This window comes from Ischnura elegans, chromosome 2, assembly GCF_921293095.1.
Source record: "Ischnura elegans chromosome 2, ioIscEleg1.1, whole genome shotgun sequence".
Lineage (NCBI taxonomy): Eukaryota > Metazoa > Arthropoda > Insecta > Odonata > Coenagrionidae > Ischnura > Ischnura elegans.
The window spans coordinates 113,652,020-113,724,108 of NC_060247.1; the positions used below are offsets into that span (position 1 = coordinate 113,652,020).

Genomic DNA, 72,089 nt, shown 5'->3' on the forward strand with positions numbered 1-72,089 from the left:
ATGTGTTTGGTGCATTTGAAACACTAGTGCACTTCCCTATTGCAAAATTTTTGACGCTATACCCGAGCGTCGCAATATTTGTTGACGATATAAACGGGTTTTCGTACAACATGAAATGTTCAATATTGGCTGGTCTGTATAAAATGTGACGTTAAACCCGAGTTGACGTTAGAGCCGATGCCGTCATGACCAAGTTCCACTGTAGTATAAAAATGAAAGCGAAAAACTTGATAAATTAAATGTTTGCAAAATAGTTTACGAAAATCCTTTTTCTTATTGACTATTAAATTTAATTATCATTACTTACACGGCAGCTTAAAATATGCGGCGTCTTATGTTTTGACCCTCGTTGCCAGGGTGTGAAGGAGAGGGTGACCACTCTGCACTACATAGTTTTTGGCAAACGGTTGTAATTTTTCTCGCACCAAGTGACGAGAGCTTCGTTTTAAGAAATTAACATTTGGCTTGAACGTTACACATGAAGTATTTGTTGCTTTAAAGTATCTAAAACTCTATTAAATCAATAATTCCAAATTCTTAAGTGTTGACCATTTAATTTAATTATCTTGACTTTAATTCACGCGGTAGAAGTGAAATATTCAACCCCTTATGATTAGTCTCTCGTTTCTAGGATGTGAGGAAGATGGTGAGCACTCTGCACCACATTGCTTTTGGCCAACAGTTGTAATGTTTTGGCCTCAAGTGAAGCGAGCTTCATTGTACTAATTGAAATTTGGTTTTGGCGATACACATGGAATATTCGATTTCTTTAAAGTGTCTAAAAACAATGTTCTGTCAACAATTGGGGATTCTCAAGTGTTGAGCATTAATTTCAATCATTGTTAGTTCACACGCCAGTCATGAAAAATGCAGTCTAATGTTTTGCCTCTCGTTCTTAGGATGCGAGGGTGAGGGTGAGGAGGAAGGTGGTGCGGGGCAGGTGGAGGGGGGCGGCGCGGGGGCGGAGCCGAGGGGCAGCGGGGGCAGTTGGCGGACGGAGCACAAGGCGGCGAGGACCCTCGGGATCATCGTGGGGGCCTTCCTCGCTTGCTGGCTGCCCTTCTTCCTCTGGTACGTCGCCTCGTCGCTGTGCGGCGCTGCCTGCACCACGCCCGACATCCTGGTCGCCGTTCTCTTCTGGATCGGGTGAGTGGAGCCATTTACAAAAAAAGTCCTATTCAGCGATGCCCGCGAGAAATTGATTAGGAGTTCAATTTTAGGGGAACATCCACACTATACCCTATGAGTCATCTCTGGGGGATTTGGCGCGGGCTAAGTTAACAGCAGCACGTAGAGTTGTACATTCAGGTGAAAAATTGGTGGCCCCTTGATGCGCAGAATTTCAGTAATTGGAAGGGAGAGTGGATGTGGAGGAAGGATATTTTGGAAGGAAAGTGAAGAGCTTCGCACTGAGTCAAGCATACACCTCGCATGAAGCCAAGTCCCGAGAAAAATTGCGATTTTAACCAACAATTCCGTGTGACAGTCATCATCACTGGTCAACAATCAAAGATTGATTTGACGCAGCTCTCCACTCCATTCGACTATCAGCTAATATTTTCACACCTAAGCATTTCATCTCCTTCACATCCTTCTTTAACTGTTCCATATATTTTATTCGAGGTCTTCTTCCTTTTCCGTTCTTGCCATCCACTTGTTCCTTGACGATTGTCTTCATCAGATCATCGTGTCTCAAGATGTCACCTGAAAGGTTGTTCCGCCCTCTTGTCTTGTTGTCAATGTTTTCATGAGGGCTTCTCTTCTGCTCTTCTTAGGACTTCCGCATTACTTGTTCTACCCATTTGATCCTCATAATTATTCTGTAGCACCACATTTCGAAGACCTCTACCCTTGCTTTCTCCGCTGCTGTCACTGTCCGTGCCTCAATTAGAGAGCACACTCCAAAAGTACTTCTACCTACTTCTATGTTTAAATTTGTCGATGTAAGTAGAACCTTCTTTTGGTGGAATATTCTCTCCGCCAGGACTATTCTGTTGATGATTTTTTTTTCATATTTCTCCCATCGCTAGTCATCATTCTTCTCAAAAGAAATCAGGAGGGGATTTTTTTTACGTTCAGCACTGGCTTATGACATGGCTGTAATTAATGACTAAAAAAATAGATCAAAATATGACGTTTAAGGAGGAATAGAAATTCTAATCAAATAGATCTTCTGTTACGCATAAAGAAGAAACACCTTTTGGGTCGCAAGTAATTTTAAAGTGATACTGGATGAGTGTGCAGCAAGTCAACATCGGCCTTGACGTATAGATTGTGAACTGGCTGATTGAAACTTGTAGAAAAGGAAAGCAGGAAGGATTCCGAAAGGCAAGATGGTGGAAACTCAAAGATTTGGGCGTGACAGACGTCTTTAAGGAAACTGTATGTGGTATAACAACACCATGGACACTGGTAAATTTGATCGTCTTGTGCGAAGAAAACAGCAAAATAATAAGAGGCTGCGGATGATGTTTTAAAAAAAAGTCTGATAAAAACTCACCGGAAAATAAAGAAGAGTGGTGGTGGAATGAGGAAATACAGAAAATAGTCAAGAATAAGACGAAAACAAAAATAAATGGGATAAAAAGGAAAGGCAGGAGGACATGGAGGCATATAAACAAGGAAAGAGGGACACAAAGAGGGCTGCGGCGGAGGCCAATGTGAGAGCTGTGGATGAGCTCGGCGAGGGATTAGAAACACCAGAAGGACTCACGCGATTGTGTAGCATAGGCGGAGCAAGGTACAAAGCCTATAAAGATTTCTCCCACATTCATCAGATTAAGAATACAGCTACAGGAGAAGATGGCATCAAGAAAAGGCGAAGAGAGTACTTTAGTATTTTCATGCATTGATGAATGAATGGTATCAATGGGCAGATAAAGGGGGTGGAGTGCCAAGTTAAAATGTAACATCAGGTAAAAGTAGGGAAGAAGTTGCGGGGGAGCTTCGGAAAATGAAGAAAGGAAAAGCTGTAGGTCCCGACGGAATCGCATTTGAATCACGGAATGCCCCCTGGGGAAGAGAGAGTTGACATTGTGTGGGAGCTTTTAGGCGAAGTATCCCTGCAAAGCCCTGAGTCCTGGAGAGAAAGTCTTTTGGACTTTCTGCCTTCACCCAAAAAATAGGGTGACGCCCAGGAATGCGAGAACTTCAGGTGAATTAAACTTATGTCACACTCAATGAAAGTTTGAGAGAACATAACTGAAAATAGATTGCGGAAAGAAGCAGCTATAGAAAACGAACTGTTTTGTTTTATGCCTGGGAAGAGGACTCCGGATGCTATATCTGATTTACGTCAGCTGTTGGAAAAGCACAGAGAGAAGAAAACAGAACTACACCCAGTGGCGGACTATGGAGGGAAGATAAGAGGGGGGAATAAGGGGTCTGTAGCCCCCCTCATTGGATTGAAACACACACTAGATACAGTCGAAGTGTTTGGAGGTTTGGAGGTTTGTCACTTTTGTAAAAAAGTCACCATCATTAGTCAACAATCCTAGGATTGGTTTGACGCAGCTCTCCATTTCTCTCTCCTGAGAAAGTCAAGAAAGCCCACTAGAATAAAATGGATGAGGGAGAAATGATAATATTGATATAGGTTATTGGAAAAACAAGAAGAAAGGGACTGGTTGAGACCTCATTGATAATGTAAGAAGAAAGGATGCAAAGGTTCGGACAAATTTTAAGAAGGTGTAAGGAGTAAGTGGAGAACATAAGTCGAACTTTACTGATAGAAGGGAAGAGAACGAGAGGAAAACAAAGAGAAGATGGAGTGACTGTATCGAGAATGATTTGAGGGAGAAGGTTTGACTCATGGTCCTTATATACTGGTTGCTAATCTCCCGACATATTTCGGCTCGGGAGTGTTGCCTGAGATTCCGCTTTTACCCCTCAAACGCCTCAAACACAACTCTTGACACAGTCGCGCTGCCACTAGGGGAAATATGTAGTATGAAATAATGAGCATGTCATCAGAATAATCAACGAGTTAGGATAAACCCTAATGGAGAGTAAATTCGTTATTACTTCGGCTTCACTATGCCTTGTTTACCCACCGAAATTATAAATTTAGCGATTTATAGCCCATAGCGCATTTCCACGGTTAAAACATTCAGTTTATCTAATCGTTCCTCTAATAAATCGTCCACAACATATCTCGTCCCGATATGCTTTCGAACCGCCGCCGATACCGCGGCTAGTTCCACATTTCCCCTAGTGGTAGCGCCGCGGTTCCCCGGGTTGTGAAGCGTCCGTCGAGGCAACACTCCCGAGCCGGATATTAGCAACCAGTATATAAGGACCATGGTTTGACTGGAAAGGATGTCCATGATCGAGAGACTTGTAGGCGACTACTATCACCGCAAAAAAGGGACAGCTCTGTACTTCAAGCATATTTACGAAATGCTGCCGAAGGGTGATGAAATGATAGGGTCATGTCGTGTATCGTTCTACTCATTGTTTATTCTACTGCAACAATAAATCATTAATGATTGTTTAAACGCCAAAGTTTAGCTTCTACGGTCGAATTATTGAAGAAGAAAACGCGAAACACTATAAAAACGGCGAAACAGTCGTCTTCTTCATCTCGTCACGGGCAAAATATTTGATCGGTGCATTTCAATGTGTTTTTTTTAGAGAGAACGACATCTCTGCATTACAAAGAGCTTTATAAAATTAAATTTATTTATTTATTTATTTCCATTACCCGATAAACAGCACAATTACGGCATTTACAATGGGGAATTAGCAATTAACAATGAAGGACACTCACACACCCATGCCCTGGATAAGGGAAACTTACCCAGGCGGGACTCGTACCCGCGACCTTCGGTTTGGTTACGTTTACACAATGATGAATGATTCATTGTTGTAGTCGAATGAACAATGAGTAGAAAGACATATGACACGGCCCTATAGAGGTTCAGCAGAATTTCATACAAATGATAAAAGTTCAGCGTTCCACCTTGTTGGCGCGGATAGTAGTTAAGAATTGCGACTCCTAACGGGAATAGCAGACATATCTGTGGCAGAGATATGAAGAAAATAGCATTCGTCAAGCGTTTTGCGGGAAGATTTTTGGATGAAAAAGTATGTGGGAGGTGCTTTTTCTTATTCGTCGGGCCACATCTTAATTGTGCAGCGAGCATATGGGATCCGGCGCAGAAAGACTTAATTCGAGAGCATGATGAAATACCAAGGAAAGCTGTAAGAATCGTCAAAACTGATATGGACGAATAGAAAGCGTTAGGCCGATGTTAAAATGAGTAGGCTGAGCAGTGGCGCAGCGAGGGGGGGTTTTGGGGGATGAAACCCCCCCCCCCCTTAGAGCTCAGAGAAATTTTTAAGTTTAATCCATTTTACTCAATTGGATTGATATTACTAATCGAATAGTGTAAGGATTAATAAAATATCCCTCGGAGAACCGTAAAACTCACCATTTTGAACCATTTATCTTAAAATTCCGCTATTTATTAATCTCGCACCCACCGCTTATCCTGGTGGGTATTCCATACCCCCACACACCCCCGAATTAGTTGCACCTAAAGCCCCCCAGCCTTAATTCCTAGCTGCGCCCCTGAGACTGAGAACCACTGGAGAATCAAAGGCTACGATCTGGACTTAGATTGCAATAGCAATTAAGAATTGATGCATCCTATTAGGATCCTACTACATATATTTCCAGGAGCGAGACAGGATAAAATCACATACGCTTACTGTTAAATATTATTGTGTCAAATTTCAGTCGATGCAACGAAACGAGGTAACAATGTACTGCGAGAGTTGAAGCTGAAATTGCAATTGAAATGATTGTGGCGACATTACATTGTTTCGATCCGTTATACTTCCATCACATGGTTATTAAAAAATATAAATAAATACGTAACAATATGTAAGCATTCGTGAAGGGACAGACCTTTCTCCTATAGCTGCCTTTATTGCTTTCACTCGAAATATCGGGAGACATCAACATCAGTAAACGGAAAAAGAAATGTTGCATTCAATTATTTCATTCAGTTTTCCAATACGGTTTGTTTTCTCATGATAACTGTATTTTTAGATCCAAAATCATCCATGTTCGTTCCATTTCAATATTAAAAATAACCTAATAGCATTATAAAAAAACCTGCATTTATCCTGAATTCTATCCCAAGAATCGTGAATAAAATCACTAAGCCGAGTGCTTGGTTCCAAAACAGCAATCTCACGTAACACATCAGCGTCTAAATTTAGCCGCAGATTAGGATTCGAGGGAAAAACATTGGAAAGTCGTCGTCGGCACGCTCGCAGTGAGAGCAAAGCGGTCACGCGAACTGGAATACCTGAGCTCAGTGGCGTGCACGAATGCGAGGCAATCCCTTGGGGCGATGGAAAACTCACCTGAGGGGTTCGCCACCACTTCATAGAAAAATCACTTGTTTAACGTAAATACCATCGCAACAACAACAATGAAAGAAGCTCGGATTATCAGCACTCCACCTCCCTCGACCTACTCCCGTGATTACCTTAGCTCTTGCTGAATTATAAGAAATGTTTTTTTTATGAGAAGTAGTGTTTTGTTGCATTGGTTGAAATTTGACATCGTAATTTTAAACACGGTAGGCATATGTGATCTGATTAATATATTTACCAAAGATCGCACGAAATTAAGGAAATTGTTTTCAACAAACATAAGCTACCATCTAAGATATCTACATCTACATACTATTCCGCAAGCTGCCTCAATAGGCCTTTGGCAGGGGGTGTTGGGACACCAGTAATTTACAAATAAAATGGAAATGCGCCTACGAAGTTCCGCATTTATTAAAGACCTACATTTTTCGGGGGAAAACGAATACCTATACCATTCCGTTCATCAAAATATTTCAGTTAATTTATCGTTTCTGTCGGATCTGGATATACAGTAGGGTTCTAACATGATGTATCTATTTTTAATTGCTCAAACAATCTAAGCCTAGAACATAGCCTCCGATTTATTCACTGGGGGCGTGGCAGCCTAGTTGTTAGAGTAGAGCTTGGCTGATGATAAAAGGGTCGCTCGTTCAAACCCTTGTTTAAGGTTTTGAACACCCCGCTCCAAAATCCTCGAAGTGCAAGGTAACCTAGATAAAGGGACTGAATGTCAGGATTCGCACGCCTGTGTATAAGTTTTGGGAGAGCTCTACCCTCACCTAACTAAAACAGCCTGCTGTTTGAATCACTGACAATAAATGAGTGATTTAATCAAGAACTCGTGATGACGATTCAGGAGTTCATCATCATCACTGAACAATCCTAATATAGGTTTGAAAGGTGACGGAGCAAATAAAATGTTGAAATAGCCATCTCGCTGTGTTTTTTATATTATTGTGATGGCTATTTTGATTTCCCACAAGATAACTAAAGACTAACTATTTGGCGTGCTGCAGTAACGTTTAAGCCGTACCCGTGAACCTAGTTAAGCCCAAACAGCCATTTAGCAAAACAATAATTTCTGTGCGCATCTGCTCGTGTTGTGTGGGTAGTGTGTTGTTTGTGAGAGAAAAAACTTTGATTGAAACTTAAATTGAGAACTTTGGCGATTTTACATTGGGAATAGAAAGGTTATTTTTTCACAAATTTTATTATATTCCATCTTTTGTTCTTTTTTGCCTTTTGAAATCATTTATTACTTTTTTCTCATAGCAAGTAGTAATTTTTAGCATTTTGGTTATTATTAGTGCATTCTTTTTTAATATAAATTTGGGAATGATTAAAAATTTCAGTTTTATTTATTTTATTTTTATTTACTAATTTCAATTAGATATTTTAATATAAAATTTTGACTTCTTCCAACAAGCATTTCACTAATTCAACTGCAACGCGAAATATATACACATTCGCGAATCATAGGAGATATCATTAGTCATAATGAAGTCTCTGACGGAGAGGAATAAACGTAGACGATTCTTAGAATTCGCGGAGGGAAAGCAAAGAAAAATATTTCAGTTTTGCATACGTAAATCATTGAGTTTGAAAAAATGAAGAGCTTCTTTCGTTATCCGATCCCTCGCCTACTTCTCGAGCTATTCGAGACGAAAAAATCGACGGCCTTAACACATTTTTAAATTAATTGAATTGTTTTTTGCAGAAATCCCTAAACCAACAATTTGTAAATTTTAGTGAAATCAAGAAAAACTTTACCTACTCCTGTATTTAAGGGGTTTAGGCATCAAATGAATGAATTGATACTCAGTCTAAGCTTTTAGAATAGTCGCAGTTGTGTAGTTTCTCTCACCGGACAATATTTAAAATGGTAGATTCGTAAAGTAATAAAAAGTAAAAATCGAAACTAGAATGCCGCTTAACTTTGCCGGCCTCGGTGGCGTTGGGGTAAAGTCCTCGCCTGCCAAACCGTAGGTCGTGGGTTCGAATCCCGCCTGGGTAGGTGATTCCTATCCAGGGCATGGATGTTTGTGTTGTACTTTGTTAATATTGGAAACCCTCGTGGTAAAAGGCCGTTATGTGCTGTTTAAGGGGGATGTGATAAATAAATAAAAAAATAAATAAACAATGTTCTAACTGTTTCTGTAATAATGATTCAATTGATAATGTTACTAGCTCATACTAATTCTCGGTCTTGCAAACGAATCTCGCGTGGTTCTAATTTGTTTTTAAACTCTTGTGAGCGACTCCTTTTGTTGTGAAAGGTTCTTCCCGATCGAAACAGAAGCCTAATGATTCACTAACTCGTTAAAAAAGAGGGTTGCAGTTTTCCCGTTTTCTATTTGAAACTGATCAGGGAGAAGCAAAACTGGAAACACAACGTAACTCATAATTTTTTCCTTTCAGCTACCAGATGCTTGAAATGTTTTTCGAATTTGGGTCTTGGTAACCAGCCTCATTAAAAAAACTTCAATAAACTCTAACTTTTGGAATAAGTTTTTTTGGGCAAGTGCTGGGTAAGCTGGTAAAGACACACGATATAATCATCCGATGAGACCATCCTAAAAGAGATTCAATATGCATTACCTTTTAACGATTCAAAGCCACCGACATAGATGCCTGTCCATTGTGAGTACCGTGGGACCCATGTGCGATTTCTGAGGAACGAAAAAGTAGCCTAGGAAACCCGAAAAATTGAGTATGAAAAGGAAGCATTCAATATTTTTTTAGAATTAGCCATTTTGTTCACATATATATATTGTCCTTTATGGAATGTTGATCAAGAAATACTTTCTTAACTAACCAACATGAAAGTAATAATAAAACCAATATTTTGGTTAATTTATTCGTTTTTACGTATCACGACTTACTTCATGATTTAATAAGAAGCAATTGACAGTTGGGTAGTGATTCAACGTAATAACATGAATAAGTAATTCCATGAAAGTATAATAGAAATACAGAGTGATGATTAAGGTGAATGAATTCACCGAAACGTTGGGATTGCTCTGTAGCAAACAAATATTTTCTGACCAACACTCCACAAAGGCACAACATAGTTAAAAAACATAATACCCAAAACTCAAGTTCAAAAATGAGAAAAAGCCATAACAACTAAGTTATGGGTAGTTGATTCAACTTTTTTCACACTTATTAGGATATTCTTAATAGGATATTAGTAGGACAAAAATTTATGAAGAAACTAAATTTATATGGTGAGGGCGCTCATAAGCTCACTTGGAACCTGTATGAAAAAATTTCAAATCATGCATAAAGGCGCGAATTTGAGAATAATTTTCTTTCGAAATACACTGACGACTTCACACGTGTAAAAAAACACGGTTCTCCGGCTTAAACGAGCAAGCATTTTTAAAAATATCACTCATTATTAAAATGACAACCATATTTGTAAAACCATTACTTCACAGTTAGGGGTTCATATATCGTTTTCAAGTATCGAAAGCTCAGAAAAATCACCGAAAGAGCCGATGCAATAAATGCGACCAGAAGAATGACTGCAGAATTTCCAAATAATTACCGTATTTTAAATTAATCGGGTCGTAATATTATCTATCGTGTGCCTGATGACGGATGCTGCTCACATTGAACACTTGTGCCGATCTATGTAAAACTGTTTGAGATGCTTTTTAATTTAATGCATGATTTATAGCTGTAACTTTGGTGTAATATTAGAAAGTGCTAAAACCACGCTACTCGTTTTGAAACGCCCTGTGGCAATATGTGGCCATTCACCAATCGGAGACACTTTTACTCCGTTGCTAGGCTTGGGCCTAGAGCCAAGCCTAAGAGTGCGGGAGGAGCTACATTATATTGCGGCATTTTAGTGTTGTGAGTAGCACAAGCCAACACGTTTTATAAGTACTTTGTATCGATAATAATGTGAAAAATAATATCGATTGGATGCTTGTACATAAACAATTTAGGGGGTGAGAAGCCAAGGGATACTAGAGATTTTTTTTCTAAACAGAGTTAGGCACAGAAATTGATAGAAGGATTTTTTTCATACCACCTCGTCCGGTATTCTCTTAAAATTTCCCCAAGTAAGAATGACGCTTCAGTAGCTCAACTAGCTGCAGTACTCGGCCGGAAACAGAGGGATCTGGGTTAGAATAACGGTCAAGGCGAATGATTTTTTGCGCAAGAAGAATAATACAGAAACTTGGTGGCAAAGGGATGGAAGTAAGTCTCTCGTTTTTTGCAGACATCGAGTGGAAAATGAAATGCACTCCTAAATATCTATTTGATCTCGTTTGCTTTTTTACACAATATATGCAACAAACTGAGATTAGAAAAAAATCACTGGTACCCCTTGACATCTCACCCCCAGAATTGCCTCATAAAATCACATTTTCTGTCACACTGCGAAATTTGAACCCAATCTGTTAGCGACACTAGCGTACCTTCCCTTGTAAGACGTGTCCTTGGCTCCTTTAACGGTGACAGCGACCGATACGCGTGGGGGGTTCAATAATTTCCCCTTTTAGCGAATCAGGAATTCGATCTCCAATGGATTTCCATTCGCCACACGAAACCGTTAGCATTCCGCGGACTCGTTTTTTTTATATCGTCCTTCTACCTCTATCGGCTTCTTCTTCCTATATAAGGGGGTGGAATTTCCTCCTCACCCCATTGACATACACGAGAAGCTCTTTGCTCACTCACACATATACACGCTACTCGTCTCAAACTACACTCTTTCCATTCCATCCGCTAATTTTTCTCCTATAACTGCCGCCGCTGCTATTTTTGCCCGATTCCACTCACTACCAAGTCCTTTGGTGGAATTCCTTTCGCACCCAGCCATCAAGACCTCTTCTCGCCACAAATACGTGCGATACAAAAGCAAAACCCGATGGGGTAATGATGTGGTGTTTGAAATAAAAAAAGCGGCTTCCAATTTATTTTTACTGAGAACCCTATCATTTTTTATTGTTATTATGATTGTTTTATTTTATTGTTAACTATTCCATCGGTTAGAGTAGGCTTCCATTGATCATTGTAGAATTACTTCGGCCGTCTCCACTCTCACCTTGGAATTCCTTCCTCAAATCACAGTTAGGCCTACTCCCTTTCATTCCATGTAAAATTCCTTTTCTCTTCCCTCCTCTCCTACGTTTACCCAACATTCATTCTACCCTCAAACGCTGTTTCCAACACTCCCTTCCCATGCGAAAGATCCACAGAGAAAAAATCATTCGCCTTGACCGGGATTCGAACCCGGATCCCCCGATTTCCGGTCGAGTGCTTTAGCCAGTTAAGCTGCCGAGGCGTCATTCTTCCCTGTGGATATTTTCGTTCGCACAATTGTGCATTGCGGGTGACTCCCGTAAAAGTTATCACCGCGGCTAGTCCCGGTATACTTTAAACTAAACAACTCCCTTCCCACTCAGTACCCTCTGTCTCCTCCGTATCCCATCTAGAAAGTGCCTCTGCTCACCCACCATGTCTAGCACTTCGTCGTTCCTCATCTTATCCGTCCGATACAGCGTCTCCATTCTTCCATTCAACCGCATTTGGAACTCTTCTTATGCTTCTTTTCTCATCTCGTCCTCCTTCCTAGGTGTCCATCTTTCTCAACCGTGAATGGGTTCTCTCCAAATAAGACTCTTCGCTAGCTTTTTATCTGGATTACTACATAATCATCCTATCATCAAAACCTTTCTATTCATGAACGTCCTCTTTGCTAACGCAATTCTATTCCCGATGTCTTTATTGCTGTGATCGGTTTCCTCTAATATGCTGTCCAAACAATTGAACCGATTCATCTGCTAAAGTGTGTGAAAACCTAATTATAGCTTTCTATCTAATCTTTATCTTCTGCCGTTAACTCATATCAATTCAAAATGAAAATAATTTCATGTTATGTTACCGTGATTTCGTCTTGAGAGACCATATGCATACCCACATACTTATAATCATGCACTACTCTATTGGAAAATTACTCGCTTTAACAAAAGACATAAATATGCAACAAAAAAATGATAAAATAGAAAGAAAATTCAATAAAAGTTTGAGACTGGTATATTTCAAATGTTTTAATTCAATCAGGGCCATCCCCGACTTCCGAAGTCGGCTAGGTTTAGTCTTACTAGTTTTAGAGTGCTTTGCCCGCGCTCACTAGAAGCCTGTCTTTCTCATTATCCTTCACTAACACTGGAAAGGTTACACTGGTCCCTTTAGTCTTATCTCGTCATTATTTCCCTGCGTGGGCACTTTGCGCACAATTCTCGGCGCTGAAGAAGTGGCATATATACTCACCGGCAGCTGGCCCCATACCGGCTATATAAGCCGGACCAATTTTGAAAAAAAATGAAAAAAATAAATAAAACGATAGGAACTATTAAAACAAAAGAATGTTATCGCTTCTGCAATGAGGAAAAAATGCATAAAAATAATCAATAATTTATTAAAAAATAATGATAACAGCAATAATAAAAATAATAATGTGTGGACTTATTCTAAGTCAAGATATTGTACATAAAATTTTTTGGTCTACTCATCTTATGTTTAGAATGTAAGTTTCTGCTATCACAAACAAAACACTACACTCACAACATATACATGTGCGCAAAAAATTCATTTTTATGTCCGCTGGCTGGTTGGGGTAAACATTTGTTTACCGGTACAGCTTAAACGCCCCTACGGCGCGTCACCTAATGTGAAGTATGAGGAGGATGAACGGACGAGTATTCACGAAAATACCTTGGGGTTTCAAAAGGGAATTTTTTCAAGAATTTTTCGTCTGTAAAGGCAATTTTTTCCTAAAAATTGAGGAATATTAAACCGTGCACTATCGTAAGTATGACTGGCCACGCTTTTTCATATCCGTTTCTACTCCAGGTACACCAACTCGGCGCTGAACCCGCTCATCTACGCCTACTTCAACCGGGACTTTCGGGAAGCGTTCCAGGACACCCTGCACACCGTGTTCCTCACGTGCTGGTGTCGACAGTCGGACGAGGATTGGACTGGCGCCGGCGCCAGGACCGGAGCGACAGGCGCCACCTCCTCCTGGAAGACTCCGTCGACGGCGCAGTATGTCTGAGGGCGACCTCCCGAGGTGAGATAGACAAATCTATATGTATACTACGTAACCCACTTCAGACTACTCTCTCACACAGATGTTTGGGGTGAACGAGACGAGATACGAGAAAAAGTCATAGAATCGACCTCACTGAATCATCTTATCCTTATCTCACGTTCGTAAAAGTTATCGAAATACCAAATTTTCTATTTATGATAGTATTGCCAGCTGCATCTGCTTCTCTTCTTTTTGGGAGCATTTGCAGTGAACGAGGCGTGAGAGGACAAAAAGCAATGGGACCAATCCCTCTAAAATCGTCTGAAACCCTAGGAAAATTTGATGAAACGCTAAATTTTCTATTTTATATCTATGACAGTATTGCCAACTGCATCTATTTCTATTTTTGTGGGGATATGGGGTGAGCAAGACGGACGACAAAAAGACATGGAATCGGCACTCTCTAAAATTGTATGAAACCCTTGGAAAATTTTTTCGTGGTTGAAACGCTGAATTTTTTACTTTCTACCAATGACATGATTGCCAACTGCAACTATTCCTATTTTCGAGGGGTATTTAGGGTGAACAAGACGACAACAGAAATTCATAGAATTTACCCCCTCTAAAAGTGTATGAAACACTTAGAAAATTTTAGTTGTTCACACACTGACGTTTTTATTTTCTACCTATGACAGTGTTGTCAACTGCACCTATGCCTCTACGTTTTGTGGGAATTTTGATGCCAAAACATTGATTTTTCTAAATTTTAATTTTTCGAATATAGACCACGTAATATGTCGAGAGACAAATTTTCAGACCGACCAGAGCACTTTTAATGCTGGCCAAATTTTACAATTCCACTATTTCGTGAGTTATTATCTCAAGAACAGAGAGAGTCATAGAGTGCAACAAAACTTGTAAGAACTTGTAGAGTGACCAGAAAAGGTCGCATGCCTTTTACGGGGAGGTTTGGGTTCCCCCCCCCCCCCCCCGACCGATCGAAAGCGGGTACGTATAATATGCACCTGCAAAACCAGGCAGCCGTTGTGCCATCCTGGTGTTTAACTCTATAATTCTGTATCAATGAGAAAACATTCGTAAAAAAATTCAGAACACAAGTCGTAAACATAAAATACGGATATAATTTCGAATGACGGACATTAAACATAATTCTTAAGGACGGAAAGCACTCAACACAATACGAATGGAAATTGATATACTATTAAAGCTCAATGATCATTTACAAAACACTGGAGTTCATTTCAAATATCTTTGCAACCGAGAGGCAAGCCCAAGTATTTCGGGAGGTGAGGGCGTAGGGCCCATGACTTCCTGAAAACCATACAAAACGCGATGGGCGAAGCTTGAACTCCGGGAAATTCAGCCGCTTTCAGGCCAACGTGATGTACGGTTCATGTGGGAATTAACTGTGTTTCCAAAGAGGGTTTATGAGACAGATTCGTTTCCATGCGCTGGCTAAGTCCCACCTCCTGTCGTGACGTCGCTCGAAACATTCCGAGCTTGTACGACTGGACCAGTCGCAAAGACATTTGAAAAGGATTATAGTGGCTTTTGCTATCACTAGTTCCTACGGAAAAATTAATAAAGATATATGAAACAAAGTTTATAATTAGGTTATAAAACAGAAAAAAAATCGTCAAAAACACATGCTCACTTTTCCCATAATTCCTCTCGTGACAGAAGGAAGAATCATGCTGCATAAATGTTGTAAACGCCACGTTATTTACAATGGGCAGATGAAGCATATTTTAACGAACCTAAGATAGCTTCTTAAAACTTGACGATCAAGTCGTTAACCGCATTCATGATGGCTAATTTTAAATGCTATTCCCTAGTATTCCCTTGATAATAAACGAGTTTTCTCCCCCCGTGCATTCAAATTGGAAGATATCAACTATCTCAGAAAGGAGAGATTGACATGAAATTGAGAAGCCATCAGATTACTAGCAAAATCGTGCTGATACTTAAAAAATCGATTGAAAATCGATGTTTCGTTACTGTAAGCATATCTTCAAGCATCTATGGCTCGATGATTGCTTTCCTTGATCAGCGCGATGATGACGATAGCAGCGACATGGTGAGGGAGATTATAAAAAAGGTGAGGTCAGGCACAGCTATCAACCTCTTCAGACGCATGAGCTGTTTTCTTTTTGTTGAAAGAAATATTTTAACAAATACTTTACGGTAAGGTACACGTCGTGGGATTTTATGACAGTATTTTTATGCAATACCATAATACAAATAAAGTATTGCCATCAAGAATACTTTTTTATTATTCATTATTCTCAATAGATATAATCTTTATAAACATAATTAATAATTTTTACCGAACGTTTTCCATTAAAAAGAAGAAAATAACGGCCTACGGCTCCTTCAATTATTGAAAATTTCATAAATGTTTGTTGACAAGTTTTATGCGAATATTACTGATATTAAAACGGAAAACGTGTCCATATTACATTCACTTTCGGTAAGAGACAAGTATTATACATATAAATTGGCCGGACAATATTTTATTATCTTTTTGGAACTCATCTCCATATTTCATTTTTATTTCTGAATATTATGCAAGTTACTATTCCGATCATGGTGAAAGTGTAAAAACATTGCATTGTCATCCAGTTCTGAGCTTACCTGAAAATGTCAGCGCTCTAGATAATCAGGAAATTGTTGAGATTTGAGTCGCAAGATTTTTCCCGGAAGAGGAAAAACACAAAGAAGAAAGCGAGTATAATACTCGTATAATGTGGTAAAAATGCGTCGTAAGAGGCAGTGTAAATTAAGATTCAATGGGACGAAATATGGCCTTCTGTATTCGTTGTCTCATTGAGGTCAGGAGTGGATAGGGGTGGGTTCAGGGAGGGATTATGGGGGAAAAGGGATAAAGATTTTAAGGGGTAGCAGTGAATGATGAACTCTTCGTCGTTAATCCATTTTCGTGTTGACGTTAAAATATGAATATTTATACTAAAACTAAATAATGATGAACACGATTTTCTTCGGTGAAAAAAACTTAAAATCACATTACAAAGGCGAGGTGAAAAATAAAATAAATCATTGGCCTGCAGATCGCGGATTTTTATGGAGTGGCTTTACTAAAAATATTTATAATACATTTTTCTACAACCTTTTTAAAGTAATGCTGTTACATTTCTAGATAGTCTCGCCAGGACTTGCTAAGGACTTAATATCAGGTGACACCATTTAAATATATATATTTAAATGGTGTCACCTGGTAAATTTAAGCAAATTTAACTTGCTTAAATTTACCATTTAAATGGTAAATTTAAGCAAGATTTTCCATTTTTTCATATACAGAACCCCATTTCAACGTCAAATAATTATGATAATGACAATAATAAGGATAAATAATAATGATTATGATTATTATTACTACTAAAAAACGTCTTCATTTGGTTCGTATTTTAGATTTAGACTAGAAGTCCCTTCTTACATTGATGTCATAAACTAATAGAAAATACTTAAAGGAACTTGAAAAGTTAACTGAAATAATATGTGAAAATTTTTAAATAAATTCACGGGTAAAAACGATCAGAAGCATGAAAGAACATGGCAGTGTAAGAATTCAAAATATACTAAATACAACGATATACTGATAGCACAAAATAGTAATACGATGTGATAAAAGATGTGGAAAAAATAACGATTTTCTCTGACATATCCTTCTTGGAAAAAAAACCCACGGTAGGGAAACATTCATGCAAGAAGGGGATGTGGAAAAAACAACAAAGAAAGAGCTGTGTGGATACATGCAAAATGCAACAAATAAACCCAGTGGCTCGGTTTGTATTTTATGCTTCCAACCCATGGAGTCAGTAAAAGCCGGCTATACTACTAGGGGAGTATGTGACACATAGGGGATGGGGATGAAGCCGTATTTACGAGGGTACTTGCAGGGGAAAGAGAGATACAAGGCCAAGGTTGCATTACGAGGGCGCAATCGATGCACCACTTGTCACTGGCGCCGTGCCACTGTTGTCAGCGGCAATCAATCGGCGAGAGGCGCCACTCTAAGCGCCGGCGCTTGACTCGCTATCTATCTCGTAAGAGTGAGCAGCAATGCCTTCGACAAACTGCGTGGGGGGCGCTGTAATTACTGTCGGCGGCGTGATACATATGTTTCCTCCGTCTCGCTCAAAATGTATCATGGACGACTCTATTCAATGAAGAGCAAAATAAAAGTTAACTAAAAAAACACTATTCAAAAAATTATGTTATACGTTGCTTAAAATAAACTTAAACCGATGAATGTTGGAAAATTTTATAAACTTAAAAAAATCCTACTAATAATTGAAAATAGCTTAAAATTAACTGATAATTGTGAATATTAGTAAACATTTAATATTTGTTCTTAGTTTTCCCCTTGTTGTTTTGCATTTAAATGTATTATCAATCATTTCGATTTCTTGTGTATATTGTCCTTTTTGCTGAGCTAAGTTTGTCTTTGTGATTGTGATAAAAATGTGGTCATCATCATTATCATCGTCATAAGCTATCCATCTGACGATTGGTTTGACGTGTTTGTGGTTCAACGTCGAGGTTGGCTCGACAGGGCTAGCTAAGCTAGCTCCAGGTCCATCGTCGAGTTGAGCTCGATATCACAAGGCGCTGTGAGTATGCAAGGTTAATGCTTCAAGAGATATCAGGCATTGAAAATGTACAAGAATTGCCACGAGAAAAATTTCTTAATTAAAGAACCTGGATAGCGTAGTGTCCGCGCATTGGCCCGGAAAGCCAAAGGTCCGTGGTTCGATTCTCGGTCCAGGGGAATTTTTTCTCATGGCAATTCTTGTATATTTCATCGCCGTTCACGCGGTAGGGTTAGAAATATTACACATTGAAAATGTTCAAAGATAAAACCCTTTGATTGAGAATGCATAACATTACAACCAGTGGAGTTTTACTTTGAGCAATGAAATAAGAATATTTGAAGGTCAACAATTAATCCTGTCGATTATTTTTTTCCCTAGAAATTAATTTGGACCAGATTTATTGAATTGAATGAAAATTGGACCGCAAAGGGTTGAAAATGTGTCCTGTGTTAATCGTTCGGTGACGTCCTTCATCTTTCTTCCCGTCCACTTGTCCGTCGACGACTACTTTTAATCCGATCATCGTGACTCTTGGGATGTTGCCGATTAAGTTGTCCCGTCTGCCTATAAGAGGATATTCGAAAGACTTCTCCTTTCTTAGTACTTAGTACTCCCTCATTGCTTAGTCGGCCGATCCTTTTAATCTTCATTATTGTTCGGCAACACCACATTTCAAACGTTTCAACTCTTGACTTCTCTGCTGCTGCCAATACCCATGCCCCGATCCAGTAAAGGAAAAATGCTCATGGGCGTATCCAGGATTTTCTGGGGGGTACAAGGTTCTGACACGCCATATTTGAGATTAAAAAACAAGATACAACAATTACTGCAGTATACATTGTCTTTATTTTGGTATGAAAGTTGTTAATATTAAATTAAATGATTGTGGCTCCGTAATACACAAATTAAACGATCGTAACGATAGCCGTATTAAAAATCTTGTCAACTTTTAAGCGTCTGGGGGGACACATGACCCCTTCCCCCCCTAAATACGCCTATGAACATGTTCCATGTATTGTATCGGATGAATTGTTTTCTTACTTCAATGTGCATGTATTTCTTTGTATGTGCATGTATTTCTTTTCATAGTTGGAATGAACAAGAACGATAATGGGGGTCTGTGTGTACGACCAAGATTGAGTCTGCAAAATTCAATGAACGTAATACCTGATTGGCTGGTGATGGATTATTTGAAGATCACTGTCCAAAATAAGAAACAAGTTGGGGCATACGAATCAGCCGAATGAATAATAGGATATAAGTGATTAATTAGGATATCGATGGCTAAGTTTTAACAACACGTATCTCAAAAATTGCAACTTTTCAGGAGAGCAGAAAAACGATTAATTTTTTTACTTGTACACTGAAATTAAAAATTCATAAAACTGAAAAAGAAGTATTCATTTGCAAACAAAGAGTTGTTTTTTTTCTTGTATTTTATTTTTTAAATGTTATTACACTTTTTTTAAGATACCTGTCTCAAACCGTCCGAATTTGAGATACGTGTTTGTAGAACTTAGCCATCGATATCCATGACAATGATTGAACAACCATAATTCCAAAGATACTTGCCAGCATATTGCATGAATGAATGTATTAATTTAAAATTTTCAAATGCATTCAAATTAAAATATTTTTCAATAAAATCTCAGTACCTGACAGGGTACAGTACCTGATATGGGCCAGTCAAGTGAAGCGCATTGCTGTTCGTCCACGAACGGACAGCTTTCAGCTCGTCGACTTGTTTCTCTTCCTGATGCCTGCTTTGATCGTTCATTTCGTGTGTTTGGAAAAGCGAGATCTAAAGAATTCTTTGTTAGCGTATTATTATGTTCTTAGATGAGAGTTTTAACTTATCTTTCTTTTGCCAACGTAAGCAGCATCACATTCATAAAATTGAAGTATTTCAAAAGATAAAAATAAGTAGTAAAGATTAGAGGTGGATAAAAGTGGAATGCAAGCGATTACCTGATGATTATACCTCTTTTTTGTCATTTTGACCGAGTTGCACGGAAAAACATAAATAATTTGTTAAAGATATTGTAAAAATCATCAAGTTTCATCCTTTCAAAATAGTTTTGCCACGAAGAGGCAAGTAATAATCCTCTGAATTATTTTTATTTATAGGGGGGAGGAATGAGTTCTTTGCGGCGGTGGCGCCCGTGGAGTTCTCCGCAAGCAGAGCGCACGCCATCTGACGACCTAGAGCACGGCCGCCGCCTCCTCAACATCAACGAGCCCATCTGATCGCAAAGGCAGAGACCTCAGCTAAGGCCGTCGCAGAAGCACGTGCCGCTACGCCCCGTGAAAAGTGAGGACCGCCCACAGGGAATACATCAATCGGCCATCTTCGCCATTGATTTCGTGGCCAACAATGTGGTGCCGTGCGACAATGAGTCCGAGCTCTTCGTGCCTATTGTTGCGTGGTGCGTCGGCCAACCTCGTCGATTGTCGCGCAGCCCCGCGGCGGCGACTGCAAGTGGTGACGCAGAAGGCGGGAAAAATCTCTGTAAGGGATGGGAGAGAGTAACTGACAGATTAAAGGCTGATGGGAGGGCGACATAAGCAAGCCAAGTGAAGTGCATTGTTGTTGTTCGTCTACGAACGGGCAGTTATCAGCTGGTCGACTTGTTTCCCTCCCTGACGTCTGCTTCGCGCGCTCATTTGGTTGAGGTGTCGGCTTCCGTCCACTTAGCAATGATGTACATATTTCTTGATTCAATTGTTTTGGACGTGCTTCTGTTTATTCCTGAAATGGTCGCCAACGGCTCATGCGCGAAGTACGTCCGAATGCAAATTGGTTGAAGCGGGTAATCAAATGCGGGGAGCAACAAACAAAATGGCGGATAATTATATTGGAAAGTGTTCACCCCCTCAGCTCACCGAAGCGCAAGTGCACATTCCGCCATTATTTGGACCTCTCGCGAGAGCGGTGTAACGTGTCTTCCAATGCAGAAAGGGCGGAAAATTTTTGAAAATAATGTTGGTCGTCGATGAATGCCCAGGGATTATCAAATTTTGTTCCAGGTGCTTGGTGGTGGAATTATCGAATATTGTCGTGAGAATGCATTGAAATTATTTCCACGTATCAGCTTAATGTGACGCGTATATTTGTTACAACACCTTACATTTTGCCGTAGCAATGAAGAGTGAACAGTCATTTCTGACTTTCGCTTGATTTTGTTGCGGTGAATGTTGTTACAATACAATAATTAATATTGAGCTGAAAAATATCTATGGAAATTTAGCATTGCCTTCTATCGACAAACCTATTTCTTCGGTGAGCATATGTTCACCAGCCCTTCGACCTTCTATCATTTATGGACGCAGCAGTTTGCTTTCCAAACGAATAATTTATTCTACAACACCACATCAACTACGCTGAAATGATTCTGAATGGTATGTGGGCCTTAAGTATGGATAATTCAGCGTAACATACACATTTCAAGCCGAGAGGTTTAATAAAGATTGCCTGTCTTCCAGGAGAATTGAGAATTTACTGCTACAAAGTTTCAAGAAAAACCATCCTTTAATAAATTAAATGATAGAACTGAACAATAATTCGGCTGCAAAGTTTTAGGCAAAAAATTGCATTTCCTCTAAAATCTCTTTGCGATTTTTTAGTCCAAGAAAATTAATAAAAACTGCCCGCGCCATACAATTTAACAGAAATAATTGACTGCCATAAGTTTTGATGCAATACAGTAATATGAATTCCAACGTTTCAATTCGCGCGAAAATATTATTTAGCAATGGAACTTCTGTAACACTATCCTAGGAGAATGATTGTACTATTCACCGATTATAAAATACCAATATAAGTAAAACACTTAGCGTAGGGAACTCAATCGTACTAAGATGTTTAGAAATTAGAGTGGAGGTATGATGGGTAATTTAGTAAAAGTGTATTTATACCTCCAAAAGGTTTATGAATTTTCAGTTTTCTCATGCGAAAATGGATACAGATGAGAATAAAATCTTTTAAATGAAGAAAAAACGGAAAAGGGACTCTTTCCTTCACGCGTGGTTTAAAATCTAACGGCGATTTCATTGGCGCCAATGATCAAGTTAACTTGTTGACGGAAGACCTCATATGACAGTTGAGATCCATCTCCAACGTATGGGATAACTAGAGATCGCAAAGATAACGAGTTCGATGTCTCGGTACTTGGAAATTTGATGCTCTTTTTTTAACTTGACGATGACCGCCAGATGTCTCCGCCATTGCAGATAGTTCGTAAACTGTCATACGATACCGTTGTCTTTCGTCATCAAGTGACTTTGAAATAAAGTTAACTTGGTTATTGGCGATTCGAAATACGGTAAAAATCAACTTCGATTAATTACCCCATCACTGCGAGGTTAAATTCTCAAATTAAGGATGGGAATATCCTCCGTTCGAAAAATAAGGTTTCCCGTACGTCACCGTTTTTCAATCTGTCGCCTACTCAGTTTTCGACCTATTCGTGGCGGCAAATTAACGACCTTAACCTTACTACAAGTAAGTTGGTGACGTAAGGATCTAATGCCGAAGGCGTCACCGCTTCCTACCACTCATCAGCCTTGCGCATGGGCCGCTTGTGGTACGTTGTTGTTCACACTCTTGTGAACGATTTACTCCCTCAATAAGTGGTTTTCACTGAACGATTTAATAAAATGGAATCATACTAATGGCATCACAAAATAACCAATAATGGAAGTATTCAATTGTTTTTTGTTTAAAATTATTAGAGAGATTTCCTTTTAGTTGTAACTAATGTTTCCGTTCGTCTATCCAATTCCATTAACTAATAGAAATTATAGGTCTGAGTAAATGACCTTATGATGTGTTATAATTGGAGACAACTTGAATATGCATGCATATATGAAAATATATGTTGGACCAACAAGAAAATCTATTTACACTTTCAAAAGATGTTTTATTTCATGATCATGGTTTCGTCAAACGGTCAACGTTATTAGGTGAGTCATTTAGAGAACAACATATTCCTTAAATCAACTAAGGAGGGGGGGTTTAGGGGAAGTGGTGAAGGACCCTTTAACTGCCTTAACTCCCCAACTACATCCCTCTTTGGTTTTCATATTTAAGGGAGTATATTATGTAAATAGCTAAGCTGATGATGTCAAATGTTCGATGAAACCACGGTGGTGAAATAAATTATCCTGCAGAAGTGTACGAAGTTTTTCATACCGGTTCAATATGAATTATCGATTGCACAAAGTTGCGCCAGATACAATGTTGCATGAAAATATACTCGGCTTTAAGTGAAACTTGGTGATGTCAAAGAAAGAAATCTTGCATTGACTAAGGAATGTGTATTCTCGTAAAGTAAACGTGCCCCAACACCTGGGATCACGCTATTTGCGGGTTAGTATGGAGAAGTGCAAGAATCAAGCTTCAAGTTGAAACAATTAAGAGAGTAATTAAAACGAACAAAATTTGTATTAATCCACCAATTTATTTTCGTGGTACTTACGACTAGTTTCGACGCAGCGGCGTCATCCTCAGGTACCGCCGAGGACCTGGAAGGTACCGGTACAGGATGACGCCGCTGCGTCGAAACTAGTCGTACAACGAAAATAATTTGGTGGATTAATACAAAGTTTGTTCGTTTTAATTATTGAAATGAACTTCCACAAAGTAGAGTCTGTGACTATAGGGATTAATTGAGAGAGTGACTAAAATGGTGATTGAATAAGCTACATCATATTCTAAAGCGATTAATTCGCTCGGGAGAATAAGGAGGCCGACATAGCCAGGGGGCAATAGATCGCTCGGGTTGCCTGATATGAAAGTGGTGGCACGTGGGTGTGGACCTCTTTTGCTCTTTAACGATCGCCTCGTGTTCCACGAAAAGGGCAAGTTAGGCCGTTATAAGTTATTGGACGGAACGAGGAAACTTTGGGAGTCGGTGCGAGGGAAGGGAAGGAGGTGTTCTTGATGATAAAAGAAAAAAAATCTCACCCAAAAATACTTGACGAGATAGGCGGAAGATAGGAAGCTCCTGTGAAATTCGTGTAATCGATACCTGAACTGAACCACTGAACTCTTAACAATGGTATTTTCTGATACCCCCCCTCCCAAAGTGGAGCCGAGAAATTGCGCATCTAGCCATCTCGAGAAGGATCTCTGGAATTGCGTCTCATTTTAATGCATGGGCCAAACATGAACAGAACCTAAAAATTGATTTAAAAAAGAAATTATAAAAATAATTGAAAAAATACATTCATTCACTGCAAAAAGTATATGTAGGAAATATTTAATTGTCATAAAAAATGCAATGATTCAAGTTGTAATTGTTAATTTTCTGCTGACACAAACAACACACTACTCACACAGCACAGACAATTGCGCCCAATAATGATTGAATTTTTAATTGGCTGGTTGTCGAACACTGTTTACCGGGACAGCTTTTAACGTGTATGCGGCGCGTCAAATAATGTGATTCCGCAGCGCAAAACTTTTTTTTCGGAACCCATAAATTTCGGATGAGGTTGCGACTTAGAAGATAAATTACTTGTTCACCATACATCAGTTATTCAGCTCAAGGGGAACCATGCTTTCAATTGAATTTTAAGCAATTACAATTCATGAAAGTCAGCCAGCATCTTTGGGACACCCATACATGCTCATTCTATCATACGATTTCCATTGTATTCAGTTCAGTTTACTGACATAATCACAGTAACGGAACGCTGCTCGCAATACATTTCGTCAGGGAGCAGTTTTAGACCGTATGAGCAATCCAAATATGGGCGACAGCCATATATTTTTAATATCTTAAAATTCAGCAGAGGGAATAGAGCATTTTGAGGTGACACATCTATAGTATGTGACACAAGTAATTTATCTTACAATTTGCGATCTCATCTTCACTGTACGAGCCGAGAAAAGTTCAAATTTACTTGATTTCCCATGTACCAATTCTAAAGGAGCGCAATACTCGATGTACTTTTTAAAATGACCAAATGCGCAATTTCTTGGTTTCTCTTGGGAAGGTAGATGTAAGCATTCTGTTGTTTACTGTTCAGCGAACATAGAATTCTATCGTTTAATTTAGTTTTTAAGTTTGATTTAATCCAACAATTTAATTTTCTTCTTATTTCTTAAATTTTTAATCGATAGGATTGTATTGGAGATGAGTTTGGATGTAAATAATTACTGTAGCAATCAATTCGTATTCGAAGGATATGCATGGACTATATTAAAAAGAATTGCGATTCATGAATAATGCAGTCGATAAATTGTTGTAGAAAATACCGCTGTGGAAAAATTACATATGCCGAAGAAAAATATGAAAAAATGAACATATTTCACCAGAAATAATAAATACCGTTTGACTGCATAAATAAGTCCATACAGTCCCCCTAATTAGAATTAACCTGCAAACAACACCTCACTTCGTACAGTTTCTCAGCAATTACAGATATAATGAACATTTATTCCATAAAAGAGTATGTTCGATGCAGGCCATCCTGAGAAGTTAATGCTAATCCTTGTGATGGCTTCCGGCGTAAAAGGCTGATGCGATCATGTTTCCCGGGCTATCATTGCGCTGCTTACTGACTTAAGTCAACAGTTTCGGCGGCAATATCGCAAAACCCGCATCGCACACGGGCGCATTCCGCATCAAACTCGCTTTTAACAAGATGGCGGGCTTGCTGGTGTAACTATCGTCACCAGGCAACAATGGACAACACGGTGAAAGCCCAGAAAACATGATTACTCCATCAATTGTTGCTCATCCGTTACATATTGATTCCTCCACTGAACAAACGCTCAACAATCGCCCACCGAATCAAATCCGCTCATCTAATAGCCCTGGTAATACTAGATGAGCGGATTTTATTCGGTGGGCGATTGTTGAGCGTTTGTGCAGTGGAGGTATCGATATGGAAATGTATTCATTACAACACCAACAGTATAACCACACATTAAAGACAGACCCACAATAATGTAATCTATGTAAAAAATATGTAAATGATGAAATGCCAAAAAGGAGGCAGTAGGTAGACTAGGTTTGTAGACTTAGCAGCACTACCGCCGAAGAATACTATAAAGTGTTTCGAGTCCGCCCTTTTGCGAACCGTTTCTTGCTCCTCCTCTACTCTCTGTGATATTGAATCATTTGTCCAAGGCCGCCAAAAAAGGAATTCTTTCTTTCCAAAGTACGTGTCTTAAAGTGAATAAGCGTAGATCAGGGGATGATGAGATGTGTCTTTTATCCCTTTACGTGCATATTGCGTGTGCAAGCCAGGCATTAAAACCAGCATTTAACGTCGTCACGTATTATACAGTGTTTTTCAGGCTGGGGCGTGTATGAATATTTCAGGAGGAGGAATGCAATTCTTTTACGTCCCATGAACATGTGGTTGGAACTGCTTTGTTACTGAGCTGCGGCAGCGCGTCTACTTGGATCTGAAGTTGTCGCGGGAACGCCAAAAAGCAATAAAATTTAATAGTAGTTAGATGATATTTTGCTTTTGTTCGCGTCAAAAACCATGTCTTGTTTCTTTCTCTCCCTACTTTTGTTGGTTATTGATATTGAATTTCAGGCTTCCCATAGAAATTGAAAAATCTGGTGGAATATTACGAAGGAAAACATATTGTTGTAAAATATTTTATTTGAAAAGAAACAAAAGCATTGATAAATTAAAAAAATTAGAATTGAGTGCTTACATTTAGATCTCTTTTTTCATATTTTCAATACTTCCTAAACAAAATACTTTCCATTTCAACCCCCATTGTTTCATAAAAATGTTATTTAAAGAGATAACATTAAATCACTTTGTCCATGCGCGAATATCACAGTTGTCGGTTAAATACTTAGAGATTTCCTGGTATAATTTTTGGAATTATAATAATTTGTCATTCATAAGGTAACAAAAAAATATATTTTAGAAAATGTTAACACGTTAAATGTTAAATGCGATGGTGGTTGGCGATGGTGAAGCTCCTTCATGATGCACAAAGGTTAAGAAAAGACTTAGCTGTTTCACAAAATAAATAAATTTTGTGAAACAGCTTAGTCTTTTCTTAACCTTTGTGCAACGTTAAATGTTAACAAGCCTTTGGCAATTCACACCTTTTATAATTTTTAATCATCACAACAACGATTAGGTGAGCTCGGGGAAAAACTATACTAGCGTGCTAGCTGCGGCTTGCAAACTGATGAAAACCGCCCTACAAGCAATAAGGAAGCCACGCCTGACAATTAGCTTTCCCATTAAAAAATGCTTCAAATCACATTCCACACCTCCTCTTGAGATATTTGTGTTATTCTCCGTGGAAAAACCAGTGTATATGCATAATAAAATCGTGTGTGCTACTTCAGTTCCTTAGGATGTTTCAGCGAGCATAATAATATTGAAAGCAATACTAAAAAAATATCTGTGTGTGTTTGTGCGTGTGGTCTGTGCCTATGTATGCTCAGCGTGTGTCTACGGGTGTCCTGACGGAAGAATCAGAGAAAAAAGAAACAAAACGTGCTGGTTTCATGTATAACGAATTGTTCTTCTCTGTAACTATGCACGGGTGAAGTATGCGAGTGATTTAAGTTTTAGAGACCAGATGGGCCACCAATAATGGCCGCTGTCCTTTCAAAGTGAGAGTAAATAATAGAAATTTCATGATGTACCAAATGGCAATGTCTCATTTATTTCCAAACCTTTTAGCATTAATGTCTCAAACGTTTTCCGTTGTCATCTTCAAATTTTCAAGGAATATATCGATTGCTAAGTTCTAACAACACATATCTTAAAAATAGCAACTTTTCGGGAGAGTAAAAAAAGACTTATTTTTTTATCGTATATAATTTGAATTGAAATTAAAAACCAAAAATACACAAAGCTGAAAAAGGAGTTTACGTTTGCAAACAAATAGTTCTTATTTTTGCTTGAATTTTATTTTTTATCAACAGTATTAGTAGCATTAACTCAGACCGGCCAAATTTTGTGATACGTGTTGTCAGAACTTAGCCATCAAGATATGCAAGACCCCTATCGAAATTTGCCTAGTTTTTAATTTAAAAAAATTACCTTAGTAGCATATCGGTGGTAAGATTTGTATATTTGAGAAGCAGGTAAATATTGACAAGGCCCCCTAAAAAATTGCAATTAGGTAGCATAGGTTTTAAAACAATAAATAGTACCGGAGAAAGACAAAATACAACCAGCTGAATGGGAAGCGCTTCTATTTGGAAATAGCTTTTGATGATCATTTGGTGATATATTCTTAAATTTATGTGTCAAACTCCCCACACCCCTCTCTTATCCATAATGGTTGCGCGCTCAGATGCTTGAAATGGCTTAAACTCTCAAAGCCAGCCCACTTTCTAAAAGTTTGTACTGCAATCCTATTACCTCTAAATTACATCTCGCTCTTGTACAACAAACAACATAGGCTATCTCCTCCTATGCTAAATTTGCCCCACCTTATACATAGGAATGTGCTCCATGGTAGGTAGATTGGAATTTATTGGAGGCGACCGACAGCTAAGGTCATTTGCACCATGAGGGTAGGGTATGGAAGGAAGTGTGGAGAGAAACCCGGCGTCGGCACCAGCCTAGTCTAAATGAAAGGCGCCAAGAGGACCTCGGCTTAACGTCCCATCCGACGGACGGAGTGTTGCGCTTGAAATGTTCTCCACACGTCATTCAAACAGGCATCGGGCATTCTCGGAAAATTCTCTGCCTCCGCCGGGATTTGAACCCAACCCCTCGGGGCGGGAAGCCAACACACTAGCCACCGCACCAACCGATCCCATATGTGCTCCATTACCCTCAATATATGCGTGAATAATCTCCGTGCCTCCCGCCATCCATCCTTTCAAAATTATTCTCAGACTGTCCCTAGGCATGTTACCTCCCGCACACTGCAACATTTCATAAGGACTACATTGTAGTATCTATCCTTAGCAATCTCCCCCCTGCACTTCAATGATCAAACACAAATATGGGATCAAACTTGTATTTGGTAAATTATTGTCCCTAATCCTCCTGGACTAAAAAATACCATTAGTCCAACCTGCTTCCCATATAACGATATAAATAATTCCCCAGTCTCCTTTTTTTCAGCCCATTTAGCCTCCTCAAAGTCAAGGTCTTCTTTTTACCCATAACCTCCACTTGCCCTTCCTCCACCAATTATACTTTCCTGTTTCCCAACTATTTCCTTGCTTTTTACATAGATGGTCACTCGGCTACTCAAATCGTAGAATCCTTCAAGTCTACGGTTTCCTAAGTTTAACGCTTGTAAGGTCTTCTGCAATCATCGTGAAATTTTCAAGGTATCTAAATATAATATCAGATACCTGCCAATATTTTTCTAATTTTTATACTAAAAATTTATATCAATAGTATCTGGGATGTAAGATTTTTACATGAGAGATAGAGGTAAATATTTACAAGAGCCCACTCAGTGTGTCCTTAAAAATTTAATAAGGTGGCGAAATATAGCCGGCTGAGTGGGAATGATGCGCCCTCATAAGATAATGGCTTTTGACGGCTGTATCGTTGGACATTCTTAACTTTATGTGTCAACCTCCCCACTCACTCTTGCCCAAACCCTCCACCTACATGTTCCACACCTATTAACTACCACATTATTCTTATTTTCCATCCTAACTACTTCCATCAATTCCTCCGACGAAGTTGTGCTGCATAGCGAAATATTAGGAGTGCGTGCTTTTCTTTTTTTATCTGCACCATCGTGCTTATTTTCCAATTTCCACGAAATATTTTGGTTGTAACTCATTATCCTTTTTGGTTAAACTTCTGATACTTTTGAAACCTCTTCAAACTTTGAGACGTTCGACTTGGACATCTACAGTGAGTATTCTTCTTTATCTTTAGCAAAACATAGTAATATATTTAAAAACATGGGCGATCAAAAGACTGACTTAGGTAAACCATCACTACTCTACGGTTGTGAGATCTCTGCCCACAATACGCTTATCCGAAAAAGGTAGAAGTAGTTCAAAATAAATACCAAATGTTCCTAATTTTTAATATTAAAAATTTATCTCAGTGGCATCTGCGATGTTACTCTATCTGCTACTGAACCTCTAAAAATTAACGAGAATTTTTAATGCTCTTTCCGCCCATATATTTCGCGACGTAAATAAATTTATTTCCCATCTATTAATTATTTTAAGCCGGGGCAACTAATAACACAAAAATTACAGAAATTTGGAACTACAACAATGAAGTTCCAACTACATACATGCTACCTCATCAAGTTATTCTCCTGTGAGTCTTCCACTCCTTCTTGTTCTAAAAATACAGTTTGTAGAATATATTTATTGTTTTTGAAATATAAAAAAAGAAAATAACGAAAAAATAATGAAGTAATAAAAATATTTGTATTTGCAAAAAAGTAAAAAATAGCAAGAAATGATAAAAAAGTAAAAATAATAGAAATAAATAAATTATTGACGTCATGAATAACATTTTCTAAATAATTGTTTAGAAAATGTTACAATTCATGTTTTCTATGTTAAATTTTTAAGCTTCTGTAAACACAAACAACACATTACACTCAAAACGCAGACAAATGTGGAAAAAATATAATGTTGCCCACTAGCTGGCTGGGGTGAGCATTGATTTAATGGGACTGCTTCTGAAGGTGACCAGTATTGCGCAAAAGTAGCAACTCAAAATTTTTTCGCATCTCGTATAATCCGCATGATATTGTGACTTAGAAGAGAGATTACTTGGATACCATATGAAACCTTTTGCATCTCAAAATTCACAATTCTTACAAAAATTATTTACTTTCACACGTTTCCCAGCATTCACCCTCTTCTTTGCTTTCTCTACTCCTCTGACGAAGTTTGTTGCCCAATAAAATGTCAGAAGTAAATGTTTTTTCTCTTTTTATCTTTTGTGACCATTTTTATTGCGATTTCTCCATGAAAAATTTTACTGTGTTTCACCAGATTGACCTATTTACTGCGAGTATTCCTGTGGAATTTGTATAAGCATGTGAGATATGCAAGTAGAGTTCGCAGAAACAGAAAAAGCAAGAAAAAGAAGAGAGGAAACATTCAGGAAATTGAAGGAGGAAAGGAAGTGGGTGAGCGACCATTTCGGCTGAGAGGCAGATGACTTCGGTGAGAAGGAAATAAGGCGAGGGGATATTTCGAGGAAATGGAAAAGATACGAGTGCTGGGAGAAAGGTGCGTTTGCACGGCGAGGGAAAAGTGCTATCTGATGGGGGAGTGACAGAAAAAATTCAAGGGTGAGAATGGAAGATGGAATAAAAATAAAGTAAAAAAGAATGAAAAACACGCTTTTTCCGAAAGCAAAAATAAATGAAGTAAAAGGTAAAAAAAATGAGCTTTGAAACAATATGAAATCGTAGAGTAATGCGTTGGTTCCGATCAAATTAATTAGAAATGAATGTGGAAGAGTCTGAATGTGCCTTAGGTGCTGAAAGTGCCTTAGGTGCTGAAAGTGCCTGAAGTGCATTTGTTTGGCGAGGAAAAATAAGTGTCATCTGATGGGGGAGTGACAGAAAAAAATTCATAGGTGACAATGGAAGATAGAATAAATAAATAAAATAAAATAAAAAAAGGATGAAAAACACTTTTTCTGAAAGCAAAAATAAATGAAGTAAAAAGTAAAAAAATAGCTTTTAAAAAAATTAAAAAATTTGTTGCTGATCAGATTTATTAGAAATGAATGTAGAAGAGTCTGAATATGCCTGAGGTGCGTAGCTCGGCGAGGAAAACTTATATCTGATTGGGGATTGACAGAAAAAAATTCAAGGGTGAGAATGGAAGGTAGAATAAAAATAAAGTAAAAAATAATAAAAACACAGTTTCTTTTTCGAAATCAAAAATCGATGTAATAAAAAGCAAAAAAATGTGCTTAAAACATCGTAGAATTAATCGTTGGTGCTGATTGGATTTATTAGAAATGAATGTAGAAGAGTCTGAATGTGCCTTAGGTGCTGAAAGAGCCTGAAGTGCGTTGCACAGCCAGGGCGAAGTGCCATCTGATGGGGGAAAGGCGGAAAAAAAGTCATGGGTGCCAATGGGAGATAGAATAAAAAAATAAAATAAAGTTAAAAAAAAAGGCTGAAAAACACGCTTTTTTCAAAAGCAAAATTAAATTCAATAGAAATAAAAACATGTGCTTTAAAACAATAAAAAAATGTAAAATAAATCGTTGGTGCTGATCAGATTTATAAAAAATGAATGCAGAGGAGTCTAAATGTGCCTGATGTGCTGAAAGAGCCTAAGGTGCGTTTCATGGCAAGGGAAAGTGCTATCCGATGGGGGAGTGACAGAAAATAATGCAAGAGTGACAATGGAAGTTAAAATTAAAAATAAAGTTAAAAAAGGATTTCAAAACACGGTTTTCCCAAAAAAAAGTTTAAAAATTAAATAAAAAGTAAAAAATGATCTTTAAAAAAATAAGAAATCGTTGAATTAAGCGTGGGTGCTGATTAGATTTGAGTGGGTGAGAAGCCAAGGGGTACCAGTGATTTTTTTTTTCTAAGGAGCGTTAAGCAGAGAAATTAGGCGAAGAAAACAAAGGAGACCAACTAGATAATTAGTAGTGCATTTGCTTTTCCACTGGATTTCATCACAGAACAGAGACTCCCTCTTATCCCATGGCCATTGTGCATTTCTTCTACCATTTTCTGTACCTTACTCCGTGTAGAAAAAAAATCACTTGTACCTTTTGGCTTCTCACCCCTTCAATTATTATAAAGGGGGCATCCATTAACTACGTGAGGCTTTTAGGGGTGAGGGGTCGAGCTGAATGTCACCCAATCTCACGAGGGGGAGAGGTATCACGTAATTTTTTACCGCAATAAACAGCATAAAATGTGATTCTAGACTACGATCATAATAGTTTTAAATACTAGACTTAGCTATTTTTAAATAAAAATACCGAACGAAATGAAGCGTCTGTACTCTTTCTAATCGAAAGCTGCTTATGGGAGAAATCAAATTTCAAGATTTCTCATTTAAAAACTTGTACATGTTGCAATCAATCATAATTATCGGGGCAGATTAATGTTTCGTCATAAAAAATAGACCAAAAAATGGCACGCAGTTTAGATATTTCCTAAATGGTGCTGAAAATTTATACATTTTTGATGTTGCTTAGAAGCAACAACATTGGGTCATAATGGGTTAACGTATTTACACAGAAAATACGCAATTTGAAAAGTCTCACGTGAGATTAGAGGGAGGAAAATCTCACGATATCTCACAAAGGGGGAAGGGGCGTCCAAAAATCGCCAAAATCACCTCACGTAATTAATGGAAGCACCGAAATGCTGTAGAGGAGCCTGAATTTTCCCTCCGGGCTAACTGACATGTAAATTTCCCACATGTGTAGCTTGATAAAAATGATGGATACACTTGTTTACCGAAGAGGGTGCAAGCTACCCGCTCTCTACCGGCCCTCACTCTAATATAGTACATCTAGTAGCCTTCTGAGCGATACTCTATGGTAATATTTGTGTCAAAAAAGGAAAAGGAGGCACAATTTCTACTCTTTGGCATCATTCCTCTCTTTCTATTGCACATTTGCCAATCCATCCCCTCTCAGAAACTGATACGGAGACAGTGAGAACTTAAATAGATACTCGCAGACCATCCGGCGTTGCTCGGAAGGGTTGTGCCCTGAGAAGTGGGAAACTTGGAACTTGGATATCGTGATCATGTAGGATTTTCATGGATTCCCTTTGAGGGAGTGAAGAGGTGTGCCTGCCCGGCGGGATATCCAACCGAAGGAATTGTACGACCTGACGTAACAAACAATAATGAGACAACGGCGCAGAAGACGCATCTTGTGCAACGGTAAGTAGCACTACGGGTTTTAACTATTAAATTCACCTATGTACTTACTTTAGTCGCAATCTGTGCGGCTGTATGGAAACGCATAGCGGACAGACAAACAGACATTCTCTTTTATATCCCTTCCGTGACTGTGCATAGAAAACTTACGCGAACGACTGTATGGAGTACCTCAGGTACCCCATTTATAAATCATAAATTATGTGTTGAGTTTTAATTTTCCCTGTACTTCAACGCTATGGCTCTTTTTTAAATGGTATGACATCTTGTTTTGCATAATTTATAAATGCATTGTAGGCTACATTTAGATTTTTACATCGATTTTATGCGAAATGGCAGGAATCTTTCATATTTTGTCATTGTAACTGTACATTGACTAACATGTTATGAAAAAACAAGTGCAAAAGATGCCATCTTGTAGAATATTGGCGTTATTTAAGTATTATAGTAAATAAGAAGTTATTATGATATAATCAAATTTATTGTTTTCGCCTTTTATCCCTGTACTCATATAACAAAGAATATTTTTTTTCTTCTCACCAAAAGCTGCGCGGGCTAAATTAGTTACCCCACAAATAAAAATTGAAGTTTCCAGAAGCAACATAAAAGTAAAAAAAAATCATTCGTCGCCTAAGTGACGACAAAGTGTTTTAGCTCAAATAAAAAGGACAACATAAAATTAAAAAATTATACAACATTAATATAATTGGGGGTAACTGAGTTACCTCGTATGAGATATATAGAGATTATGAAAACAAATAAAAGTTTCACGGAATGTGAAGGTAAAAAAAGTGTTCGTTTTTAAACAGTGCCCACTCGGAGCATTGAACAATAAACAAGGGAATTATGGTACACCAAGTATGAAGTAATGCCTAGTAAGTGCGCATTTCGACATTAAAAGAAGCACATTTAGAAATGCACTTCATTAATTTTCAGGGTTATCTTAAAATAATTGTGCGGTTTCAGTTATTAATCGGAACTTGGTAAGTTTATGGTGGCAGAGATTTTTCGGTCTGCCCGATCCGTGGTTGAAAGCCTTCAGGAGGGCAGCACTCCGTCCGTCTGATGGGACGTTAAGCCGTGGTCCCCTCGGCGTCTTTCGTTAGGAGTAGGCTAATGTCCACGCCGGGTTTCTCTCTGGTCGAGCGATTTAGGGCGCATATGTTGAAATTTATTAATGAAGTAAAAAAACCCGTTTGAGACGAAAAATAAAGAATAAAAACGGTACGTAGCTCTGTTTTAACTTAATTCATGCTCAAAACCACACCTTCCCTCCGTTCTTTGACGATAACAAAGCAAATAGCAGAATCGTGCAATTTTGATTTTTTTATTAGCACGTATAATGATGGATATTGTGACAAGGAAGGTAAACTACTAGGTTTTCTTTCGAAAGTTTTGTAGTATAATTAATTTTGAATTTCGCACATTTTACCATTTAAAATACATACATGGGAGTCGGCCACGCCCGAAGGGCCAGGAGAGGCTTCAGCCTGGTCTCAACTACTCCAGCATGTGTTGCTTGGCGACCATTATCCCATTTTTTTTGGGTTCAGTTACTCGGAGTTTCAGAAGCATGCGCAGGAAAAATGCAGGTATGAGATTTATGAATAATTTATAGCTCAAACTTAATATACTGCCTCAGCTGATACCTTTGAAATTGAAATTGGCTGTTACAAAGAATTGAATGAGCTAAATATTATGAAACACTCTTCAACTGCCAATAGGCGTTTTAATTCTCTATTTATTTAAAATTGATGGTTTGAGGTGTAACTTTGTGAAAGCGATTCATTATGAAGAATAAAAAAGGAGAGTGAAAATGAATTATTTCATCTGAAAGCACAAAGCTTCTTTTTCATTCCCCTCCGTTTATTTCTTAAATCACTGACATAAACTGAGGTATGATAATTAATGCAGTTAGAAAATATGCGTGGATTGTAGGGGACGCGCGGTGAAGAGTGAAATACGATCCACTTTTTCCAATATTTTGCGGTATGGTGATTGTAATTCATTTATCAAGTTGTTTTTTTTTATTAATCAAGTTGTCCGCATACAGCATGGTTGCCATTTTATAAAGGCAAAGTATAACAAACTTAAATAGTACAAGCACAATTAAACATAATAAATTTAAATAAATAAAAATGCATTGAAATTAAACTTATTGACCTTAAGAGTTTATATTAAGGTAGGAAAGAGCGCGGTTTGTAAAGGAGTGGTTTGGAAAAGAGAACGGGTCAATGTGATCTGGAAGAGACTTTATGAGGAAAGAGACGCGGGAGAGAATGAAATTTTTCCGTCAGCGACGCGAGTGGCAACTTTTGTAAAGCCATTTAAATGCAAGGTGGGTGGGTGACAATACATTTAGAGGATAACTTGAGGATCCTCTTTCGTAATGTTCGTGAATATGCTCATAAAATGGCAAAGTTAGCCGATCTTCCACGGGACAGAATAGGGCACTCTCCATGAATTCCCCATGTCAATAATTCATAATTTTCGGTGAGGCCGTTTTTGCTGTTTCAGTAATTCACAGGAATACAGAAGTGAAATTTCGCTCTGACACCTTGCATTTTTTTTCTTCTGAAGGTAAATACAGTCACTTTCAAAAGTTTTAGGGCAAATGTTGTGTTGCCACTTCTGCTTCTCGAGAGATTTTAGTTTCCCTTACTCTTTTTGTTTTCCTTGGTTACATATTGAAAATATTTCGTTTGCGCATAAAGCTATTATTATTCAGAGGGAGATGTTACTTGCAAATTGATCATTCTGTTTCGATTTATGTCGCATTGAATGATTATTTCGTGTGCATTTACTGCGAACTTTCCCCGGTTTTCGCTGTTGGTTTCTATTGTGCGTATTATAAAACTTATTATGCATTCAGTTGCGGTGGCTGAATGGAATAAATATGCGATTGGGATGATGGTGATTTTGAGGTCGAGTCCCCTAAATATGGCTAAAAACAATATAGGACTCCTATAGAAATGTAACACTAAAATGCGACTGATGCGTTGCAAACTATAGGGGTTTATTATTCCCGCTAAAGTTCCAACATCTCATTCTTACTTCCACAAAAAAACCGCTGCGGCTGAGGTCGCCCGAGTCGGACATGGGTGCCGACGCAACGCTGCGACGGTGCTGTCGCCAACTAGTAAACTCTCTTTACAGAGCTTTCAAATCTCTGTCCGTTGGCGACACTGCGGCCAAAATGAGAACTACTTTCCCCGACAAAGCTTCCAGCAACAGGTGCTCCGCGGAATAATATTTGATTTTTGATCGCAAGTGGAGAGGAAAACAACTGAATGTTTATCGGCACAAGCACGGTCGCTCTCCGAATTCATTAACATCAATTACCGCGATTATGCAAATGCTACTCGTCACCTCTGAAATGCATAATCGACCGGCAGAAAAAAATTATAACTAACTCCCCATGAGACGTCGTAATTTAAAATACGCGTGGGAACCATCAGATGTTTTTACTTATTGAAAGCTCACAGTGACGCGCGTATCTAGCTCAAAATTGTATTAAAAATTGCTAGTAATCACAACTGAATTACGAATAACGAATGAGGCAGCTCCAGTCACTTTCAAATATTGCATTTATTGCAATACATACCAATTGATACGTTGCGAAATGCTAATATCAGAACATTTGGGCGTAAATCTCTGTACCGACTCTCCGAATGGATTCACCTAATTTCCATACTGAAGACGAACTAACTGAAAACGACCGCAAGGAAATTTATAGGCAATAAATTTAAAACCAATTATCCAATTTTCTTTGGGAAGGGATAAAGTAGTCAGGTACGATGGCAAAATGAAATTGATTCATTGCACTGATTTTTGCATTTAGATTGATCAAAAATTTTCTTTTTAAACTTTTTGGTCGATCAATTGGAGCGAAATATGAATAATTCCACATTTCCGAGTAATATATTTTATCGGCTTTGCATAGAAATGATTGCTATGTTGTGAAATGCTGATATTGGCCGATGTATTTATCGGTTACCGGTATCGGCTCACCCATATTAACGAGTGATTCCCGAGCTAAATTGCTGCTTTGCTTTTGCACGTTATCACGCAAGTCCTGAGTCGCAAGCTGAGCTGAAATTATAATAATTTCATTAATTTATGTGCTGCAGAATTATATAGCCAAAAGTAGTACTTATAAACTTTTACCATAAAAAATAACTCCCAATTTAAAGTTACATCGTGTAGTGTGAATCGGTATTTTTTATTTTTATGGCAGTTAAAAAGTTTAATATTACCTTTTTAACATAACACGCGAAAAATTTTTATGAGTTAAAGTGTCATTTAACAGAACGATTAAAATTTTTCAGTATTAAAAATTATTCCATTGTACTTGGGCCACAAAAAAACACCATGGAAAACGTGAATAACTTTCTATCCCAATGAAGTTTAGTACTACTAGGTACTAAGTAATTCTAAGACATTGCAATGTACAGTCACTTTCAAAAGTTTTAGGACAAAGTTTGTGGCGCCACTTCTGCTTCTCAAGAAAATTTAGTTTCCCTTACTCCATTTGTTTTCCTTGCTCACGCACTGCAAATATTTCGCTTCCATGTGAAGATATATGAACAAAGAGGGAGAAGTTACTTGCTAAATCTATCGTTTTGTTTCGATCTTTGATGGATTTAATGATTAATTTCGTGTGCATACTCTGTGTCCTTGCTCCGGTTTTCACTGCTGGTCTGATATTATGTATTACAAAAACCTCAACGTCACAAGTCGTGGTGGCGTAGTGGAGTTAATGCGACGTCGTCATAGTAAAGGTTGTTGGATCGATTCCCCTGCTCGGATTTAAGGTCTCAACATTTTTTTTCCTTGGTAACTCCTTTCGTATTTAATAATGGGTTTCAAATAATTTAAATTCGCTGCAACCGTTATATACTTTTTTTTAATGGTAAATGGTAATATACAAGTTAAGAATTGGGCAAGGGTTGACGTATCATTTTTATGGATTGCTAGTACCCATTTTGAAAATTAGGGATTTGCAAAAGGGGTAACCGTAACCCGACGGTAAGGGGCGCATTCAAACCCAGCGTTGGTATTAACTTAATGATTTTAGATTGGCGATGAAGGGTTATACATAGCAGTTGATTATTGCATTAATTGGTTTAGAAAGCTGTTGATTATTATGATTTTCTGAAATGAGTACCATGCTTCATCACACGTCTCTTGAGACGGGTGATAAAGCACAATGTTCATCACCACAAACCTCAGTCTAGGGATTTGAAATAGAGCTTCGAAATTAAACTTTTAAACGCACTATTTATAAAAATTCCCTGGGTAAGACCCCCGGTATGGGCTTCCCCAATATTTTTTTATGAGTCGGCACCCCTGCATATATATCATTATTAAAGATGGCGGAAATAAGGAATTCGCCAATATTTGAATCCTCTTTCAAGTACTGTGTTAAGGCGAACGACAAATAACTTCACTTGCGCGTTCAGGGCACGTTAAAAAAGATAGGGAGTAGAGAAAGCTGGCATCGGCTTTCTCTTGTTCTTAACAAAAGGCGCCAAGGGTCTGAACGTCACATGCGACGGACAGATATTTTGTACTTGCAGTGTTACCCACACACCACACAGGATGGGAACGACATTCAACAGAAAAATGTCCACCACCGCCAGATTTTTGAAAAAAGCCCTCGGAGAGAATTACCTATGCACTGTCAAAACGAAAATTTGTTTCCGTGAAATTACCCACTCATGCTATACACTTACCGTAGCAGGCACATGGCGCTAGAGGGTAGTAGAGCTCAATAACCCACTACAACTCTTAAATAATTTCAAGTTTTTTTTAACTTAACTGAGAATCGTTCAACAGATAAACCTTTAAATATTGAAAAACGAAAACTAAAGGAATGAAGTAAATTCTATTGCCATGACAAATTATAAAATGAATCCCAGGTAAGTTAAATTTGTGGATATCAATCATCTCTCCCCGAATGATCAAATAAAAATGACTTAAAGTGAAAATAATAATTTAATAAATAATCAAAAATAATTACTTATGAACCCAAAAACTTATGGAAAACTTTAAAATTATTAATTTGATTGCCGTGTTTTTTTCAGTACATACGCATAAAAAATAATTGTAAATTTTCGTAACATCTTTTATCGACCAATAAAAGTTAAAAAATCAAAACATGATACAAAAATGGCAAAGCTTGCAAATTATTCTTCGGAAGGCGTAAGCGTTGGTTTTATCTAATTAATATCGAGTAATACCACCATTATTTTCTATGACCGCCTCCAGTCTGGAGCTCATAGAACGAACTAAATTCTCGCACACCTGAGGACGGCGTCCAATCGATTGCCATATTTGGCGCACATGACCATTTAGCGCATCCAGATTGCGCTCATTCCCAATGTCCCATTCTCTCACCACTACACTCCAAAGGTTTTCTATGAGATTCAAGTCTGGGGAATTAGATGGCCATGGCAAAACATGAATCCGTGGATGCTGTTCAAAAAAATTAGAAACGATATTTGCCCTATGGATTGGGCAATTGTCCTGGAGGAAAGTCACTTCCTGGCTAGGCGGAACGACCGTTTCAATATACGGCAGAAGATGGTTCGTCAGGATACCCACGTACTCCTCTGCATTTAGTCTTGGAGACGTGGAAACTATAGGCCCAGGCCCTGCAGCCGTCATTGCACCCCAATAACTTTTGCTGAGGCGTCCTGAGTTATTCCTTGTAAGGATGTGCCGCTGATCGTATCTATGAACGTAATATGTTCGTGTTGCATTAATCAATTCCATCATGATTGACAAAACAATAGAAATAAATATTAGCAATTTAAGAAATGAAAGAAATGCTTTCATACCGTGTATTCCTTGCCCTCCACAGTTTTATTATTCCTTCCTGATTGCTGCGAAAAGTTTTTTCGCCCGCGAAAATAGTTAAGTCCCAAAAAACCTAGTCGTTTACTAAATTATTTCTGCTGAAAAACAACCTCGAATGCTTCTCCTGCTCAGTTAAGAAAGGCTTTAGGGCAGGTTTGTGGTGTTGTTTGCCATGCGCAATCACCCGCCTTCTAATTGTTGCGTAGCTGCAACCAAATTGCGCCTCCCTGGAAATCGCAGCTACTCCGCCAACACTGAGAGGTTTACCCTCAATCAAATGGCGAATCCTGTTGTCCTCCAAATCGTTGGTGGCCCGAGGTCTGCCGCTTCTTCGCCCGTCCTTCAGGAATTCGTCGCCTTCCCTAAAACGCCGTACCCAGTAATACACGGTATTCCAGGACAAATTGAGCTGGCCAGCTATTTGGGCAACTGTTTTACCGCCCTCCACCATGCCAATTACCTGTCCGCGTAAGGCTGGACCGCGTGCTCCTCTGCTCTTCCATAGCCCAGAAGTTCAAGACTGGTTCTGAGTTATCGATGAAGTTGTTTCTGAACCACGTGCTTTTCTTTAGTTCGCTGTTCCATGGTTCACGGTTCTCAGGTCCTGTTCCCATGATTACCACTTCAAAGCCATGAATATCTTTCATTCCCAACTGTTAGTAATTCGTGGCATGGATAAATGATTAGAGCGTTAGTTTGCTGATCTGGAGTCTTAGGTTCGCATCCCCTTCGAAGCTAATATTTTTCCTTTTGAAAATTTTTAATTTCAGCGTATTTACTGTCATAATTATTATTCAGTAGATACTCATAATTAGAGAGCGGAAAAAAAACTCTTTCGACGTTTTGTAAAAGTGGGACTTTTGTGGTTATAAATAAAAATCTTCACCAATCTCATCAAATAAAACCGTTTTCAATTACTTTCTTAGAGACTTTTTGGGACTTTTTTGCTGTGGCGGGACTTTTTCGATTAAAAGAGACTTTTCTGGGACTTTTTTTATTGAAAATACGTTTTTTTCACGCTAAGGTAATATTTTGCTGCTGTGACCACACTTGTTCAACTTTGTGTCGGACAAATCTTGTTTTTTATGCTGTGCATACTATACGGAGCAAATATTTACCGTAAAGTGTAAGCTACTAACAATTGCTAATGCGGAATTTTATTAATAACTCTGGAAACTGCATTGAATTCTTTCGATTATTCCACCGTTCATGAAGTAAACTCATGAAGTGCTTCAACTCGAAGGTGGTTTGGATATGTGAGGGTAGAGCTTAACACGTCCTATTGCATGTTAAATTCACATATTTTTTCTTTCCCTGGGCCACCTCACCCTTTCTTGCTAAGGGTGTCCAAAGACTTCACAAAGGGACATTATGAACCAACTTATTTGAACCCGGGTGGTCAGCTGACAAGGGGAGTATGCTAGCACTCTGCTTTTTTGCAGGAGATAAGTGGAAAAATGATATAAATGTATGAAAGGTTATCTAGAATTTCCGAAATCTCTCGAAAAGTCTCACGTTATATGAAATGGAATTCCTGCAATTTTGCTCAGTTAAAAATAACTGCAACGGCAGGTTCTAAATTATAGAGGAAAAATGTATTTAATTTTTTACTTCAGGTTGTAAAGAATATTGACCCTGAAGACGATGCAGAATGTATAGAAAATGCTCGAGAACTCTTAGAAGATAGTACACTCTCACTGGAAATGATATGTATTTCAGCATCCTTTGGGTTTTTGGTAGGAAAAAATCAAATATATTGAATCTTCTATCCTGAGCCTCAGTGATTTGGTGTCAACAATAATGGGTGTGAAGAAGAAACTTGAATGTGTCAAGGGTAAACAAGCCGTAAGTGTTTATGGAAAATTGTGCAATGTTTTGGATAAAAACGAAGGCTTCAAGTTAATGACTGATATAGCTCAGATTCTCGACGGAAAGGTAAAGGAGCAGACATCTAATGTTTTACAAAAATTCACCTTAAGTGAAGTGGCTACGCTGCGATATGCTCCTATTACAACATGTGAAGTTGAACGATCGTTTTCGACGTATAAACTTATTTTGACCGAACGTCGCACAACATTTACCATGGAAAACATAGAAAAATATCTTATCTGTCACTACTTCATAGATAATTTTTTGGAAATACAACTCAAATTGAATGAAAATACGTTTTTTTCCTTTATTTTATATCATACAATTAATAAATAAAATCTGTTATCCGTAATCCGTAATTTGACTTTAATTTCTCTATTTCAAAATGAAGATAGATATTGATCAGCTAAAAAAATTACAGGGGTCAACTATATTCTTAAACAATTGCTGATCATCCAAGAAAGTGTTATTAGGAATTTAAAAAAATATTCTACAAATTATGGTGATCTCCTGTCTTAAAAGTCCATAAAATAACACGTAAACCCACGAATCCGCATCTCTACCCTCTTTTCTCCATCAATTCAGTTAAATTCAGCCATTTTCTCATGGAAATTCTCAGACTTTTAAAGAGACTTTTTTCAAAAATATTGACAACTTTTTAGGCGACTTTTTTTTTGAAAAATTGGAGACTTTTTTTCCCCGCTCTACTCATAATTTATAAAGGGCTTAATTTGTTTTTTATGCAACCTGACCCGGCGAACTTCGCACCGCCTAGCAATCAATGAACATTTATTTTAAATAAATCAACATTCAGCCCTGATGATGAGTGCCGAGACGGTACTTGAAACGTTAGCCGTTATTAAAACATTAATCCGGTGGGAATCCCGAGAAGAGTTTACCCACATTATTCGCCGGGAAAGTATAAAATCATATTTCACCATGAACATTTTGGTTATAGCATTTATAAATAATGAGCGGCGGAGCCGATTTGAATCATTTTTGACTTATTATAATACCGTAAGGAAAAAATTCAATAAAACTACAACAATTAGTATTACAATTGCTTGTCAGAAAGGCATTTTCTCTATCTACATAGAGTTGACCAGGGCTTGTTACGCAGAATTTCTTTCTGTGAATTTTCTTATTTTTATGTTTTAAATTTAATTTAGACATTGTGGTTTTATAAAGCAGTTAATAAAGTCCAAATTGTGGCGAGCCATTTATAACTCGGTTTGGTAAAAGTGCACTCCGTAAACGTGCCCCGTATGTAAACGAACCCGAGTGTACACTACACATTTGGGTTTATTCTGCACTAGCACCTTCTGATATACAACAGTTTTTGCTTTGTTATTAGACGCACGAACAAATGAAGCGGATAGTTTACCAACACTGAACATGACACATAATTGTTCATGAGAAAAACATGGATTTCCTAAATTCAGACTACAAACACTCAACGGTTGACTTAGTAATTAGCTAATCATCATCGCGAATGAAACACGAAGCCGAAACTTTAATTTATTTGCACTCATAGGGCATATCAGATGGGATCATGGAAATCCTTGGAATGAGAATATCCTCATCTTTGAATTTTCCTTTGAATATAACCGCGTGAATCACATTGATTATCGTTTTTTATCACCTAACATGTTCCATTACGGTGGTAAGCCAGTAGTCACATCTAAGAAGTTTAAAAATGCAGATGGATAGTTGGTGACTTCATCTATTTTTGTAACACAGTCAATAGATTTGAGTAAATGCAGATTTGAGTAAATTACCAATTATTTGCAAATTTCGAAGTTTCGAAGAAGTAATCCACATCTTCGTCCTGAGCCGCCAAAATTGCTCGCTTGCTCTAAAATTTGTGATTATTGTGCTCATCAGACATGTTCGAGAGCACTTTGTTGAAGAGTTCATCTTTCGATGAAACGAAATTGCAAAAATGCCGAGGATATGAAATAAATCCGCTCGATTCGTCGACATGAACACGGCCTTTACCGATAGTCAAAAATTTTTATGAGGCTCAGTCATTAAATTGGTAAAAACAAAACAGATCATTTAGTAAGTAGAATGACCGACTTGAACTTGAGCTGTTGAAGTGTTGCCAACTCCTAAAAATGTCCCCTAGCATCCATATTAATTTCTTCCATGAACTGATATTATTTTTAAATGTTAATTCTGCTATTCGAGGTTGATACGAATCCAAAAAATTCTATTCATCTAGAAAATCGTTCAAATATATGTAGCCCTGCTCGAGTTATAAATAGTGTAACTAACACGATTTACGACTTTTTTATGAATATAAATATACTTAGATTAAATAAATAACATAGAAACACTGAAAAAGGGACACTCACAAAATGTTTTTCAGACGTTTCTATAGGGTTACCCACCATTCTCAATGAGTGAGACAGGATTGCTGATGTCTTCTGTGGAGTTTAGGGGGGGGGGAGGTTGAAGGGGTAGGTGGAGGTGAGGGGGAAATGGGGAGGGATTGGCTGGTGGCTACTGAGCGACGTTCAGCCCTGGGGTTTGAACGCTGTTTCCACCCAGGTGTGCTGGGTGAATTTTCTGGTAGTATTTCGATTTAGGAAAGGGAAAAGCACTGCTCGAAAGAACTATTTTGTGTTGGAGTACTGGTTCAACGAATGGGGGGGACTTGGTGGAGAAGTGATGGTTGTTCATTCGAATGGATACTGCCGTGGTGCATTCTCCAATGTAGTAGGCAGGGCAGAAATTGTAGGAAAGTCGGTAGATGGAATTAAAGGAAGTATTTAAAGGAAAAAGGAGAAGAGGAAGATTTGTTGATGACTGGTGGGGAGGTGGAGCGAAACAAGAAGCAGCACTTGCATCTTGGGCGGTTGCATGTTGAGGAGGAAGAAGATAGGGGGGCAGTACGGGGGAGAGAGGGGCGGTTGTATCGGAATATTTGCGCACGTTGGGTGCCTTTCTGTAGGTGATAGAAGGGCGGGAAGGGAGGAGATTGGAAGTACTTTGGTTTGCGCTGATGATGGGGTAGAGGTCTCTTAAGATATTTTTTATTTCTTAGGGCTGTTTAGGTCTTCTTCTAATTCATTGGTTAAAATTCTAGATTGTGCATTCGCAATAGGGTATAACATCAACAGGTTTCCATTATCAGCTCGCCGATTACTTGGATGAATCCGTTTTGACAAATTAGTTGGATCTTTGCATTGATTGAAAACTAGAAAACACATTCAACGCGAAACCCAAATGAAGTAGTATGTTATGATTATAAAGGCTATTTGCTGTATGTAAGTCAAGTTGGACGTCATATAATGACACACATATCACCCGTCTCAAGGGACGGGTGAAAAACTATGGAGCTCATTACAGAGAATCATAACAATCAACAGCTTTCTAAACCAATTAATGCAATAATCAACAACTAAGCGTGACCCTTCATCGCCAATCTAAAATCATTAAGTTAATACCAACGCTGGGTTTGAATGTGCCCCTTACCGACGGGTTACGGTTACCCCTTTTGCAAATCCCTAATTTTCAAAATGGGTACTAGCAATCCATAAAAATGATACGTCAACCCTTGCCCAATTCTTAACTTGTATATTACCATTTACCATTAAAAAAAAGTATATAACGGTTGCAGCGAATTTAAATTATTTGAAACCCATTATTAAATACGAAAGGAGTTACCAAGGAAAAAAAATGTTGAGACCTTAAATCCGAGCAGGGGAATCGATCCAACAACCTTTACTATGACGACGTCGCATTAACTCCACTACGCCACCACGACTTGTGACGTTGAGGTTTTTGTAATACATAATATCAGACCAGCAGTGAAAACCGGAGCAAGGACACAGAGTATGCACACGAAATTAATCATTAAATCCATCAAAGATCGAAACAAAACGATAGATTTAGCAAGTAACTTCTCCCTCTTTGTTCATATATCTTCACATGGAAGCGAAATATTTGCAGTGCGTGAGCAAGGAAAACAAATGGAGTAAGGGAAACTAAATTTTCTTGAGAAGCAGAAGTGGCGCCACAAACTTTGTCCTAAAACTTTTGAAAGTGACTGTAACAGTATTTAAAACAAAATAGACGCAAAGTATGTTTTTGGATACCGTTTTTAATACGTGGGAAAGATGTAATGGCACCATAAATTTATTTATTTAAAAACACGCAAACATTTACCATATTTCGGTGTGCATATTACACTTATCTTTTAGACTTTCATCCGGTTGGTATCCCTATCATTAAATATTTTTTAGAATTCGAGCAAATTTTCTCTCAGGCGTCACGGGGATTTGGGGGGTTTCTCGCTCCTGCAGTGCATGCACCATGCATTGATACGGTGATAGGCCGGTTGCCCAACATCGTTTGTATGATTGCGATCGTGGGCAGCCATTTCTATTACTACAGATCGTGATGAATTGGGTGCATCTACCAATTTTATTTGATTACCGACTATGATTGATTCTGAAAATAAAACATCATCACATTTCCGTTTTCATATCTTTCGCCAGCTTTTGGAACTATACAGTAAACGCGATAAAAAACTAACAGCCTTTAACCATTCCGAAAAAAATTTGGTGACGTCACTCACTCAAACCGAGCGGGTCGCCGCTCCATATTGGTGGCATTGGATTGTAACGTTGTGAGGGAAAATTCGCCGATAAAGATAACGTGAATTTTTAAGTTAATGCAAGTTGGTTACGCCAACACACTTTTGTGTTGCTTAACAGGTGCATTTTAAGGGACTTGTGACGAAAAGAGTACACCCTCTGAATGATTTGGAGCAGCGGTTCACAACATGTTTTTCCTTCCGTACCCATCTGTATGTATGTAATTAATATTTTACCCCCAAAATTGCAACGTGCACATTTATTACATTATAGGATAGGTGACACTTTAAGTCATAAGCAATTGTAAAAAAAGAAATTTTTTTCAAGGATCCCATATATTATGTACCATGTTGCTGAATTTTCATGGCAATTGTACCATAAAGTTGCCATGAGAATTCAGCAACGTGGATGGGGTAGTGCTCTGCGCAGTGATTCGGATAGCGAAAGGTCTATGGTTCGTTTCCCGGTCCAAGGGAAACTTTTTCTCACGGCAATTCATCTGAATTCCGCAGTTCAAGCGACAGGCTTCGAATATTAAACATTACCGCCATGCGCGGCTTTAGCGCAGGTTTGAGGCTCTCAACCGGTTTTGGAATCATTTAACCTTTCGTCAGGCGCAATATTGGGATTGTGAGTTCAGGCGCAATGTGCCTGACAGGCACAGACTTAAAAAAACATTATACGCCTTGGAATGGCTCAGTGGTACACCTTTAAAGTTTAAAGCACCATATTAGTGTCAGAGCAATATGCACCATGATGTCTTTCGTGCTATGCATAGACCCCTTAACATGCCATCATGCGGCTCCGGAATGATCCAGCAAGGTGCAAAACAACGTGCTCTTTAGGCTATTAAGTATTATTATATGTAATTTATTTTAGTATGTAAGTTCTATAAGGTCAGTGTTTTCTATTATGCTATCTTATTTATATAATAACACTTTTATTTTGATTCGTTGTGCCATTATTTTGCTTAATTGTGCTGAATAATCCGCCAATGATCTGTCGGCATAAATGCGTAAAGAGGAAGGCTAAAACGAGAGTGTTAAACAAAAAGCTACTATAAGAATCAAGGGTAGGTATATGCCGCATTAGGGTGGTCCTTATTTTTTGATTTTTTTAATTTCTTTCGGGATGCCCCCTCATTTTATGCCAGTTGGTGTAAAAACATATCCTGTAAAATACTATTGCAATAGGATAACAGAAAAACGTGCCGCATCGCACTAAAAGTTGAGAAATATTGGTATTTTCGGCTTTTTTTCGGATATGAATGGCGATAAGAAGGCGCTGGGAATTTTTAAACTGATTTTCCATGGTAACTAACGATAGACTGGACATTGGGAATGCTAAATTTGGACTGCTGGAATTTGAAAATGCATTTGGATCCAATCCGAAAGATCCGGCTCCGATAATCAAGGATCCGATCCGAATCCGGATCCGAAAAAAATCCTGGATCCGTCCATCCCTAAAAACCATAAAATTCTTTAGATAATATTTAAAATTCGTAAATATAAAATTTAATGATATATTTATCACTGTTTATTCCCAAAACGGCATTGCCGCAAAGTGTCGCGGAGAAACGAAAAAAAAATCGTCCTGTGCCTGTCAGATCCATTGCTCCTGACGGAAGGCTTAAGTCCTTTCTCCCTCGCGTTGCCACAAGAGCCTTACATATTGTACCACGAGCCTTGGCACAATTGCCGTGGGAACTACTCGAAGTTCATTGTCGGTGGTTTAATTCTCAGCTCCAGTTGATTTTTTCTAATGGCAGTACGTAAATTTCATCGCTGTTCGTGCGTCAGGCTCAAAATTTGGGATGGACGGATCCAGAATTTTTTTCGGATCCGGATTCGGATCGGATCCTTGATTTTCGGAGCCGGATCTTTCGGATCGGATATTTTCGGATCCAAATGCATTTTCAAGTTCCTGCTATTAAACGAAGTAATTATTCAAGTTTACTCTGGGTACGTACAATCGAAGGAATGCTTTTTAGATTTTCATACACATTTTAATATTTTTAAAGGTTTTCAAGTTGTTTTTTTTACCATCTATACATGCTCAGGACCTAAGCTGTTACGCTTGGGTTTGGAAATGAAAATAGGAAAAATCTTCGGTTAAACCACTGACCAGTGGCGTCCGACAAGAATAGCATTTGACAGCACATTCGAAGAGAGAATCGGAACTCTTTCCACGCTTTTGGGGTGTTTCATTCACCGAAGCTATTATTTAAAATTTCGGATCCAGATCCGATGTCTTCCGCGACTTTGGATCCGATGTATCCGATGAAGGGCAATATCCGCGGATATTTGGATCCTAGGTATCCGATCCGACCATCCCTACTCAAAATATTACACGTTCCGGATAATTTATCTTATTTCCTCGAATTTTATCCTACTAACGAGTGGCAGATGAACAGGATGAACGGTTCGTCCACCACCACGCGGGAAAAACGGCTCTTGAGGGCTTGGGGGGGGGGGGTATCGAAACACGGGTGGCGAGATGTGAGGCGGGTCGCGTCGGCAATAGTTGAGTTGCCGCCCGTCCCGTAGGGGGTGGTTTAATTGTATTTGTGAAGAGGGGTTGTGCCCCCCCCCCCTCTCTCTCTCACTCACGGGGAGGAAGCTGCGTGTTTCCGCAGGTAGATGGATATTGGGGGCCGCGAAGATTGTTTGAAGAGGGCCCCGAGGGGGAGAGAGAGAAGAGGAGGAGCAGCAGCCAAGAGAAGGGAGGAGGGGTTGGATGTCGACGGACAAACTTCATCCGGCTGGGAGCGCTCTCTGCGAACGGGAAATTAAGTTGTCCGCAGGGGAGAAGTTAGATTGAGGTGTGATTAGTGATTAGCGGAGCCGAGAGCGAGAGGGGGTGGGAGGTCGGTAGGGGACGCCCCAACCCTCCTCCCTCCCTCCCCGCCTCCCCCCACTCCCTCCCACATATAGCCTCGAGTGGCGCCTGTGTGCGGAGGGAACTGCCACTACCACCCTCCATTCTTATTAGTCTCCCGGGGTTACCATCCCCCTCCCCCACTCTCCTTTCACCCTGAGGGAAGAAGAGGAGGGTGGTGAGCTTTTCTCGCTCTGTTTGGACTGCAGAGACGAAACCAAAACGTTGTTCTGTTTGAGCACACTTTCCACACCTGGAGGAGTTGGCGAGAAAGGGACCTTTATCTTCGTGTCTTGATTCCCGGAATCAAGAGCTCTTCCATCGAGCAAAACGCGTTATTCTCTTGGTAAGGGTATTCCTAAATATAGCTGATGATTTCAGGCTTAACTGCGTGAAACCTTTCCGTTATGGGAAATTAAAGAATAAGCTTTGTTAGGCTCAAAAATCACGTCCCCGGTTTCATAACATTTTATTTATTTATTTCCAACTTCCCCGTTAACAGCACATAGAGGCCTTTACAATGGAGGATTAACAAAGCACAACACAAGCATCCAAGGATAGGGACCACCTACCCAGGCAAGATTCGAACCCACGATTTGGCAGGCTAAACTTTACCCCACCGTTTGTGACATCGTCCGGTTACCGTTTCTAATATCTTAGTGAACATAACAAAGTTTATTTTTTCATATTCCATTAGCGTATTCCTGCAGAATGCATGAATCTCATGATGCTTGAATATGAATAGGAATATTACTGTCTCCGTAAGAAAAATATCAAGACTGATCCACAATACTAAGAATTGATATAATAATTTCCCGGAGAAATAGGTATTATTATTATTCATTAATGTATATTATATTTCACCGATGTTTCTATGGTCCATCACTACAAAAAATATCTATTTTGGTAATAATATTTACATTATTATATATTTGGTAATAATATCCAGATTATTGTCACTGATTATGGAACTATAGCTCATCTCAACGATTTAAATCAACTCAAATTAATTCCTTCGCCCTATTGACGATCGACAAGTCGTCCGTAGAAACGTTAGCGTTATAATATAATGATTTAATTCAGTGGAAATACGGATAAGACTTAACAGAATTCCTAATATGTATTGATTTGACGCAGCTCTCCACTCAACTTTGCTATCAGATTAACTTTTCACCCCTACGAATTTTTTATCTTTCTCATACTTATTTAACTGTTTCATATAATTCAATCGACGTCTTCCTTTTTCGTTCTTACTCTCCATTTGTACAACTACGTATTTGTACAACTACGATTGCCTTCATCAGGCCATTATGCCTCCTGCTGTGGTCGAAAGGGTTGCTCATTCTCAGGGTTTCCGCGAGACTTCTCTTCTCCTGTTGGTTAAATAAGTAGATTGAAACTTTTTACACGAAAATTATCGATTCGTCAGCCCCGACCGATTTTAACACTCACATAACAATATAATGATCATAATATGAATAATAATAATGAAAGAGATTATGGAAATCAGTGAATGTACACATGACCCCAATTATCATCTGTGCCACTAGGGTAGTGCCTCACTTCAATGCATCAAGGTCTAAAAAATATCGTATTACCGAAAAATCATGTCCCATATGAAACAAACCCTAACAATTTTAAATACTTGTGGAATTGTCAGAATAATTTTAACGTCATGACGTAAGGGTTACACCAAACGGGTCCGCCATTTTGCGTTCTAAAGCCAGTCAAATGAGAGCCAAAATCTTAAAAATTCATGGAAAGTATAGGCAAAGCATCAGGTCAAAGGAATATTGCGCTTTCTACCCCATAAAATCATACCGACGTAACACCACGTGCTTAAATTCAAAGGTTTTCGAAGAAAAACAAGATCGCGCGTATTTAAAAAAAAATGGTCATGTTTGGGCCTCTGTATCTCAGTAACGGGTCGTATTGATGCAATTTAATGGCACACATATCTACAGTTGGTAATCAGTTATAAGTATTTACGCTAATTTTGAAGTTCTTATCTCTAAAAACGTCATTTTGGACTTTTGTTCCGATTTTTTCGATTTCAGCCCACTGTGCGTCGCTTAAAACCAGTAAAATAATGAGTATTATTTTATTTTTCCTTTTCTATTCTTGACCTTGTTTTATACATCTTATGATATTTCTTGGAGTTTAGGTCAATGTAAAACAAGTTATAGCCAACGTTTCGAATCATCCTCAGGGCTATGAAAGAGAAAACATGAACAATATAAAATACAAAGATGACAACGATATACAATATTTTTACATAAAAATGTTACGATCGCGTTTTATATACAGTAATATAATTTAAAGTATACACATATATGTATATAAGAACAGAATAGAATACACAAAAAATTTTGACATACTTCTTAACTTTGTACATATTTATTGATGTTGTGTTACTAAGGTATTGCCACACCTAGTTACCATTAATTTTGATTGATTAAATAAAAATAAATTTTCTGAGGTTATCAATGTCTGTTTTTTTATTACAACTGTTTTTTGTTTTTGATGCGTATGCCCTGAGGATGATTTTAAATAAATCGAAACGTTGGCTATAACTTGTTTTACATTGACCTAAACTCCAAGAAATATCATAAAAAGTAAAATAATGTGAAAAAATAAAAAATTATATAATGAATATATTATTATTTATTCCAGATTTCATCACTAAATACACCTATGGTAAATGAAAAATTATTCTCTCGAGTTAGGTGCCTCTATAGAACGAGACTTTAACAAGAAATACAAACTATTCTCGGCAAAGAAGATTAATTTAGGGATAAGGTAATTGCTTGTGAGGCCTTTCGTATGGAGCGTCCTGCTCTATTGTAATTTAACATAGCCCCTTTGTAAGAGAGATAAGAAAAGAATAGAGGCATTTCAAGTACGGCGTTACGGGAAAATACTGAAAATACCCTTAAGTGGCAGTAGTCACAAAGGTGAGGTGTTTAAAAGGAAAGGAGAAAACAGTTAACAATTAGAATACTAAATAAGAGAAGGAATATCTGGATTGGCCATATACTCCTGCGAGAAAGATTGGTCAAAATCATACTGGAAAGCACAGTAGAAGGAAAAAACCATTAGGCAGACCTAGAATAGCCTTCACGCGACAACTAGTGAAGGACCCTGTACGATGATCGTGCGTAGAAGTTAAAAGACTGATCTAACAAGGGGAGTGTCACAAAAGTGGGTCTCAGATTTCAATCAAACTTTGTAGTCCATCGGGAGACATGGAGAACATCAACCGGTGGAAAACCCGAGAAACTTTTCTGCATTATCTCCATGGTTTTCAATGAAAATTGTTTTATTCTGCTGGGAAATCTTTCTCTGCAATACGAAAGAGTCAGATGTTTTCCCATTTTTTTCACACGGGAGCCTTCCCCTATGAAAAAATTGTATAAACCTGTTTCAAAATTTTATACAATTTATACAATTGCCATGGCAATGTATAAGATTGTATAAAATTTTGAAACAGGTTTATACAATTTTTTCATAGGGGTTGTTTCATTTACGTTATTTTCGTGACGCAAAACGAAGCGTTTCCACAGTACACATTTTTGGATAGTCTAAATTTTAATTATGTGACTGTAACCGAAATATAATTACACGAAAAAGCATAAATATATTCCACTGCCGGCGATTTCACGACTCCTATGAGCGAAGAACTTCCCACGCTGAAAGATAAAAACCTCAAAACCTGCGCGCGATTCAAAAGACATCGACTATCACTTTCGTACCCTATCCCCTGTGATAAGATACAGATTTGAGTGTTAAAAGGCACATGAATATTTTTGGAAAAGAACCCCTGAAATCTGAAGAAGACCAGCCGGGGAGGGAAATGTGTATATTCCGGAGTTCCGGAATTCCGGGTGGTACGACCGAATAAAGAGGAAGGCTGTTGGAGACCAGTCCTAGAATTGTAACCCCAGAAGGAAGATCCTTGCACAGCCAAAACAGTACAATAGATTTCCTTCAAAAAAATTTAATTGAGCGGCCTTTCAGGTAGCTTTCGCGACTAAAGCGAAATATAGTGAGCCAATTATGAAGTGGCTTCGCGGTCACCGACGGTTAAAAATCTATTCCCTCGTGGAACGTATTCTTTTTCAAACCTGTGAATTCCATCCTCTGTGGATTTGTGGCCATCCTGTGTATTTCCGAACTTGTCCATTTGTGCGCACATAATGAAGCAGAGTGCTACTGGCTTATAAATTTTCCGCTAGTCTCGATAATATTGCCATGTATACTCAAATTGAGCCATTTCTTCTATTACAACATAACTCGATTCAATTCTAAACAACTTTTTATTTCTTGAATTATTTTTCTCAATGATGTTGGTACACCGCTTTGGGCCATGGAACATTCCATAAATTTGATAATACAGCCTCTTTCTTAAAGGTTGGTTCTTGAGGTTATGATTATATTTATATTAACTTAATAATTATTGATCAAATATCAGAATAAGTTAATGCCTAAATAAATAACAAAATAATAAATATAAACAAGTTGTAATTTAATGAAATATTGCCCTGCGTTATAGATTCGTTCAGGGTGCTATATATTTATTGAGCATATTTATCATATTCAATCACAAACGACACATTATATTAGATTGGATTGGATTGCAAGTTCATGCACACCGGATAACCTGAGCTCCACTGTACAAGTAGAAATGCAGATACTTATGCACTAATTATGCGAAGGACTCTACCCTAAATGTATATAATATCAAAGTGTAATATCAGACACTAGCTTCTTCCAGAGACCTCTTTATTCATTTCATATCACAATTTCTTATTCTCCTCTCCTTCCTTCCAGCTCATATTTAAATGGCTTCCCTCTCAACAATTCCCTCTCTCGTTTCAACGACTCATTGGCAACAATCCAAATATAAACATCAAGTAAATAATAGAAATCAAAACATAAACATAATATCAAACGTTAAAATGCGTATGAACTGCAATATAGAGCTGTGTATCACGAAATTTAGAACTCAAATCGAGGATATATAGACCTATATACAATAGTATCTATATTGCAAGGTGTAACATACCACAGAATTTTTAAAATCATTTTTCTCCTGATCTGCTATTCTTGATGTTTACATGTCAAGAAGTTACGGCTGATTTATGTACTGTATAAATAGCTTAAGCTATGAGTAGGAAGTAGCTTCCTTTTCATTTAAAACGTTGGTAACTAATTGCAAAAGAGTATAACAAATAATCATAAAGGCTAGTTTAATTATGTAAATATTTTTTATATTTATTTCAGTTCCTTAGTGGAAGATTGTGAGGTGTTGATGGACACTGTGAACTTATAGGAAAATTCCCCGTGAGTTTGTGTCAGCTTGCCTTGAGGTGCCTTGGGTGGAAAGGAAGTTCACTCGTTACCGAAGTGGAAAATGTATTGCAGTTGGTTTCAACGATTTCAGCCTTCCTGAATTTGGAAAAGTGGACAGAATAATTTCCAACAAAAATGATTGAGTGTTTCGTCTACAAAGCTCTGTACACCTTGGATTTCGACAAATTTTTGATGTTTACGAATTTCTTGTAACCAGCATAGTAAACTCCATCAATGTTAAAAACTTAATATCTGTTCAGCCTGTAATTCATGTGAGAATGCCGGACTATTGCAGCAGAATTGTATGCAGCCTTCAGATATTGTGAAACAAAATGTTTCACCTGAAAGTTTGTTTCTTTTTAAAAAGTCGCTTCATTTTTTAATAAATACGTTTTATAAAAGACCACTGGTTTCTTACATAATTTAACCTATTTGCATTATTTATGGCATTCAATTCCACATGATAGTGATCCGAGGTGAGTAAGTCTTCAAGGTAACAAGTTGCAGTGAAAATTATGAACCCCAAAATTTACTGTAAATAAACATTTTATTTAAAAAAAAATGCATTTTCTGACTCTAATGTTCGTCGGAAGTGGCGGAAATAGTACCACGAAATGATATTATAATGTTACTTTCAAATGGTGACACTATTAATAATAATATCCGTTGAAATATTACCCATTCATTAAACGCTACGGCAACAATTTCGCAAGGTTGAGGCATCCAATATAGATGGACGTAAGACCCAATGACGCTGACTGTGGTATCCAACGAGTTAGTTGTCACAGCCATTTCTAACCCAGCCATTTAAAATGGCTCCCTCATCCAACTAACTGGATGGGGCCATAGCAACCATTTAAATTGGATGTGGGATCCAACTATTGGATACAACAGCCAATTTTTTATTTCAGTGTAGGATGCAAAAGAGAAGAAATACGTCGCTATGAAAAGGATAGGAGAGAGAAATGGAGAGCTGCGTCAAAGCAATCTCAGGATTGTTGACTAATGATGATGATGAATTTATTTTCACTTACTTATCTGCATTGCAGTTATATTGCAAAACAGAGATGGGCGGTTAATGGTAAATTTTTCATAGAAATAAAATTGCCTCCCTCGAAGGAGCAAAAATGAAAAGCGTATAAAGCCTCATTCAATGAGTCGTTCTACAGTATTTCGAAAGGTGCGTTCCAATGCGGTTTTATTTGGAACCCCTCCAATGTTTTCTCTGCTGTCGAACAGTGCAGCCGCATGACATTCGCACCGGGATCCCATTAGTGACGAAATGTCTCAACCTCTCGACGCACAGACAGACAAGATTTTTTTGCATTGTCGTGAATACATCGATAGAAAAACATTCACCTGCTTATCGCACTAGGAACGAGCACCTCTCCTTCATCGGTTAGTCAATCCACGACGGCTCTCGTGGCGATATGCGTGGTCTCGCCTCGTGCAGAACTCTCGCTTGCGAAATACGATCCCATTCAAGGTTCGATTTTCGTCAGTCAGAGATTGAGGCAGTTGGACTTGAATCGTATTGGCACGTAAACAGATTTGCCCTTTCATATGATCCGCTATTGAGGAAGCTGATCCCAACAAGTCTATTCCACAAAATGTCGATCATATCTTCATCTGTCAGAGATAAATATCTCTAAGGAAGCCATCTGGAGCAAGCTGTAATGGAATGAATGATTACACCTGGGAATGTAGTCAGAGGAATTAGTGTTATTACTGCGATCAAAAATGTTAACTATTGTTGTCGATAACTAGGGGGGGGGGGGCGCAAGCCAAGTTGTGACATTTTAGCATGGAAAAGGTGAATGAAACCAACATTTTAAGAAAATTATAACAGCGCTTTATTAGTTTATGAGATTATTTCCTTGAAAAAAATAGTTTTATTTTAGTTACATATCTTATGCTAATACACATCATTTTTCGAGGGCTTAATGAAAATTTGTTGAAAACTTTCGTTTCAATTCAGTGCTGCTTTTGCTTAAAGGCTTTTGCGATTTTTGCTTCTAGGGGGGTGGGGCTTCTAGCTGCCCCCTCTGCCCCTCGCATAGCACGCCCATGAATTAGAGATCAATATCATTTGGACGCATCGAAGGACGATGTTTGGTGCAAGTATAATGAAATGTAAGCTGAGTTCTTAAGACAGTATCCAGAGGAATTAGTGTAGTAGAGTTTTAGTTACATATTATTGAAACCAAAAAATGTAATCCATTAATGTTTGGGATTAAAGGTAATACAGCTGATATTTTTAAGCTGTGTTCTCACATGTCTGCTTCTTTCTTAGATTTTTTCGCCGTTGTCTGTCAACCTAACAATTTTATTTGTGCACTCGGAAACAATACCTTCTAATGTGACCTTTTTAATGTAATACATCATTTTATAAATAAAGTGCTAAATAATTTCAGTTATGTTTTGTCATTCATTTACATCTATAACCCGTGTCTTCCAGCGGGAATAGAAATTCACGTCCAAATAAAAAAAATAACAGTACCTAAGACCGTAGTGTAAGAAATTAGTCAAAAATAGAAAAAAAAAACGACCGCTAAGGTCAAGCTATATATATGAGCAACTTAGGAATCCATTTATAACATGGTTTTGAAATGGTATTTATGAGTTGCACATGCGCGGCGCGACTCATGAGGTGTGTGAAGGTGGTGTTCCGAGTACGCTCCTAATGAAAAACTTTTCTGGGGTCAATGTTGCGCAACGAATCTTTTGTTTATACGGTCGAAACATTTTAAAGGAGACCTCAGAGACAACTGACTCACGCCATTCGAGGTGTACCATCAAGAGGATGCTTTTTACATTTTCCATACATACATGGGCGTACCCAGTAAGGGGCAGGAGGGAGCAGCAGTCCCCCCTCCCCCTAGGAGCAAAAATCGCAAATGTCTTTAAGAAAAATATTTTTTCAAGCAAACAATTTTAAAAACTAATAAAGAGCTGTTACAGTTTCCTTATAATGTTGGTTTCATTCACCTTTTCCATGCTTAACTCTTACCTACAACTTCAACAACCGTGGTTTCCCCTCCCCCCCCTAGTTTTGATCCTGGGTACTCCCTTGCATACATGCATAGTAAAATAAAATCTGTGCATTAACTCTATGGGCATGTCTCAGAGCGCCCATTATCCCAAAAAAATATGAGTCTGAGATACAACGTTACGTTACGTTACAATATGTAACGTTACCTTCTCGAAGTCGGAGTTAGCCATGTAAACTAGCGATTGTGGCGCTAGCTGCGGAGTGAATTGGAACAAAGCCCGTGAACTTCGCATCATTCGATCTCTTTCATCCTCATCTAAGGCAACTCATTTCGGAAGCTTTCACTCTTGAGCTTCCTCTCTTCACAGCTGTCATTGTATACGTCTCATTTAGGTAGAGAAACATACCACATTTTTAGGTGCTGATAAATTGTTCTCTTTTTTCTATGGTTACATTTCCGGATGTAAGTGGATCTTTCTTTTTGTTAAATGCTCTCTTCACCTGGGCTATTCTGCTCATAATTTCTTTGCTCCTCCCTTTGGCTAGCTACCCTATTATCCAAGTAACCAAATTCATTCTAGAGAAAAGCAAAGTAAAATATAGTAGCTTCATAAATTAATCTTCTCAAACGGAAAATGAAGATTTTTCTTCTTTGCCATTCAGTAAGCGGACTCGTGCTCATGGCGGCAATGGATATCGTCCTCTTGATTAGAGTGAATCGTTTACGTAATTTCGGATGTTATCTTTTTAATTTGGCAGGGATGTAGCCAGAATATTTTTCGGGGGATGGGGGTCAGCTTATGTGGTATGCGGGTAGCCTACACTGATGTTCTGTTGTCAATTCCCACGCATCAGAAAACTATACCTATCATTTAATCGGCTATGAATTTCTTTCGTATTGTGCTGAAAGTAAAATTCACGTTTGGTTGATGGCATGCATAATGAAATGTAGGTTAATACGAACCTCGAAAAACGGAACGTTAGAGGATGTGGGCTCCTGTGCTAGTGGTCGCCTCAGCAGATGTACTGCGGGAGGTAGCCACAAGAAGAGAAATTTAGGGGGGAGGGAACTGAAACCCCCAAAGACCCTGGCTACATGCCCTTGAATAGGGACTAAACATAATGAAACAATTACATTAAAAGTCAGCGGAGATCAAATTGGAGATGCAATGGAACAGAATTAATAAGTCGGTAAGTCTTTAATCCAATTGAAGCTGAAGATTCAAAGAAATTAAATTTTAGATGAAAATTGAATTAATTTCTCAAGAGCGGTTCATATAAAGATTCCTTGGCTTTGATGGGATTGACTCTGCAGATTATAGGGTTTCCAAATTGATTCAGAATCCCAATTTGAGATAAAAATTTGTATCTATTTTTTTGAGAGAGAATTGAGAAACGGGCTACATTATGATGAGAGTGTAAGATGAAAGTTATATCCACCAAAAGAACACGCAAAATAAAGCTCGATGCTCCAATTATTTTCATTCAACTATCCAAGGATCGGTTTTATACACCTCTCCAAGCAAGTGTCCTACCAGATGACCCATATTTACGATTATTACAATTTGGGAAAGAGGACGAGAGAAGACTGTAGGCGTGTTTGGAGAAGAATGGAGAGGGTGAAGTGGACGCAGAGGAGGAGGAGTAACGACGAAGCGCTGGTGGGTGAGGCAAGGCAGCTTCTAGAAGAGATAAGAAGGAGACAGAAGGTATGGATAGAGCGAGTACTGAGCGGGGAGAGTATAATGAAAACAAAGTTGAGGAGTAAACGTTTTTTTTTCAAACGAGGGAGAGGAAGGAAGAGAATAGGATTTTTACATTGAATGAAAGGGAGTAGGCCTGATTGCTAATTGAAGAGGGAAGCTCATGAAGTGAGGGGAGAATATATCTCAAATACTCCATGGTAACCTGTCTTAATCGGTGATATACTATGGTAATCACTCGGAAACTCAAGTCCTCTCGATGCGCCATTATAGGCATTTAAAACCTTGTGATTAATATAATTTAATTTGCTAGTGCGGAGGATAAGGCTTCAGCAAAATATTATTCACAATTTAGTTTTGTTTTAAGATGTCTAAATTTGGAGATTTATGGGCACCATGTAGCTTCAGTAACTCATCCATTACTTCGGCTATTCTGTTATTTGGCGTTGAGCATGATATTAACGTAACTTTATTTCAGGTGTTGCAATCTTTTTATATTTTTTCACAATCCCACGAATCAGTTTTCGCCTTCTTACTCATCTTATTTTGGTATCGTAGGCTGTCAGGTCTAGAAAAATGTCGTTAGCAAAGGTTGGAAAACTTTGCATCCGTGTAGGCGAGTACTGATACTTTTGTAGAGATCACAGACACTTGAAGACATTTGTATAATCGATTCTTGAGTTTTATGGTATCACGGATATCTTAAAAAGCTAGTAACTAGTCCTTTGTAGCGATTACAGATACGTTAAAACATCTCTATGATAAACGCAAGACGATCAAGAACTACAGATCAACATTTCAAAACGCTAATATGAAATTACCCATGGTCCCCTACAGGAGCAACTTCTCTTCTGCCATACCTCACCATTACGTATTCCATTCTTAAGCTTCAGTTGACTCCAATTAGCCTTGCACCTCCATTTTGGGATGATAACCATCTTTAAGAACGAATCGTAGAAATTCTAACGCTGCACGAAGTTTCCCGGAGTGAAACTTTGTGATTTATGATTTGAAATAAAAAATTACTTGAAAAAAAGTATGATTTTTTAAAATACTTAGGAAGTTATTTGCAAAGTTTTTGCTCACAGGGAAAGTTCTGAGTTCCTGACATCATTTTTAACGCATTATCTGAATGTAACCAACGGCATAAAAATCAGGGCTACGCTGAATCAGCTAATTACGAGTGTAATTCGTGGATTATATTGAATAATACTTTTCCGCCTGTGATCAGTCGATATAATTACTTTAATACAATGTAAGGGCAAAAAAATTAAAAATAAGTTCGCGGTCCGTGTAGTTGAAGTCATTGGGTTGGAACGTTCATGAAAAGGGGCAAACGATTCTCTTTAAAGACAGGGACAAACTATTGATTAGCTCAGTGCTCTCTCCCGACTTCAACCATTTAATAGCTCAAGAAAACCACTCTTGGATCGAGGGAAATTTCGTAACGTCTTTTAGAAATGACTCTGAAATGGAAACGTGATAATACAACGCCCAAAGTATCTAGAAATTTTACTTTAATTTTTAATGGAAAATTCTTAAACTCCTATCATTGAAAAAATTTATAAAAATGTTAGGTTTTAATTTTTTACTCAATAATGTGTACTACCCAAAAATTCGACGTCATCTGAATATATTTAACCACATTATGTCGCTTTCTAGTTTGTTTGTTTTTCCATCCGGGAAAAATCTTGCAGCTCAAATTTGACCCACTTCCTGATTAGCTATCGGCTAAACATTTTTATTAAAGATTAGAACCAGATAAAAGCACATTCCTGTGCTATTTTCAATTCTGCAGAAGCTGCCATTACAAGAAATTAACTATTGTCTTAATCGCGCAGACGTGACATGAATTTGAACGATTTCTAATGGTTCAAAACTACTTCCGGCTATTCGGCGCTGAGTTTCCGGCAAACCTCACTTATAATATAACAATGGAATACAAAATGAAACTAAATGATCTCGCGACCTTGTTATTATTTAAACTAAAAGGAATAAAATATTACAGCAAATAAAAAGGTTTATTAAAAAACCCACGTTTTTATTCGATCTATGATAAAGAAAATAAACCACAATGCTTTGGCTCAAGGTACCACGTTTAAGTTTTTTAAGATAAGTACAGTTTCAGTTTCAACCTCTTAAATTAAATTCTCTTTTTTCCCCTTAAACCGCTTAAATCATTGCCCCATTTTTTCTCTGAAGCAACTGAACCCTAAAAAATGGAGTTCCTAAAAACCCTCCCGAAGTGGTACCGAAAAATGCACATCTATGGCAATTTTGAGAAGTAGCTTAACTGTTAAGAGAACCCTACCGTAAGTCGTGGGACCTGAGTTCGAAGACCGGACTAGGCGAATAATTTATTTCTCCGAGGAATTTTCGCTCAACCACTTTTAAATTTCCAATGGGCTTCAACATATGTAGAGGCTAACTGTAGAGTCCTTATCGTAATATTTCTGCAAGCGACCTACTGCGCTGATAATGTCTCGTGGAGATCTCACAAAGCCGTTTATTGGTGCCAATACGGTCAGGATCAAAGTTTTAGTTGGGTTTCTATTTTGAGTCTGGAAGAGCTGTGGAGAAGGCGGTTCAGGCTATCCGATGCAATCAAAGACCCCTCCGCCCTACGACGACACTAAGGGTTCTCAGCTGCATCTCTCCGCAGAGCACTCGAGAAAATATGGGAACAATCGAAGCCGCTGGGACTCTCCAGCCACCGCATCGCACTGCTTCGTGTTTCATTTTGACCTTGAGATTAAAAAAAATGTAACCCTCTCATACCCCAAATAATAATTACTATGGCCTTGGATTGGTTCTCACTGAGTGTTCATCTAAATAGAGGGCGGGTTGTATTAAGAGGAAGGCGGCCGTCCCCCTTCATTCCTGGAAACATTTATTGCAATCATTCAAGTCGCTATAAATGCATTTTTTATTTCACCAGTTCAAAGAAAACTGTTTAAAGTCGATATGATTTTTCAAAGAGAAGAACCGCAGTCAAGGCGAATGATTTTTTTTCCCTGCGGAATGTTCACATAATATGTCCATTTTGGGTGACTCCGTTAAGTTATCACCGTGGCTAGTCCCGGTATGCTTAATCTAATTAATAAGATTTGTTTAAATGATTATTTCGAAAATACAAATGATATTTAAGATTTTTCTCGCATAAAAAGTATACAACAGGATGTACAAAACACATTCATGGACTAATCTGAATGATATGTGGCTTATCTTTTGCTTTTCAAGATGCAACGATGTCACAATGTTTCCAAATAGAAAAAGCTGGCCAAAATTCACAGCGATCCAATTATGACGAAAATTTTGGTTTTTTGATCCACTTATTCCAAATTTAAATTTACTTTAACATAAAAGCAATACATTTATGGATATTTTAGCTTTTCATTGAATTTTATTTGGAAAATTCAAATGAATTTTAAGGTTATTCCATCAATAGTGTATTCCAATTTTACGTCCGATAAAACTAAGTAAGATATTTTCAACATAAAATGTGATAAATTATAAGACTATTTATTCTTTTAACGATAAAATTGCCTATATATTTATAGCGAAAATTCGCACATGTGTGACTGTATTTTGATAGAGAGAATAGCAGGAAGATTGTTCTGATTTGCCTCCGCATTAATTGGTTGATTGGCACCGACGCACAATGGACTAGAATCGAAAAAGCTGGCCAAAACCTCAAAAAATATTTTTTTGAGTTAGGAAGTTGTATCTTTGCATTAATATTTTCAAATAACTTTTGCATAACTTTCCTGATTATTTCCTTAATGTGCTTTCACGTTAAAAATATATATTTGAGGTCAAAGCTGAACTTTGGCGAAAAACGACCACCCTCGGTTTTTTCTGAAAATAGCCAACTTTATCTTCGTTTTATCCTCGTGCAGCGGTTTCATGAATAGTATTATTGAAAAAAACTATTATGCCATCTTAATAAACACTTCGTTTTCTTCCATATGGAGGGTTTTCAAATATTTTGTTTCGCTGTTAATTATAGACATATTATAACAAAATGGTGGAGCCTGTTTTCAGCCAATGTTTTACATAAACGTAGATAAAAAGTAGATATTTCCGCCGACTTCCGCCAAGTGACTTTTACCACGCCGTTCTATGAACCCTCTACATTATGAATCAAAAGTAAAATCCTACACTAACTACAACCCCGAATTTTACATCGTTTTTTTTGAGCGTGTAGTCGACTCCGGTTCTGGCCGGCGGCGGCGGAGAGCACTACGGCGACGCGGCAAGCATGTGGATGCGATGTGGCCACATGCACTTTCATATCTGGATAATAGATATAATAGTGATAGAAAATTATCTCCAGAAAGTAAAATTTTTGAAAAAAAGCTTTGAAACAAAAAATATGAGAATTTAATATAATTTATACATTTCAGATTGAATTCAGGAAATAACAAGTTTACAGTTTCACTTATTAACCATTCTTTCACTTTTCTTTTAATGTCGGCCAGAAATTTTAGATTACCTAGAGCCTTTGGCATGCAATTGAAGGTATGAGGTATAGCATACTTACAATCCACATTCCCCCCCGCTCCTTTCGTAATTATCGCCTACTACATCAACCAAAATTCCGCCTTTCTCTCTTCCAAAGATAACTTTTTTACAGACTCCCGACCCTTTCCAATACCATTTCGATTACTCATCCTTCCCTGGATATTTCAGTGCCCATCAGATCATTCAAGAGGCACCTTTAAAAAGCCATCTTCTGAATTTTTTTTAAAATATTTTTTAATAGTTTTTTTATAGTTTATACTTATTTGCTAAATCAGCATATTGCCAGAAAGGAAGTTTTCTATTCATTGTAAAGGCCATTTCGGCTGTTTTTGAATCATTAAAAAAATAAATACCTGGGAAGGTGTGAACACGATGTGCATGTCCCCCGGACGTCCCCGTACTATGCTATTTAGGCATAACTTATGTCGGCAAAAACTAATATCATTCTCATCTATTCTCTGAAAGTATATTTCCAATTAAAATTCACATGAAATAATAATAAGTTTACGCAATATTCACGGAAACCGTGAAAAATCACGGCAAACTGTATCTTGTTTAAAAAATTGATAATCGTCATTGAAGCTTTGGAAAGGCGATCGCGTGAATAAAGCCGTTTGAGCGCTTTTCGTTCTCGTGATTTTTTTTATGGCGTCCTTGAAGATTGTAATTGATGTTATCAGTATTTTATGAGGTGTTCATTGAGGAATTTGCTCTTAGAAATAAATTGAGAATAAAATAAAATTTAAACGGCTATGGTTACGTCTCAATAGCATTCCGTGCACGTGTACTTTCCCGGGGCATCAATAAATGCTCATAATTTCCCGAGCCAACTTGCAAGTAATGTAGCATTACATAAGTATCAATGCTAGCAGCCTTACCTGACAAGATCGAAAAATTAACCTCATGGGGTTTCCCATGGAATTTATCTGTCTGGGTCATCTACAAATCGCGTCACCAGAGGAGCTATCAATAACACTTAATCTAATTATACTTATTACTTTTTACTTACTATTACTTGTCACTGATTACTGGTTACTATTGAGCTTGTCACTGATTAAAAAAAAACACCGGTTACTAACGCGTAATACCGTTTGCAGCTGATAACCTCTCCGCTAGCGATGGTGATCATACCATCGGCAATTTGATTCCTGAATAATCACTATATCCACTCCAGCTTCTGTCTCCCTTGTTGCGAAATGGATTTTCCAACTACTGCGTAAGTCCATCTGCCTAAGTTTGTTTATCCTTGGCAATCAATGACCTAAGCGGGTCAAAAGCAATCGACGTCCATGTTTATCACTTAACTATAAATAATGGAATGGTGATTTCTCTTCCTCAAGTTAAGCCAAGATATTGTACAGCTGCACCTCTATCCATCTTTGAAATTTTTTTCTCAGCTCATGTAATTTAGATGAGATGGCCAAATGGTATTTAAATCACCAGAATCTCAAACGACTGTTTCATATACCCCATAACTATATTAGGTACCCAATAACAGAGAAAGAAAAGTACCAGGATTTTAGTAAAATATATTTATTGCCATTTATTTCGCTCGGTCTTTCATTTCCCTCGATAAAACGTAATTTGGGGCTTCAATCACTGAGCTACGAGCAACAACCTTAGTGAGAAGAAGAAATTGCGTAGAATATTGATAAAGACTTGTAGAATTCCGCTGCATTTAAATTCACGCAAAATTTGTAAATTTATATTATTTTTATTCAGCTCATCTGCTTCGTGCGTTCATTCGCCTTGACCGGGATACGAACCCGGATCTCCCGACTTACGGTAGATTGCTTTAGCCAGTTAAGCAACCGAGGCGTCATTCCCCACAGAGGAAATTTGAGGACTATACCGGACAAGGGACTATATAACACAAATGGTGCATTGCGGGTGACTCCGTAAAGTTATCACCGTGGCTAGTCTCGGTATATTTAAATTCATCTGCTTTGGATGAGGATGTGACTTGTAAATTACTTGGATCCCATCATCATCATTAGTCAGCAATCCTAAGATTGGTTTGACGCAGATCTCCATTTCTCTCTCCTATCCGCTAATCTCTTCATAGCTACATATTTCTTCTCTTTTACATCCTTTACAACCTGTCCTATATAACACATTCGGGGCCGTCCCTTGCCCTTTTTCCCTTCCACTTGTCCTTCAACGATTGTCTTCATCAGACCATCGTGCCTCAAAATGGGGCCAACTAAGTTGTCCCTTCTTCTGCTTAATGTTTTTAGGAGGCTTCTCTTTTCTCCCACTCTTCTTAGCACTTTCTCGTTACTCATACGGTCAATCCATTTTATCTTCATCATTCTTCGGTAGCACCACATTTCGAATGCTTCCACTCTTGACTTCTCTGCTGCTGTCAACGTCCAAGTCTCACTTCCATAGAGAAATATACTCCATATGTAGCACCTGATGAATTGCTTCCTTACTTCTATGCTGGTATTTTCAGCTGTAAGAAGATTCTTCTTTTGGTAGAAAGCCCTCTTCGCCTGCGCTATTCTACTGTGTATTTCTTTCTTGCTCCGTCCATCGCTGGTAATTCGGATGACCACAATTGTTTTAATTTTCACATTTTTCTATTTTTCGAATTCATAATGCATGGGAATCGGTCATGTTTGTGAGAACGAACGCTTTTCAGCCCGGCCCCAACCGCTCCCGAGCGCGGGGATTAGCCACCAGCATTCCAATGTTTTGTGTTCGGTGATCTAATCGCACCGCGATGACAGAAATCATCGTCGATTACCTTATAGTCATCGACTCATCACACGAGCCTTTGGCAGACTGTGAGGCGTTGAATTTAAAGCCTAAATGACATCAGTGACGTGGCCACTGGGGGGGGGGGTTTAAAGGAGGAGGTCTTTAAAGGAGGCACCAAAAACGTGTAAGATGACATCAATAAATAACATTTAATAAATACTCGTACAAAATTACTGTTTTTGAGTCCTCAAAATCACGTTTTCCACGTAAAAATCCCATTTTTTTTCGGGAAAGGATTTGCCCTGGAGACCCCCTCAAAAAAATAGTAACGTAGTGTCAAGAGCGCCTGAAAATCAAAAACTTTCTTGTCATGTTGAATTAAAACTTTTGGGCTATGTCGCCGCGTCAGATTGTCAGTATCTGACGCGGCGACATAGCCCAAAAGTTTTAATTCAACATGACGAACACCCGCGAAAGTTTTAACGAAGAATTTCTTGTCATGATTAGCAATAGTGTAAAACACTAGCATTAAACTGGCTTTTGGCTTTGTTGAATAATTTTCTCATTAGGTTAATAAATTTGTAATTACTTTCCATAATAAAGTTAAGATTGATAACCATACGTGCCGAAATGATTTGGTCCACGAAACGAATTCAAAATCTGAATTTCGAAGAGTGAGAGTCACTGAAGCAAATATGGTGAGCGACCGCAGGTGAGGAGGATAGTGAGGGGGAGGGGACGGCCTCAGCCGTCTGTTGCGCCGCGTCGCGCGAGCCGCATCGTTTAGCGCCACTCTTGGCGCCAGGCTGCGCGGGCCGCAAAACCTAAACGGTGAAAGATACGCGATAACCGACGGAATTAGATCCATATGGATCACAAATTACCCCGATTACCCTTATTTTGATGGGTGCCGTGAAATCGTATGACAAATTAAGGGTGTTGGTATTTAGGTGCATCTCGCTAACTTATTATTAAACATTTTTCAAATATCTTTTTTTCCTATCCAAGTATACCCGAGGGTCATCGAAATGCGATTGACGACTTTGGAATTAACAAAAAAATTGTTTTTTTTTTGGGACAGCCTAACCTTGCGTGTCCTCCTTACACCCCGCAATATCCGGTGAACTCTCCTCCCCCATTTGAAAATCCTGGCTTCGCCAAGGAATGATACGATCATTTCTTACGTACCTCATAATGATAGCTCCAGCGATAGGTTTTCAGGGACCAAAAGAGTGATATGGCTAATTACCGTATGACATGGTCATCCTTTTTACCACTTTTTTAATACTCGCTTTCTTGTTTATTCTTCCGGAAAAATCTTGCAACTCAAAACTTCGTCCACTTCCTGATTAGCTAACGCGCTGAAATTTTCAGGATAGCTCAGAACTGGATGAAAATGCAATTTTCTTACAACTTTACCACGATCGGAACAGTATCTTGAGTAATATTAAGAAATAAAAATTAAATATGGAGTTTCAAATATGGGCACCACAATACAATGGAGGCGCTGTAATCAAATTAGGTGAAATAAAGTTTCCGTTTGTAAAGCCTTAAGTACCGATGTATTTTTTTTTTGTTTATCTTAAACAGATGCCTGCAATTTAATCCAATGCCTATTCCGTCACTTTGCGTTTTGATGACTGTCATTCACTGCCGGTCAGCCAAGCGTGGCTCAGCTATTGGCTTAGTTATTTGCTGGCCTCAGTGGCAGCGGGTTAAGTCCTCGCCTGCCAAACAAAAGGTCGCGGGTTCGGGTCCCGCCTGGGTATATTTCTCCTATCCAGGGCATGGTTATTCGTGCACATGTAATTTTTATATTTGTTAAACACCCCGATGTAAAATGGCTAATAGGAGCCGTGTTCGGTGGTTTGAGATTAAAATAAAAATAAAAAAAAACAAATGAAATACAATCGCTTTTTTGCGACAGTGTGTTCTGACTGGCTGAAGGATGGTGGCAGAAGGACAAAAAAGGGATGTGCCCAATGATTGAAAAAGGGATGGGATTTCCATCCCTCGAGCCATCGCGAAAAAAATGGTTGGGTGAAACGGTCATTTCGCGCATTCTATTCGGCTAGGCCACTAGGCAGCTATGTGCAGGATTGGCTAGTGAAACGGAACGAAAATGTTTCGCTTCGACCCAGAGGGAAACGGAAATAAGTGGCCCAGGTTTAGTTTCACTCCCGCACGAAATTAAAGTCAAATAGGAGTTTAGTTTCGACCCGGAAACGAAACTAAATTAATCGAAACTCCGTTGCTAATAGAGAAGTTTCGATCCCAGAAGTTGAGTGGAGGGGGATGAGAGGGAATAGTTTCGACCCATTTCGTTTGACGTTCGTATGGAGAGGTTAAACATAAAAAGCTTAAAAATCGAAAGGCCAGTTTGCGTTCATCGTTCTTCTGTTAGTGGCAAAAATATGAGTGCCCATGCATCTAATGGCGGTAAACCTCTACTTCATTCAGCCATACTTCGTACTCGGTGTTTGGGTCAGAACTAAACCGTTCGAAGGCGAAGCACTTGATCCCTGCGGTGCGAAAAATTACCTTGGTTTCGTTTCGTCCCAGAGTTTTAGTTTAGTTTCGACCCGAAATAGTTTTGACTCCGATTTCGTTTCGACCCTGAGTTTAGATTCCCATGTTAAATTCGTTTCGTTTCTACATTTCGCTCCCGGGAACGAAACTATTGAAATTTTACTGGTTTTGACTCTCGTTTAGTTACCCTGGCCAACCCTGGCTGTACGTCGTTCAGTGTGACTCTCTCCATTAACCGCAGAGGAAGTGGTCTATCTCGCTAACGTTTAATGAGTGTTTATATGATGTATTCACTCACAATCAGTTACATATTACTGCCGTGTACTTCCTCGTAAAAAGGTGGAAATAGATTACTGGTTGTGCCGCTGGAGTGCATATTTTGAAATCTGATATCAATGCGCGCGGAGTGACAACAATTCTGGCGGCGGAATTGAGAATTCTCTATTGTAATATTCGTGGCTGGAGCTTTCTCTAGAAAAGGATGGAGATATTACAGAATAAATATAGATTTTCATAAAAAGTTTTTCTCGCGACTATTTTTCAATAAACTTTAATCCAAACTTATTTGCTACGATTTAGTATCTTTGTCCTTACGTTTTTACCGTCGGATTTTGATGGCCATTTTTCGAACTAATCCCTATTATAATTTAAGAATACCGGGTCTAGCCACGGTGATCTTTACGTAGTCACCCGCAATGCACAAACTGTGCGAAAAATCCACAGAGAAAAAATTATTCGCCTTGACCAGGATTCGAGCCCGGATCCCCCATTTCCACAGGGAAGAATGACGCCACTGTAGGTTAATTGGATAAAGCACTCGACCGGAAATCGGTGTATCCGGGCTCGAATCATGGTCAAGTAGAATGATTTCTCCTCTGTGGAATATTCGCCAATACGTACAATTTTAAATTTCGAATAACAAACAAGATACGGTTGAAAAATTATAACGAAAGTGTTAGAATATTTCAATTTCTTTTGGGTCTTCTTTATTGAATTTCCATAGCTAAGGATAGTACAATTTACCCTGTAAATTTCAGCTTGATAACCAATCGTAAAGTGGGTTATAATTGAGTTGCCAGATTTGACCCCGGCAAGATGAAAGCTCCGACTCGGGGCACGGAACGTTGGCTGACGTGGATAATTTGACCCGGTGGGAATCCCGAGAAGAGTTTACTCACATTTACCCACCGGGAAAGCATCAACTGATATTTCAACAAATAAAAACGATAAACAAAAAATGATCGCGTGATTCTGGATTAACCGTCCAGGCGGCCGGCCGCTCTGAGCGCCTACGCGTGCGTTCCAGAAAGAAATGAGGGGAAGGGTGGGAGTCAAGTGTGGGGTGGAGTGGGGTGGGAGGGGAGGGTGGGTCCATTGAGAAATCGCGGAGAGAGGCACGCTTTTCCCCTCCGCACTAGCGTGCCGCACCCAGCAGCGAGAGCGGGTCAATGGGCCGCACCCCCTCGCAGCTTCCCACGCATGCCGCACCCGGAAGCGTGGGCGATGACGCCTACAGCCCACGTCACACTTGAAGAACGGAATAACGACCACTCGCTACTGATATTATTACAAAGGTGTCCCGCGAAAGCCTGTGAACTGCGTGATATTAAATCAATAAATTAAAAGATGATGGAAATTTTCCACGAATACTATAATTTCACTTCAGCGCCGGTTTCAATATATTTTATTTTACTTCTAGTCTCTTAGTACATTTTGTGTTATTAATTAATTGATCTATATATCTATATTATCTCATTAATTTTTGCATAGAGATAAGGTATAACGAAAAATGTCGTGAAAAGACTTATAATAAATCAAATTTATTGAATTTCCAAAACTAAGGATAATACAAAATTATATCGGGAGATCTGCGGAATAAATAAAATGTATTGATAACGGTGGTGAAATGAAATGAAATTATTTGTGGAAAACTGACAGTAACTTTTTCTTTACTAATATGTTAGAATTCCACCAGATTACCTGACACGGCTCTCCACACGTCTTGATGGTTGAGATATAAAAAAAATCAAATGAAACGACATTGGCGAAAGAGAAAGATTTTCATTTACCCTTGTTTTTTTTTGTGAAATCAAATAAAATGTTGATACACAATTGTCGTCCCAAGGAAGTAATAAATTGGAAAAGAGCAAGTTCTAACTATATATTCTTTGCATGTGTGTGT

General features: G+C 38.4%; 1 long non-coding RNA gene across 1 annotated transcript; it reads left to right on the forward strand.

The window, feature by feature from the left end:
- Window positions 1–989: 989 nt before the first annotated feature.
- Window positions 990–26,923, forward strand: LOC124154435. The gene is made up of 3 exons (XR_006863918.1): window positions 990–1,146; window positions 13,261–13,480; window positions 20,203–26,923. It is a non-coding gene; the product is annotated as an uncharacterized LOC124154435 (long non-coding RNA).
- The last annotated feature ends 45,166 nt before the right edge of the window (window positions 26,924–72,089 follow it).